Here is a 72,089-nt window from a genome sequence, read left to right on the forward strand (position 1 = left end):
TTAGATAAATAATTATTAATGCTTAATTGCCCACAGTAAACCTACGCATATATATATATAGTTGGATCGATTGGTATACCAATTAGGGAAAACATATAGTAGTACTGCCTACATGAATAAGCCTACATAGATAGGCCTACATGAATAAGCCTACATAGATAGGCCTACATGAATAAGCCCACATCAATAAGCCTACATGGATAATCATTGATAGACAGATTTTATGCCTGCCCACTGGCCTTGTGCCTGACATGACAGATGCCATTGGGCATAATTGTATTTCTGGCTTTATGCCTGCCCACTGGCCTTGTACCTGATAGACAGTTGTATATAGAATATTATATGCTTGCCCACTGGCCTTGTGCCTGACATAACAAATGTATACAGGATAGACATATGGCTGTCTAACCCGTATACTCCCGTGTATCTAGCATTATAGTCTGTTAGAGGATACTTGGGCACAAATACACTTATATGGCATGAAATACACTGATATGACATGAAATACACTGATATGATGTCTAAAACTACACCTAAATGATAGTGAGGAGACATTAAATGATAGAATACATGAAAAGAAAATACAAGAAAAATTAAGAGAAAATAAAAGAAAGGAAATGCAACTAGTTTAAATGAGCCGGAACCGTAACGATGGGTGACCGCTCCGAGAAGTCACTGCGTAGACAGTTAATGACCCCAGACCATGGGGAAACCCTGAGAAATAATTTTAAGGACCTAATTAAAAGTCTACTGAGATACAGATGATATTAAAAATGTCAAAGAAAATTTAGTTAATCAGTACAAATGAAAACTAAAATTAAAGGAACTGACGGGTCAGGAATTAAATCTGTATTACCGAAAAGTGAGACTACAACCCGAAGAGGGGCATTTTGGTTATTTGATACCTAGAGTTGGCTTTTGACCTAAATGTCCATTAAAAATAAATGGTATTAAATTTTGAAAACCCCATAAAAAAAATGAAATTTCATGTATAATGTAATTAAGGAAAAATGAGGGGGGTATAATTAGAATTTTTGAAAGTTGAATATAATAATAATTAAATATATTTTAGTGGAACTATAAAAGGGTATTAGAAGACAAATCCTCCTCTCAAACTTCATCATCTTTATTTGTTCCCATCCATGGTCGAATTGCACTCTCATTTCCTCCATAGAAATTTTCTCATGCAAACTTCCATTTCACCATTTTCATGCCATATTTCTTGCAACTCTCTTCATGAAAAGTGATCCTCACACCTTGGGAAATATATAAACAGCAAAAAGAAAGGGAAATTTCAAAGATTTACAAGCTTGAAAAATTCTGGATTCAAGGTTAGTGCTTTTCTTCTTTCCTACTTCTTTTAATACTTGAAAATGACTTGAAATAAGTAGAAATTGTAAGAAAATAAAAGGGATTCATGAAGATAGAGGGGTCACTAAATTTGGCAACCAAGAAATTCATGAGATTTTGATGTGTTTAAATGATGTAAATGAGTTTAAAGATAATGCTTGGTATGGGTATATGTATGGGAAGTGATAGGAATTGAATTGATTGAGATTGAGAATTTGAATTAGGGTTTTGAAATGTTATGGAAGTTCAATTCGGGAGCCCCTATTTCCTTGAAGATTTTGATGAATTCTTAACTAGAATGATGGTTATTGATGTTAGTTGATGCATCTAAATGTAATGAAACTAATTATTAATGCTTAATTGCCCACAGTAAATCTAGGCACACATATATGGTTGGATCTATTGGTATACCAATTAGGGAATACAGATAGCAGTACTGCCTATATGAATAAGCCTACATAGATAGGCCTACATGAATAAGCCTACATAGATAGGCCTACATGAATAAGCCCACGTGAATAAGCCTACATGGATAATCATTGATCTACAGATTTTATGCCTGCCCACTGGCCTTGTGCCTGATAAACAGTTGTATACAGAATATTATATGCCTGCCCATTGGCCTTGTGCCTAACATGACAAATGTATACAGGGTAGACATATGGCTGTCTAACCTGTATACTCCTATGTATCTAGCATTGTAGTCTGTTATAGGTTACTTGGGCACAAATACACTGATATGGCATGAAATACACTGATATGACATGAAAGACACTGAAGTGATTTTAAAGACTCTAATATGAGTTTAAAAAGACAGAGAATGAAATAAATACACAGAAAAGATACTGTTAATTAATTTATTCCTAAAGTGCAATAAAATATGCAAGTGACCTAGAATTGCAAAGTTTACATAGAATTAGTATTTATAATTATTTAGTTGAATTTCTTTAAGATTATGCACCACTAAGCAATTTGCTTAGCGCGTTGGATTTTTCATCGCGTAGGTACTGGAGACCAAACATAGTAGCTGTCATAGCAGCAGCCGCCACAGTAGTACTCTAATTTCAGTTGTCCAAATCTGCATACAGTCTAAAGTTCACCTCATTAGTTATAATATTTTGGTAGGACCCGTGTATAGACTAGTATTTTAGTTCATGTAATTATAGTTGATGATGTAATAAATTGTATTGATATTTTTGAGACTGTAAAATAAGCTTATGAACTTTTGTGTATAATTTTCATATGAATGAATGAAAAATATTATTTTCTTGAAATTAAATGAACAGATATGATATGACATGTTATATGACAAGATGAATAGAACATATATGATATGAAATTATTTTTGACGGGTAACTATTGGAACCCGCCAGATGCCAATAAAATAGAGGAGGCTCTGCCCGGGTTTCCATAGAGAAAAATTGTGATAAAAAAAAATATTACCACATATTTTCTATAAAGTTTAAAAATTAAAAAAGGACACAACAGGATAAGATAGGGTGCTCCAGCACCGAATGTGGTACACCTTGCTCGATTACACCGTAGATGGGTGAGGGGTGTTACATGACTAGATGGATCTATATCCATTTGATTTGTTGGTTGGTCAGAATTCTCCAATTCTATCTTTATTTGCCTTCCTTTGCCACCTTCTTAAATGAACTGTTGCTCAAGAAATATGGCATCTCTACTTACCACAACCATTTGTGATGTAGGCAAATAAAAATAATATCCAAAACTTTCTTTTGGATACCTAATAAATCAACCCCTTTCTGATTTGGTTTCCAATTTATTAGTCTTCATCTTTTTAATGTAAGCTAGACAATCCCAAATCTTAACATGTTTAAGACTTGGTTTTCTTCCATGCCATATCTCATAAGGTGTGGAAGAGACTGACTTTGATGGAATCCTATTCAGAATATGCAAAGTTGATTCTAATGCAAATCCTTAAAAGGAGACTGACATATCAGTATAGCTCATCACACTGTGTACCATATCTAAAAGGATACGATTTCTCCTTTCAAATACACCATTTAATTGTAGTGTTCCTGGAGGAGTCAGCTGAGAAATAATGCCATGCTCTTTTAAGTATTCATCAAATTCAGTACTTAAGTATTCACCTCCACGATCTGATCAAAGAGTTTTAATACTTTTTTCTGTTTGATTTTCTACTTCAGATTTAAATTCTTTGAACTTTTCAAAGGATTCATGTTTGTATTTCATCAAATACAATTACCCAAACCCTGATTTATCATCAGTAAAGGTAATAAAATAATGAAAACCTCCTTTAGCCATTTCTTTAAATGGACCACATACATCACTATATATAAGTTCCAAAATATTTTCAGCTCTTAACCCCTGTCCTACAAAAGGTGATCTAGTCATTTTGCCTTTAAGGCAGAATTCACAAGTTAGAGTAGGTTCAGAACCCAATGAGGATAAAATCCCCATTTTCTCCAGCTTTGCAATCCTATCTTCTACAATATGACCTAATCTTAAGTGCCAAATATATTTTGAACTTGAGTTGATTTTCATCATGGCATTACATTCATTTAGATTGTTTGCATTAGATTTGTATTTAACATTATTATCCAAATAATAAAGTCCATCATGCATATAACCCGAGCCAATATATTCATTTCCAAAATAAATATTGCAAACATCATTTGTGAACTGAAATTCATAACCATTTCTAGTCAAACTAGATACAGAAATAATGTTCTTAAAAGCATCAGGTACATACAAAATTTTATTTAAATATAAAACATGTCCATACATGTATAAAGATTTAGATCCTATGGCTAAAGCTTCAACAGTTGAGCCATTCCCAATCCGGAGTCTAACATCTCGTGTCTACAAGCTGCTGCTACTTGCTAGTTCCTGCATATCAAAAGTAATGTGAGAACTAGCACTAGTATCTAAAACCCAAGCTGTAGATGAACTGTGAGAATTATCAGAATCTAAATAATAAGATATAGACATACCTTCTGAAGATTTATCTTTCTTGTCCTTCAGAGAAGCAAGATACTCTGCGCAGTTCCTTTTCCAATGGTAATCCTTCTGGCAGTGGAAACAACTTCCTTTGCCTTTGTCAGCTTCGGTCTTGCCCTTCTGTTTGGCTATCTTCTTTGAAGGTCCAGGAACTTGAGGTTTCTTTTCCTTATTTCCCTTCTTCTTCTTGGACTTTCCAACAGAAGAAGAAGATGCAACCAAAGTTACCTCTTTTCCTTGATTACCCGATATATTCTTTTAGACAATAACCAGTATGTTAAGCAAACTAGCTAGAGTGCATTCTTGCTTAGTCATATGAAAATTTGTCACAAAATTTCCAAATAACTCTAGTAGGGACTGAAGGATCAAATCCATTTGTAGTTGGAAATCCATGTGAAAATTAAGATGTTCCATGTAACACCCCTATTTGCATAGCCTGGTATATTTCACTGTTCCGGTGACCGGAGTCGGTCTGAACAATTAAGGGGATTGGAACCACACTTAAGACAACTAGATAAGCCATAAACACAAATAATTAGTAATTGTCAATTAGTTAAGTATAAATAAGAAAAACAGAACACAAGAAGTTAAACGAGCCAAGAGTCACAGCGATGGGTGACCTCAGGAACGACTACGAAGTCAATTTAAACTCAAATTTCGAACTGTAAAATGTGACACCGCTGTCCTTAGGACCATTACAAACACAGTGGATAAGAGAAAATCATGAAAAATAATTGTTAAGCCAGTCAAATAATTAGGTCAGGGAGCCGGAAGAAATATTGAATTAATTGCAAATCGGGTTGAACCGGCGAGGGGCAATTTGATCAATTGACCCCGAGAGCTGACTCCTGACCTAACTGTCAAATAAAATTAGAGAAAAGAAAATTTCAGAATCGAGAATTAAATTAAAGAACTAATAAAAAAAAGAAGAGAAAATGAAAATGAAAAAGGTGTAGGGAGATGACATCATGCATGACATCATGCATGATGCCATAAAGATTATAATTAATAAATTTAATTAAATTGAATTTTGGTCTTCCTAAAGACATAAAAAAGAAAAGAAAAGAAAAGAAAAAAAAACTAAAAGTCCTTCTTCTTCCCTAAGTGTTGCCTCACTCCCTCTCTCATCCTCTCCCTCATAAAACCACCATGAAAGCTCATCTTTGAGCTTGAAAAACCAAAAATCTCACCATAGAAAATTACTCTACCATGGTTAAAGCTTGTTTTAGCAACTAGAAGAGGAGATTGAATAACAAAGAAAAGGAAAAAGAAAAAGGAAGAGAATTGAAGAATTAGACATCAAAGATTGAGGTTAGTGATTTAAGATACAATATTAGTTTATTTGTTGAGTTTTTAGCTTGATTAACTTGTAAATAAACTAAAAATGAAAAGAAAAATTTGTTGAGGGACCATGACTAAAATTCGGCCAGCATGTGTATGGGGGTTTTATTGCATGGTTTGAATGGTTTGAATGGGTATATGAACCTTAATTAGTTAAATGACTATGATTAAAGGCATGGAAATGGTTGAATGCAACAATTAGAGTGAATTAGGGTTTTGGACATTAGAGTTTAGAGAAAAAAATGTTAAAAAATTGTAAATGATGTCTTTGACCTAGTTTAAGGAGAGAAATGGTCAATTGTGACCTAATGAGGTGTGTTGGAATGGTTGGAGTTAAAGCCAAATTCGGATTGAGTAGTAGCATGACCAAGGTCCCTTTGAGGGACCAAAAATGAAATTTTACAAGTCCAATTGGTATGAAACCAATTGGGAATGAAAATAGACACTAAATGACACAATTTTCATTTAGGAAGCATGCCCAAAAAGTGACCAAAACCTAGTGAACAAATTAACCAAACTTGGAAAATCTTAGTCTGTCCCTGTACAAACTGACTAAATGAACAGTGTTTGTTCATTTGGCCATAACTTGAGCTAGGCACGTCTAAATGACCTAAACTTTTACCAGTGGACAGATGAGATATAGACCTAAAACTTTCATGAAGAATACAAACCCAAATTATGCCTTTAACCAAGTCATTTGGCCACCCAAAGTTGGTGACCTAAAACTGCCAAAACCAAAATTTGCCCAAAAATCTGGGTTAAGTCCAATCCAGCAGCCATGGTTCAAATGGCTATAACTTGAGCTACAAAACTCCAATTGGAGTGACTCAAAAAGGAGAATAAACTTAAGACGATAGGGAACATTTTCTATGAAGAAAGGTTTGCTAAATTTTAACAGTAAAATGACCAATGGAACAGTGCAACTTAAGATACCAAAACTGAAAATTTGCAAATTTGCCTAAAAGACTTAGAATTTGAGTAAACAACCAAAACCAACAAATTTAGTGACCAAAATGTGGTATGTGGGTAAAGTTGAAGTTCCCATACCTATTAAGCCTTAGAAAATCAACAAATTGACTTGAATAGTACCATGAATAGTAACTCCAAAATAAAAATTTACAAGAATGTTAGTTTATGCAAATTTGGGCTAGAATTATGTATTTATGAATTAATTATTGGATTTAGTATGAAATAAGATACTAAAATACTATAAATGTTATGTTTCAGCTGAAAAAGACCCGGAAGGTATAAGGGACTGAGTCAAGGCCTAGAAGCGACTCACGTCAGGTTTGTGCACAAAAATTTTAAATTATAGTTTTCATAATGGAAATTGATTTGTTATACATTGTGAATGTGCTTGTTCATTATGAATTTCGAGAATGTTGTGTTGCCTATTCTATAATGGAAATTTGAAAGGAAAATTAATTATTGATTTGTATGAAATATTTGAACAATATGGTTTTGAATTTAGTTATGGCTTTGAAAATCTTATTTGAAAAATAGTGTGTTGCCTACTTTGTAAATGAAAAGTTTGGAATGAAATATGATTTATGAATTATATGATTTAAATTATTTTTTATTCACACTTGGCATGGCAATATTAATATGTTCCTCCTCCACTTGTGGGGTGAGTTTAATATTTGATCACTTTCCTCCCTCTCTGGCTTTCCAGTCTGAGAGGCGAGTTTAGATGAGTACTCATTAGCTAGCTAGCCACCTCCCCCATTGATTTCGATTAGTGGGGTGAGTATGCCTTGTCGTGATGTACACACGGTATGTTCGAAAATTTTGTGTCATGGCCTAAGTTGTGTTATTATTTGGCAACACTATGTTTATTAAATTGTTTGATCAAGTTGTGCTGTATTAAGCTTTGAAAATTATGATTTGTTATAAATGTGATTTGAGAAAACAAAAATGTGAAATGCGATTATGAGATTTTTGAATGATGATTTGTTCATAAATGTTTTATATTTTGCATTTTATGCTTTATTGTGCACCACTGAGTATTTATATACTCAGCGATAGCTTTAACTTGCTGTCGCAGATAGAGAAAAGGACATAGCAGCAGAGTGAGCTGCTACAGTTAGAGAAGAGCACAATTGAAAAATTTTTGTACGGGTATTTGTCTATACCCTGGTAGTTTAGTTTGATGTAAATATGATAGTATGCATATGTATCTTTGTAATTTGAGCAGTTGTACAGATAAAATTGTAATAATATTATTTTTGAGATTTTGCATCTGTAAATTAACTTATGATTGTAAATTAATGATTTAAAATGTAATGTGCATGAGTTATGAAATGTTTTGAGATTTTAATTCTTGATTTAAAATTTGGATTTTAAATTGAAGTGTTGTTATTGCTGTTGATTTGAAGTTTGGTGGTTGCAAATGGAGTCGTGATTGAGAAATATATTGGGAGTATTTCTATTTTCAGGTTTTAAAGAATTGTTTTCTCAAAATATAGACGGCACTCTGCCGAAATTTTTGTAAAAATTGCAGAGATTTTAAATATCCAAAAATTTGATTTATGTTTGGACTCTAAATAAAGGTTTTTTAAAATTTGAAAAACATTTTACCCACCAATTCCAAAATGAACGAAAATTGTTTTAAAATCCCTTGTAGTATATTTAATGGGTTACCGGTAAGTGAAGTACGGTAATTCATTAGGTGTACTACGGGAACATGTTACATCTTACGAGGAGTAGGGTGTGACATGTTTAGTGGTATCAGAGCAAGGTTTTAAAATAAATTTTGAACTGTGAATTTGAAATATTTTGTCAGTAAATACAGTTGCTCAAATATTTGATATATATGACATATTTACATCATGAATATGCGCTAACGGAGGTCAACCTCCTTGTGTTTGTTATCAGAGAGTAGAAAATTTTTGGAAAATGGAATGGAAGAGGGAGATCATTCCGTAGAGCAATCTGTCAAGGCTGAGGCCCAAGGAGAAGCCCCAGCACTCCAAAATGTGAGTGGGTCAGCCACTCTAGCTCCTCCTCAAGCATCGCAATTCCCTGCTTAGTTTGCACAGTAGATGGCTGCGTTCTTTCAACAAATTGCGGGAAATGTGCCACCTCAAGCACAGACACAAGCACCTGTAGCATAACCACAGCCTCCGACTCGGCAATATGAGAAATTAATGAAATTTGGGGCTACAAAATTCAAAGGAACAGTGGATCCATTGGAAGCAAAACAGTGGTTAGAGGGGATGGAACGGGTTTTCAGAAAACTACAGTGTGCTGAAGAGTTGAAGTTTGAATATTCAGTATCACTTCTCCAAGGGGATGCATATGAGTAGTGGAAGACCATCCCCTACAGTCTGGTAGAGCCACCAGTCCTCACATGGGTAGAACTTTTTAACGGAATTTCAGCAAAAGTGGGTCCCCGATACTTATGTAGACATGAAGCTGCAAGAGTTTTTAAGGTTGAAGCAAGGGGATAGAACTGTAGCAGAGTATGAGCGGGACTTTTCAAGGCTAAGTCATTATGCTAAAAGCTTAGTCTCCATCCCCAGAGACCGGTGTAAAAGGTTTGAGGCTAGGTTGAGGCCTAGCTTGAGAATGCAAGTGGTAGGGTTCCGACACCAGAATTTTTCTGAATTGATTTCACAAGCCCTGGAACTAGAAAGGATAGAATCAGAATGGGCAGTGAAAAAGAGTACACAGGAGAAAGAGAAAACTGAAAAGGTTACTGGTCAAGCTACTGAGAGTGGCTCTGGGAAAGAAAATATTTTGAAGGATCTAGCTCGCGCAAATCGGGTAGAGGTATATCTTCTAGACAGAAACCATCCCAATCCGATCAGCAAACTCAATAGAGATGCAGAAATACGCTATCGGATCGACTTTGTGAGACTTGTGGTAAACCACATAGTGGAGTATGTTATAGAGCTATAGGAGCATGTTTTAATTGTGGAGGGACTGGTCATTTTGCTAAGGATTGCATAAGTCCACGCCGTTATGGATCATTCACCACGGCAGAAGGATTAGTCCAAGTTTCTACCCCGAAGAGTTTACCAACAGTTGGTAGAGGCAGAGGTAGAGGCAGAGGTCGGGGTAGTACACCTGGAAATCAGAGTACTGTGAATCAACCAGGATAAGGTGATGCTCCAGTGAGAGTATATACTATGCGACAGAGGGACTAGGATGAGACTTCTAGTATGGTTGCTGGTATTTTCTTAATTCTTAACTGAGATATGTATATGTGTAAAAAAAAAATTTTTGATATGTTAGTGACTAGTCTTTTTAAAATTAATTTTGGAAGAGTTTGTCAGTGAAAAGTATTTGCTAGCACACAAGAATTTGTAAAGTTAATTAGTAAGCCTAATTATGTAAGGAAAAAGAACCTAAAAGCAAGTTATAGTAATATAGCTACCTTAGATGCGGGTAAGGGTATTACTGCTGATAGATGTCAGTGGGTACCATAATCAAAATAAGTTCAAGATATTATTGAATTTAAAAGAAATAAGATATAGGGAAGTTTGTTCTATTGGGATGTATCGTAGTAACTATGCAATATTCTTGATGTTTGTGCTGTAAGCTAAAGATTATAGTACTGACTTGGGATTTATTGTGTAGAGCTACGTACTACCCAATAATACACAAGAATAAGAATAGTTGCAAACGGCATCTGTTTTAGTACAGTTATGATAAGATAAAGTTTTCTTATTGGAAAGGAGTTTGAAAATCCTAACCTGGGATTTAAAACTCTAAAGTTAGAATATTGAAAGGTTATAGTTAGGTACAAAAGAAAATAATGACTACACATCAGTGCAAAATAAGCTATAGAATATCAATAGATAAAAATAAATAGAACAGTAAGAAATGAGAAAAATACTAAATGAGGAATTGCCACCAAGGCAAGCAATTTACTTAAGATGCGTAATGATATTTCGAATTATTTTATCAAGAAAGAAATAAGTTAAACCAAAGCAAACAAGATAGTGCAAAATGGCACATAGGCCTTGATCATAAATGAAGATGGTAAGATAATGGTTATGGACCTATGACCAAGAAAGAAACAACCACAAAAGAAAATAATTGCTAAAACAACAACAAGAAAAGACTAAAATATTCTAAACTAAACTGAAGGTTACATCAAATGATTAAGAGATTTGATAAGAAAAGAGTAAAACTAAGTTCTCACCCATAGGATAACACGAGGTCCTAGAAAAGCGGATCCACTAGTACATAGATTTTCTTACCTCAAAAATTGAAAAGAATTTGAATCTAACTTATGACAAAAGCTCATAAGAAACTGAGCACATGAGGTAAGCAATCGATGAGTAAATAGCGTTGGTTAAAGTACTAAGGAACCATCATTCAGGCCAGGAAGCTACTTAGGAGCATGAATAGGATATGAGGAGACAGCACCCATAACTGTTCAAAGACTGATACCAGGTAAAATTTTGAGGACGAAATTATTTTAAGAGGGGGAGAATTGTAACACCCCTATTTGCATAGCCTGGTATATTTCACTGTTCCGGTGACCGGAGTCGGTCCAAACAATTAAGGGGATTGGAACCACACTTAAGACAACTAGATAAGCCATAAACACAAATAATTAATAATTTTCAATTAGTTAAGTATAAATAAGAAAAATAGAACATAAGAAGTTAAACGAGCCGAGAGTCACAGCGATGGTTGACCTTCTCGGGAACGACTACAAAGTCGATTTAAACTCAAATTTCGAGCCGTAAAATGTGACGCCGCGGTCCTTAGGACCATTAAAAACACAGTGGATAAGAGAAAATCATGAAAAAGAATTGTTAAGCCAGTCAAATAATTAGGTCAGAGAGCCGGAAGAAATATTGAATTAATTGCAAATCGGGTTGAACCGGCCAGGGACAATTTGGTCAATTGACCCCGAGAGCTGACTCCTTACCTAACTGTCAAATAAAATCAGAGAAAAGAAAATTTCAAAATCGAGAATTAAATTAAATAACTAATAGAAAAAAAAAAAAGAAGAGAAAATGAAAATAAAAAAGGTGTAGGGAGATGACATCATGCATGATGCCATAAAGATTATAATTAATAAATTTAATTAAATTGAATTTTGGTCTTCCTAAAGACATAAAAAAGAAAAGAAAAGAAAAGAAAAAAAAACTAAAAGTCCTTCTTCTTCCCTAAGTGCCGCCTCACTCCCCCTCTCATCCTCTCCCTCACAAAACCACCATGAAAGCTCATCTTTGAGCTTGAAAAACCAAAAATCTCACCATAGAAAATTACTCTACCATGGTTAAAGCTTGTTTTGGCAACTAGAAGAGGAGATTGAAGAACAAAGAAAAAGAAAAAGGAAGAGAATTGAAGAATTAGACATCAAAGATTGAGGTTAGTGATTTAAGATACAATATTAGTTTATTTGTTGTGTTTTTAGCTTGATTAACTTGTAAATAAACTTAAAATGAAAAGAAAAATTTATTGAGGGACCATGACTAAAATTCAGCCAGCATGTGTATGGGGGTTTTATTGCATGGTTTCAATGGTTTGAATGGGTATATGAACCTTAATTAGTTAAATGACTATGATTAAAGGCATGGAAATGGTTGAATGCAACAATTAGAGTGAATTAGGGTTTTGGACATTAGGGTTTAGAGACAAAAATGTGAGAAAATTGTAAATGATGTCTTTGACCTAGTTTAAGGAGAGAAATGGTCAATTGTGACCTAATGAGGTGTGTTGGAGTGCTTGGAGTTAAGGCCAAATTCGGATTGAGTATGGTCATGCTGCTAGCAACATGACCAAGGTCCCTTTGAGGGACCAAAAATGAAATTTTACAAGTCCAATTGGTATGAGACCAATTGGGAATGAAAATATACACTAAATGACACAATTTTCATTTAGGAAGCATGCCCAAAAAGTGACCAAAACCTAGTGAACAAATTAACCAAACTTGGAAAATCTCAGTCTGTCCCTGTACAAACTGACCAAATAAATAGTATTTGTTCATTTGGCCATAACTTGAGCTAGGCAGGTCTAAATGACCTAAAATTTTACCAGTTCACAGATGAGATATAGACCTAAAACTTTCATGAAGAACACAAACCCAAATTATGCCATTAACTAATGCATTTGGCCACCCAAAATTAGTGACCTAAAACTGCCAGAACCAAAATTTCCTCAGAAATCTGGGTTAAGTCCAATTCGGCAGCCATGGTTCAAATAGCTATAACTTGAGCTACAAAACTCCAATTGGAGTGATTCAAAAAGGAGAATAAACTTAAGACAATAAGGAACATTTTCTATGAAGAAAGTTTTATCAAATTCTAACAGTAAAATGACCAATAGAACAGTGCAACTTAAGACACCAAAACTTAAAATTTGCAAATTTGCCTAAAAGACTTAGAATTTGAGTAAACAACCAAAACCAACAAATTTAGTGACCAAAATGTGGTATGTGGGTGAAGTTGAAGTTCCCATACCTATTAAGCCTTAGAAAGTCAACAAATTGACTTGAATAGTATCATGAATATTAACTCCAAAATGAAAATTTCCAAGAATGTTAGTTTAAGCATATTTGGGCTAGAATTATGTATTTATGAATTAATTATTGGACTTAGTGTGAAATAAGATACTGAAACACTATAAATGTTATGTTTCAGCTGAAAAAGACCTGGAAGGTATAAGGAACTGAGTCAAGGCCTAGAGGCGACTCACGTCAGGTTTGTGCACAAAAATTTTAAATTATAGTTTCATAATAGAAATTGCTTTGTTATACATTGTGAATGTGCTTGTTCATTATGAATTTCGAGAATGTTGTGTTGCCTATTCTATAATGGAAATTTGGAAGGAAAATTAATTATTGATTTGTATGAAATATTTGAACAATATGGTTTTGAATTTAGTTATAGCTTTGAAAATCTTATTTGAAAAATAGTGTGTTGCCTACTTTGTAAATGAAAAGTTTGGAATGAAATATGATTTATGAATTATATGAAATGTTTGAATAACTTGATTTAAATTGTTTTTGATTCACACTTGGCATGGTAATATTAATATGTTCCTCCTCCACTTGTGGGGTGAGTTTTATATTTGATCACTTTCCTCCCTCTCTGACTTTCCAGTCTGAGGGGCGAGTTTGGATGAGTACTCATTAGCTAGCTAGCCACCTCCCTCATTGATTTCGATTAGTGGGGTGAGTATGCCTTATCGTGATGTACACATGACATGTTCGGAAATTTTGTGTCATGGCCTAAGTTGTGTTATTGTTTGGCAATACTATATTTATTAAATTGTTTGATCAAGTTGTGTTGTATTAAGCTTTGAAAATTATGATTTGTTATAAATGTGATTTGAGAAAACAAAAATGTGAAATGCGATTATGAGATTTTTGAATGATGATTTGCTCATAAATATTTTATATTTTGCATTTTATACTTTATTGTGCACCACTGAGTATTTATATACTCAGCGATAGCTTTAACTTGCTATCGCAGATAGAGAAAAGGACATAGCAGCAGAGTGAGCTGCTACAGTTAGAGAGGAGCACAATTGAAGAACTTTTATACGGGTATTTTTCTATACCTTGGTAGTTTAGTTTGATGTAAATATGATAGTATGCATATGTATCTTTGTAATTTGAGCAGTTGTACAGATAAAATTGTAATAATATTATTTTTGAGATTTTGCATCTGTAAATTAACTTATGATTGTAAATTAATGATTTAAAATGTAATGTGCATGAGTTATGAAATGTTTTGAGATTTTAATTCTTGATTTGAATTTTGGATTTTAAATTGAAGTGTTGCTATTGCAGTTGATTTGAAGTTGGTAGTTGCAAATGGAGTCGTGATTGAGAAATATATTGGGACTGTTTTTATTTTCATGCTTTGAAGAACTATTTTCTCAAAATACAGACGGCACTCTGCCGAAATTTTTGTAAAAATTGTGGAGATTTTAAATATCCAAAAATTTGATATATGTTTGGACTCTAAATGAAGGTTTTTTAAAATTTGAAAAAAATTTTACCCACCAATTCCAAAATGAACGAAAATTGTTTTAAAATCCCTTGTAGTATATTTAATGGGTTACTGGTAGGTGAAGTACGGTAATTCATTAGGTGTACTACGGGAACATGTTACATCTTACGAGGAGTAGGGTGTGACATTCCAGCTGCTCAATGAGCCGAATCATCTTGTGGACATGATCTCTTACATTTTGTACCTCTGACATTCTCATGCAGAATAGCTGCCTAGATATCTCATATCTAGCATTCCTGCTGTGCTCACCATACAACTCTTATAGGTGAAGAAGAATATCATTCGCACTTTGCATATTCTCATGTTGCTTCTGTAACTCATTAGTAATAAAAGCAAGCATGTAGCATCTAGTTCTTATATCATGCTCTTTCCACTTGTCCAATGTCTCTGATTCCTTTGGAGTGGCCCCTAGAGGTAAGGGACAAGGAATCTTTGAATCTAGAACATATCCAACACGTTCTAGGTTCAAGACAAGCTTTAAATTTCCGAGCCAATCAAAAAGGTTAGGTCTTGTCAACCTATTGTGATCAAGTATGCTCGCATGGATATTGGATGGTGGTGGTTGTTGTGTGCTCATTATTATCAGAAAATAAATTGTAGAACATAATAAGATTAATTAGTGATGTATCAAGTAATTAACCAAAATGATTATGGTCTTTTAATAAAATTGGTCCTCCCACTAATTTGGCGAATCCTACACTTCCAAAGTAGGAAATGGAAATCCTAGTTGGATGGATTTTTAGTGGGTGATTGAATTTTTATAGTCTTATTGATCATCCTCAGGCACATCCATTATTGGAATTACAATAAACTATAAGTGAGCAACTCCTTGCCCATCACATCTCATGTGAGGTTCAATCATTTATTTGGCCCTTAATGCCCAAAATCTCAGACACATCCATTATTGATTTATCTTACATTAGTTAAGTTGATCCCATTGAGCTAATAGGCATGCAAATAATTTTAATGACCTGAGGCACATCCATTATTGGCCACCAACCATTTACATACTTACAACATCTTATGCTCAACAATTATTCTTAAGAAAATCTCTTAAATAAATGCATCATATCCAAGCTCATATAGCTAATAATGCAAGTATTTAAAATTTCTTAAAATAATTGCCTCAATGGAGGGCCATGATATAATTACCATAATTATACCATTTCCAACTTAAATCATTTGCTTGGAAGATTTTGTGGTCGGCTTAATTACTATTACGGTCTCACTTTGCACATTATCCAATTGGCATGCATATACCATATACTTGCATACATTCATACACATCTCATGCATTCATAGATAAACAAATAATATGGTATGATTATGGACTTTCTAAGGGATTCAATTCCGAGCCACCAAGAATTGAATCAGGGCATTCTTAGGTGTATTTTATTCATTCATTTTACAAGAGTTGTTGAAGGAGTATATAATCAACCCTTGATCTTGATTTCCTCCCACTAGTTCCACCAATGCTCTTGAACTCCTTGTACTTATTGCAATCCAATTACATTGTAACCCTTGGCATACCAAAGTGAATTTACAAGAATATGGACTTAATGTCCTTAAATAAATGAAATTATATCCTAGGTTATCATAACATTTATGATACATGCCACTAAAATAAATTAATTATTTTACATCCCAAAGAAAAATTAAAATAAATAAATAAATCCAATCACATTGGTCTTTTATTGTCCATGATCATCCATCATACATATTTAAAATTTAACAATTAAATAAAAATATACATGCTTAAAAATTAAATTGAATATCACATATTCAACTAAAATTCAAATTTAAATCTTATTCAAATAAATTTAAATTTAGAAACTTTTTTCCAAATTTAATTCCATGAAAACAATTTTCATAAATTAATTGTGTGATTAAAATTCCTAATTAAACCATTTAATTAGGTTTGGGCTCAATTATGGGCCTTAAATTACACAACTATTGCATAATAGGCCCCAAAATCAAGCCCAAAAGCCCAACACACCCCGTGCAACATTTACATGGCCTGGGGCACGTGAAAATACGGGCTGGGCCATGTTAACGCTGAACGACATGGGGCGAGGCGCTGAATAACACGGCCCGTGTCGTGTGACTCTGTCAGGCAGAGAGAAACACGGGGTAAGGCGCGAAAAAGCATGGCCCGTTATGCTGAAACACGCCCTGGGCCATGTAAAAACCCAGAACACGCTTTAGGCCATGTAAAAACCCAGAACATGCCCAGGCCATGTTTCTTACTGTAGTTTGGCAAATTAGGGTTTTCTTTATCCGAACCAACTTCAAATCAACCCAAATTCAACCCAATCACACAATTAAGCCTCATAATCAATCTAAATGGCAAATATAGTGGCTCTGATACCAATTGAAGGAGTGGAAGCATGGATTAAAGGGCATTAGGAGCTTAAATTTCAAAAATCAATCTAGGGTTACATGCCACATGCTTGATGAGTTATGTTCCTAATCAATTTTCAATGCCCAATTGTATACCAAAACACATTTTAGCATGCTTTAAACTTTCATTTGCCATCATAGACTGTGAATTAACATTTAATTCAATTAAACCCTAACTAAAAGAGAGGTTTTTGAATACTAACCTCTTGATGCACAATTGATGAATCCTAATTGCTTCTGATGCCTCTAGGACCCCAATTGTTGTCCCTAAAGCTTGTCCACCACAAGCACACACCAATGGTAGCAATGGTAGCCCCAAGTTTGCTTCCCAAGCCTATTCAACCACTTGAAGTTTGGGGTTTATGCTTTAGTGGGCTTTTTTGAATGTATGGAAGTCTAGAAACACTTTCTAGCAATTTTAATTCAAAGAAGATCAAGGATTTCTTCTTGAATTAAAATAAACAAATGAAGAGAAAGGGGGAGAGAGAGTTGTTGTCCACTTTGATGAGGAAGAAGAGAATTGTTTTTTCTTTCTTCCTTTTCCCCTTTTATAGTAAAGTCAAACCTCACTAACTCTTGCCACATGTCACCACAAGATCTCATCTTGCTTTTGGCTGACTTAATCCTATCGAGCCAAGTGTCAAGCTCCATTTAAATCATGAAAAGTGGTCTTCCATCATAGAAAGATAAGTGGCAAGACGATATAGTGCCATGTGTCAATATCTCATGGTGCCACATGTCATCATATGATTTAATCTTATTTTTATATTTTTAATTTCTCTTCTTCAAATTAATTTATATCAAATATAAATTAATTGATTAATTAATTTCCATTAATTAATTTCTCACAATTAAATTCATATTTAAATAATTTAAATATAAATTTAATTTATGCTATACATCCAATAACCTAGATTTGGTTTCAAGTCATGCTAGGAACTTTACAATCTTATTGTAAACTAAACCTATTTAATTAATTAATTAAATTCTTTAATTACTCAATTAAATCACATTTTACTTTGTGATTAACTTGTGTAGCTGTGTGACTTACTAGGCTCATTACTTATTGGCAATGATAAATGATATTATCCCATAATATCATTAGAACTCTTTCTTACCTTAAATGATTTCTCTAAATCATTTCAAGCACGTCATAGACCATGGTTGACACTTAGCATAGCATGCCATGGCCACCCAATTAGTAATAAGGAATACCTTAAATGAACCTTTAATCATATGTTACCATGCACTAGAATCTCTCCGTTATAAAATGCCAATTTCGGCTGGAGTCATGGTAAATGTCAAACTCCATTCGCTATGAACATTATGTTCTCTTTTAATTTCAATTCTTGATTAATTAGATTTTTTTGTCAGAAGCTCTTTCCTGACTAAATCTATCTGTCCTGGCCAGGAACCTAAATCATCAAGAATAATTAAATGAACATAGGATTTTATCCCTATTTACTTAGAGTAACGGATTCCATCTTGATCAACACCTATCTCCATATATAATTAGTACGAGCCAACACATGCCCATATACCCATACACAGTGCGAGTATGAAAGCAGCATCAAACTCAAACCACCTATATATAAGATAACTGTGTTATCTCAGGTTTAAAGATTATATGCACTAATATGATATATGACAATGCATTGACAAGAGTAAACTTCATGTGCTTGTCATAAGCGTCACTAGTTCGGCCTACTTATCATGTATAAGTGCCTATCATGTTTGTTAAGTGGCATGAGACTCACCACTCCATCTTATTTATATCTCATATAAATACCTTTGGGAACAAACATGATTATAATCTTTCTGCATAAGTCACGTCCTTTGTGAAGTATCCTCGATTTTGAACCAATTTATGATACTTTGTTCTAGAAATACTGTCACTCATATTCTTAACAACTTAAGAATAGAATTTTTAACAAAATATCAATAGACCTTTTTAATTACACATAAATAAATTATGTAAACGGAAAAGTGAAACTTCCTTTTTATTAATAAAATACGTACAAGATACATATAAAATAATATGCTCTAGGGCATACTACTAACATAATTTACCTATCCCAAGTTGAGTCGCCAAGTTGTCGCAAGGGTTTTCTGCGATCGCCGGACGATTCTCACCGAAGCAGAAAAAGTGAGGAGTTACCACTTTAATTTTGAGAGAAATTAAAGAAAACCATTTGTAAAAATAAACTTTATAGAAATCACTTCTAAAATAGATATTCTGGGTTCGGGGTCCGTGTACGGGTGGAGAAGGTGTTAGGCACCCCACCTTGTCCCTCAATGAGGATAAGCGGATTTAACGATATGCTCTTTATAATTTAAGATTGATAATTTTGGGGTTAGAATTATGATATTTTTCCCTGTTATTGATAAAGAGAACAATTGATATTCACCATTTTGGGTTACCCAATAACACGAGTATATAGAATGACCCTATAGTGAATTGACGTTGTATTCTTTTAATTTGTTATGTATTTGTTAAGTTCCTCCCTCCTTGAATTAGGACTCTAATTTCAAAGAGGTGTTATTTGATCCCTAAAGATTCATAATGAGTGAGGAGGACTCTCAGTTCACACATTATGTACCTTATAATTGGCATTCAAGTAACTGAGGGTGCGGTGTGTGTAATGGATATAGAGGAACTGATACGGATATAGATTTTCATTCCTTTTAATTAGGACTCTAATTCAAAAGGGATGTGCTAATTTAAACCTAGAGAATTCCCCTCATTGATGAGGACTCTCAGTTAATGAAAGGAGATCTCATCATCGGTATAATTATCGGTAGAATCTTTACCCATATCATTTCCTTTTTAAATGATTTAATATATTTGAACTACACTATTTGTTAATTTAAGCCAAACTGAAGGAAGGACTCTCCTTCGGTAATATGGGGACTTCGAGAAAGACTCTCCATTGGGTCCCAATATAGAATTCGGGGTTCTTGGAAGGACTCTCCCATGAACCAATTACCGCAACGTGTGATAAATTTTATTTGTAATATTTTCTAAAAGGGGGGCCGGATTCATCAGGGGAAAAGATTCTCTCCCATTTTCCTTGATTCTTGCATTAAATAGGCTTATAAAATTGTCGAGAATGAAGATTCAAAGAAAAGACTCTCTCCCAATCTCCCTGATTTAATACCGAACACTTTATAAAATATAAAACTACAGGAATTCTAAGAAAGGACTCTCTCCCGATCTCCTTGATTTAATACCGAGCACTTTAAAAAATATAAAACTATAGGAATTCTAGGAAAGGAGTCTCTCCCAATCTCCCTGATTAAATACCAAACAGTCTTATGTAATATGAAACTATGGGGATCCGAGAAAGGACTTTCTCCCAACCCCTCCTAATTTAATATCGAAGAAATTTTTAAGACTACGAGAATTTCAGGAAAGGACTCTCTCCAAATTCCCTTACTTTGAAAAGTGAATTTTAAGTATTGCGAATTTTGAGTTGAACTCTTTCCCAATTCCCTTTTGATGGACCGGGATAGTGTAGTGTTACGCACATAATCTCTCAATTTCATTGCTATCTGAACTTTCTTTATTTTCGATCTCATAATACATTGTCCGAACTCTTCGACTCCAGATTTCGCGTCTAATGATCTGAGTTCATTTTGATTTTCGATCTTATAGCTTATTGTCTGAGCTTGCCTCAATTTTTAATCCCATATTTACTTGTCTGGGCTAATCTTGGTTTCTAACCTTACAACTCATCCGAACCTTTTACATCGATCTGGAATACATCTATTTTCCTAATTATTTTTCTTATTTGGATTGGGAATCTCCATGTCGTCACTTCTATCCATACTCCTTATGGTATTTATGGAATGTCAGTGACTTTTACATTATCCAAACTTTAGTAAAAATTAAAAATTAAAAATAAAGTAATGATAAAAATAAAACTCGCGAACATTACGATAGAAAGCCAAAGATTATATTTGTGAGATAAGTCAACTTTGATGCAACCTTATTCTGAAAATTTGGTGTGACATGGTACCTTAGAAATACTTACATCATGAACACAGGCTAGTGATACTTAGAGAGTGATAAGTTAGAACAGTTACCTATGGAGGGCTGAAGTAATGAAAGAACCAATGCTGACGTCCTGCGAATCTGGAGCGGCTAAGACCGAGATGACAAAGGCACTTGAGCTGCCGAAGGTGATGAAAATGAAATCTTAATTACGAACTGAGATTGAACCTTTAGGATAATGCACGAGTATTGAGAATATAGATCACAGGACTTGTAGCTCCTCAGATGAGATACTTTAGAAAACTTATTTCTAAAGTCTCTAGAAACCTTAAGAGCTCCCGATTGAAAGGCAATGAGGCTACAGCAGTATTTAAGTTTAGAGATTCTCCCCCATAATCACCATCCTCTCCTTTATAGTATTGGATATAGCTATTTATAGGAAGTGGGTACTCAAAATAGAGGGTCAGGATCTCAGTAGGAAGAGATGGAAGGCCTAGATTTAAAAAGGAAATAATCTGACGTCTTGGAATTAAAAAGAATCAAAATTGAAGGTTGGGATTTAATCCAGAATTTCTGTCCTTTCATTCTTTCATCCAATGATTAAGAGTCCTGCCTTACAGAATAGATCCAAAGGCTGGGAACAAAAGGTGCCAAATCGGTTATTCACTTTTAATCTAAAGGTCTCAAATCTGTCCTTACAAGTGTGATCAATGGTGTGCATTGAGGTGTACTGAGATGCTTTAATCATTTGAGATCCGATGGTGAGGAGTTCATCCTTGCAAATGGGATGGATGGTAGGGATTAGATTGTACCTCAAATGCTTTAACCAACTTTGGATCTGACGGTAGGGGAATTAGTCTTATGGATAAAGGGTCATGATTGAAAGTGATTCGATTCCCCCAAGCCTTTCGACCTCTTTTGGTCATTCCCTAATCCATCCGATCTCTCATCATGTCTGTCAGTTCTGAGACCTCTTATTCCTATCTTTTAATCCAACTTTTCTCCCATTCAATCTCTTTTCTTCCTTTTCTCATCTTACTTCTTGATTTCTTTCATATATCCTCTCCATATCCGACCTATATTGAAGTAATAAATTTTACTATTATCAATGAACCACTTCGAGTTCTACAAGCAATAGATGCCACGGCCGTATATATATGTAGAAGAATTCCATCATTCTCACACTCGCACTCTTTCCTTCTCCGGTGAATTTTCAATGTGCTACTTTTCTTATCCTAACTTTTCCAGCAAAAATTCTTTTCATGACAACTGCTTTGATCTTTTTCCAATCGTCTTCTTTACCCATCACCTGAAAATGGACGATTCCGACGATCAGAGAATTATGAGAGCATCATCTAATGACGGCAAGATAACCAGACTAATTTATCGATCAGGGTCCAAAATGACTATCGTGCCAATCTCGAATCGATTTACTGGTATGATCTGTGAACCAATCTCGGATAAGGGGACTACTAATTTCAATCTTGATGTCGGTGACCACCTCTTGAAGTTCATTTGGCTCCTAACCATGTCAGGGGTCCCGATTATAGCTCGGTTCTGGTCAATGACATCGATGATGACACCAAACTTCCCATAGTATTTACCATAGTTGACAAGAGCTACCCTTTCAATCTCCACATATCTCTTAAACGGCCTCTTAGGATCGGAAGTGGTCCAAACTATGAGAGCAAGATAGGTAGAATGTAGTGTATGGATATTTATAATTACTAATTTTGAGAGATCACCGAAATGATGTAATCTGACCTTTTGAAATGAAATAAAGTCTTATTTACTCAAAATTGATTCAGTTTATTCTATTTTTATTATTGCATTAATTATTATTTTTTTCAATCTCTGATAACTGTATCCGATCCAATCCCTAAATCATACTTATCCGACCAATCTCTTTGGTTTAAAACTATTTGCTATCTAATCTATGGTCGATTCTTGGTAACTGATCTCATTTTTTTGATCTCCTTGCCATGCTTATAGAATTTTCTTTTGATGCGTCATTGAAACAATCAGATTCTGCTAGTCAATGCGTCACCTAGGGCCTCGTGAGCATTTAATGCTCGAACGAGTATAAATAGGAGGGAGGGGGGGGGGGGTCAGCCATTTACATACTTATGCTATTTTTAGATTTTCTGGACAACCCAAAGCTCTCTCTTAATTCTCACATTTTTCAGCAACGATTTATACTCTGGTAAGGATTTTGATCTTTTTATTACCAGTTTTATCTTTGTTGTTCAAAAATGAGTGGCACCAAAGATTAGAGAGTTGCTAACTCTCCTTCCGTCCATATTTCATGGACATCAGACGAAGGCGATGCGGCCAGGCCAAGTGGGCAACCTGAACTCACCACAGCCATTATTCCGGTCTCTAGTCAATCGACTAGATCAAAACAAGCATCAGCCTCAAGGAAAAAGAATCTACCTATGGATGAACTGTCATCGGTCCTCAGGGAGGCCGATCTCCAGTCTATTAGCCAAGAGTACAATCTCCCGATCGACTCTTTTGAACTTATCAGATGCCATAGCGATCTTCAAGCTGATCACTTCTTCGATGAAACCGACCTGATCATGGTATATGAAGAACAATTAAAAGCTGGGATTCAGTTTCCTCTAGATGAATTTTATAAAGCTGTTCTGAAGTTCCACTACGTCTGTATAGCCCAAGTGCATCTAAACTCTTGGCGGACTATGGTAGCCTTCAGAGGCCTTTGTTAAGCTAAGGGACTTGAGCCCACGGTGAAGGTTTTTGCCGAATTACATAGGCTTGCTCAGTGAAAAGATGACGAATATTGGTTTTTCCAAGCCAAGCCCAACTGCGGGCTCTTCACTGATCTCCCTTCCTCGCTAAAGAACTGGAAAGATCTATTTTTCATACCTAAGAGCAAGGATCCAAATGGTTTTTAAGGCATTCCACATAGATGGAATATTTAATCCTTAAAGTACCTAAGAAGATCGCTCTGAACAAAGATGAGGATGCCATGGTAAAGGAATTGAAGAAGCAGGCGACCGTTCACAAATATTCATGTTTGGATGCGATTATGGCTGAGCTAAAATGGTGGATGATGCAAGTGATTGCCCATGAGGACTATGAGCTACAACTCTCTGACCTTAGCCCTGGTATCAGTAAACCCGAATCTTAGGTCTTATAACCTTAGCGAACTCACTAACTTGTTTTATGTGCAGGTATGGCTGGGGGGGAATCAGCAAAGGAGAGTAGCAAGAGGTAGAGGGAGCTCGCCTAAAAAGTGTTAGAGATGAAAGAAGTTGCTACTACTGCTCAAAGACAAGCCATGGCGAAAGTGCAGAGCTCTCTATTTTGACCTCAGGAATGACCAACTTCAGAGGTAAAGGTCGTCACTTTGGAGCCTCACGTTCACCCTACTGAACCTCCTCCTCCACCTCCGGTCCCTTCAAATGCAGAGGGCGGTCCTTTTAGGCCAGTTGTCCCAGCTGCTCTACTGCTTTCCTAGGGCGCTCAGGTCTTGCTTTAATTATTGGAGAGGAATCGCTCAGTTCGGGAAAATCCTAATCTGGCTAAGGTCTTGGGCGCTTCTATCTGCTTTCAAAAAGATCAAACTCGGATGGCCCAGGATAGCATCGATGATCTCTTGACTCAGACAATGAGTTTGGGCTTGGAGGCTATTGTGAGCCAGCAAGTGATCAGAGAGAAAGCCCATCTCTTAAGGAGGGAGATCATAAAGGCGGTCCACGATGCAGTAGCCGCAAAGACTCAGCTTAAAATGGCCAATGATCAAATCGCTGACTTAAAAGGCTAGGTGAGGTCTTATGAGGAAAGGACAGCTCAACTAGAGTGAAAACTTGAGGACTCTCTAGCCTGTCGAGCTACTGATCTAGCTCGACTTTCCAACTAGATCAAAGCCAAGGAGGAAGAGGCTCTAATGAAAGAGGTCGGCGCTTATGTAAATGCCTACAGTGATCTCTTAGCTGAGCTGGTGAAGCGCTACCCTGAACAAGACTTCACCTGGCTGGAGAAGCTTGCCCTAGGAGCTGAGGTTGAGAGTGAAGAGGAGCGAGAGAGAGAGAGAGAGAGAGAGAGAGAGAGAGAGAGAGAGAGAGAGAGAGAGAGAGAGAGAGAGAGGAGGGAGAGACTATTGAAAATGTACCTAAAGAGCAAGTTGGGGAAGACCCTCCTGCTAAATGACTTTTATATTTTTCAACTTGAAAAGAATTTAAGTCTTTGTGATCAATTCTTGATAAGATCGAGAAAACATCAAACTAGGTATGGATGAGTACTAATTCAATCCCCAACCAACTAGATAAGCTCAAACACCGAACTTAAGATCATTTATGAAACATGACTGCTTAAAGAGATTAGAGAGTATCGCTCATGAATATGAGATCGGAAAGGCTTGGAAACATTTAGGGAACATGATTTGAAATCAGGTCTAGGTCCAAATTTGTTAAGTTCAGGACCACATGCTTAGAGATAGGATAAAACATTAACTTGGTTAAGTATTTGAACAATTCAAGTGAGACACGTGATCCTGAAACTACCCAAAATTTGGGATCTTAAACATGAAGAGATCGGAAAACAAAATGCAAACTCCAATGGTTTGACGATTAATCAAAACAGGTCGAGTAGGCAGAGAGATCGGAAAGTACTCAATTTATTCCTAAGATCGAATAGACTCCAAATTTATTATTTATGTGGAGACAACCCAAATTATTACGAGTTCAGAGAAAATGACCTGAGGTCAAGTAAACGGTAAAGATCGGATGAAATGCCTACAAGGGAGATCGACTGAAATGCAATCATGCATGTTATGACTTTGAAGATCGGCCAAAATATGATGTCTATAAGTAATATGTTATTTTTTTTAAAAGGTTTTAGGCTTGTTATGAGCTCCAACAGCCTTAAACTAACCCGATCCCTAGCGCCCAGTAACAGCCCCTAGGTTTGGTCATTACGCTAATCAAAGAAAAGCTTCAAGAGATTTTTTTTTTTTTTTTTTTTTTTTCTTTATCAAGCTACTACAATCTTGGTTCAGCTAGGATTAAGAAGTGATTTTAACTCCTTCAACCTTGCAAGAAAATATAGATGAATGTCAATAAGAGCAGCACAATTGTATTTAACACCTAACAAACACCCATTATCAGTTCAGTTGTGATGAATCTAGGATGGAAAGACTTGTAATAAGTTGAACCATACCAAAACATCTTCTCTTTCTTTTTTTTTTTCTCTGGTTTTCTTTTTAATTAAGAGAATGCAATTCTAAATATTTTGTGTGAGCATGCAAATAAATGGCCAGTCTTCTTAAGTTCCTAGAGAAAATTTAATATAAATGACGGCGAACAATTTGTGTACATATGTCAGGAAGGAAATCAAGAATGATAATTTTCAATCACTTGCTTTGCAAGTTTACTTTAATAAAATTCAACTTAAATAAGATAATCATTAAATTTATGAAAATCAATATATATTTAATAATAAAATTATCCAATTCTTTTTTTATAAATAATCAAAATATCTAATTTTTTAAATTTTATCGTTGAAGAAAGCATTCTATAATTTTGCATTGTCATTTTTTTTTTTTATTCCAATTGAAGATATAACTTAAAATTTTACAACTTTTGAGATAGCAAAATTCAACCTATTTTATTGCAAAAATCCATTCTTAGCCTGAATTCAACTAAAAATCATATACAATAATTAAATTACGCCTTCTCATTTCAATCATTGTCTCAATTTTATTTTTTTTGGAGGCATAAAATCACGGTATTTCTCTATCCCCGTTTTATGGTTGACGGAATACTAACTTTTCTTAGTCTCAATTTTTATTTTAATATAAAAATATATTTTTACATTATAATTTAAATTATATAAAAATAAAAATATTATTTTATTTTAAAAACATACTATTTATTATGAGTTTTATTATTTTCTTAATTATAAAATAATATTTAAATTTTAGTATAAATGTATGTAATATTTACAATAATATATAAAAAGTATTTTTAAAATATTATAAAATTAAAAAAAAAAAAACTTAATGATGTGTATTTGACCACTCTTAATACTAAGAGTTGTGTTTTACCACTAGACTATTATATTACGCTTTTTAACCTTTTGTTTAATTTTTTTTTTTTTAACTGACTTTTGTTTAGTTGACTATAACAACACTAAGAATTAGAGACGAAACAGTTAACCACATAAAGAAAAAAATTATCTCTAAATGCTAATTTTTGAAAATTTTTTGTTAAAATCACATCCCCTCCCACACACACACACATATATTAACCTCCATTAATTATCCGTTATCATAGTTAAAAAAAAATAATGACTTAACTAAAAAATATAAAATATTTGTAATTTCATTATAAAAGTAAGTTTAATTTATTAGATAAACCTCAATTGAATTTGACGCTTCATTTTAACTTTTTATTATAAATTATAAATTCAATTATTGGTACAAGATAATATTTAACTTAATACTTAATTTTATTTTAATGATTATTGATATTACATTAAAACAACACATTGGCTCTAAAAATAAAGTAATAAAAGCAAATTTATCCACTGAAATGCCCATCCTCATTCCTTTCCCTTTTCATTTAGATGTGGGGTTAATAATACAATGTGAAATTTAAATTGCATTAAACATAATGAATTAAAAATTTCAATATTAATAAATTTTTAGCATAATTATAAAATTATAAATAAATTTTAAATTGTATTATTAAAATAAAATAAAAAAATAATTCTCGGAAATGCAGCGACAAAGCAATCAGTTAGAATTAAAATGAGGGTTAAAAAATAACTATAGATCTTTTAGACCTTTTTTAACAAAAAGACAAACTGTCTTCTTTCCCACATACATGCACCATAAGCGTGTTTTTTTTCTTTTTTTTTTTCTCAGATATGCATCAAAAGTTACTTGCAAGTTTGTTGTTTCTTCCTAGAGTTTTAACAATAGAAAAGTTGCAGACCAAAAAGAACAATACTGAATAAAGACATACTAGTTGTGCAGTGTGCTTTCGTTGTTTTCATCCTTGACTCTTTTACAAATTTTAGACGACTATAACTTAATGTATATCTAATTCAAAATACACATATAATATATCGTTGGAAAGAGGATATTGTCTACTTTCTAATGTTATTAATTTTATGCAAAATACAAAACATACAAGGAGATATTCACACCCAAAGCAAGGCTCATGACCTCATGTAGAAAAGTTTTAGAAATTCCACAAAAATTCTAGAACTAATATATATTCAAACTAACACATTAAACATGTTATAAACACATGAAAGATTAGGAAATAAATGTCTAGGCCCTAATATTAATGAAGAAAAATAAATATACATGAGTGCTAACTCGTATACATTTGCATAACTCTAAAGTCCCATCAATTATTTCACTTAGTTTATTAGATAATCATACAAATAACATGAATTATACACAGATTAACTACAGTCTAGATGTGCACCTTCTAATTGCAGAAATTCAAAAATTCTCCAGGAGAGAATATATGAGAGCTACAAATGGATAATCAAGCCACAGACCCGAGTACCACAAGTTCCACTTTTCCTTTTGTAATGCCGTATGATCACTAAAAATTCTTCAAGGAATTGTTAATAGTCCGTATGATCACTACAAATTCTTCAAGGAATTGTTAATAGTACAATCTTTGCACAATCTGTCAAACTCATTATGTTCATAAATGGCCTATGTGCCATTCGGTTTTCAAAACAAGCATGTAACTGCTTGCAGTTGCATGTCTTTTTAAATGTTTATTTTATCTAGTTTCCAAGGGACATGTCCATTTTGGCCATATTGAGTGTATGGAAAACATAACTGCAAGTGACGCTTATCCTCTTCTCTCCTTCTCAGGTTCAGAGTCATAGAATCGGTCCGATCCAAATTCCTTCAAAACACAAGAACTCTTACGAGGATATGACCATCAACTAAACCACAAACTTTCCTGTCAATCCCTTAAGAGATTGTACCAATGTAAAGCGATTAACATGCATATTAGCAAGGTTATTTTTAAGAGATATATATTGAACTGGTAGGTTTGTATTCTATAACCTACAGATATTTATTTTGATTTCTTGATTGAAGGGAATTTTAGAAAATGAAAGCAATTTCTTACGGCTAAAAGAAACACTATTATCCAAAGAATACCTAACAAGATATTTACAGATTGAAAAGAAAGCTAATTGTTACAAACAAGCTGAAAACAGAGTTAGGGATAAAGAAACTTTGATTAGAAAACTAGGCAACCGTCTGTTAAAAAATAAATTAAATCATTATAGATTACATAATTAGAAAATATGTGTACTTGGAAACACATTTGTATACATAATTTTATGTGAACAATCAAGAACGGAAGCGAAAGGGTAGGTTCACAACTCTTAATATCCACAGTATTCAAATTCTATTTGAATGTTAAATGGGTTATTATATATATATAGGACTGAGAGTTGGAGCATCTTTCTTAATGAGCCTATTATAATGGGCCCATTACAGGCTTGCTCAATCAAATGACCTAATTAATTTAGATATTACCAATTAGTAAACTTATTATTTGATATTATTTAATATGTCAGTGCTCCACATCCATATACAAATAAATAATCCAAGACTGTCTACGATGAGACCTTTGGCTGTTGACAGCTGGCTATGGGACATCCATCCCATATTCACCAAGGTTTCCAAAAATCCTGCGGGAACCCAAAAGCCCCCATATAACAGAGGCATCAAAGAACACCTTATCCAATGGGCATTTCCATGGACTCTCCTTGGGCAACTTCGATCTATCACGAGATTGGGGATGGCCTCCATCATGCCCCATGCAGTTAGTAGTTATACAAGCACATATACAAGTGTTCCTACAACCTGCAAGGCCACATGATTAGTTTTTGAACATTCTTAGTCTTAGCCAAGTTCAGATACATGACAGAAAGAAAAAAGAAAATAGCTTAACCTGTGCCATGAACATCGACCTAGGTGGAATCTTCATGTAATGTCCAAGCTTAAGGTCCTGTAAGAACGTTAGAGCTCGAGTCATGCATACTGATATATCCATACACCTTGAAACACATATTAGCAACAGGACGCTTTGGGAAAATGTACCCTATGATGTATTCTGTAATGATGTTCAAGCCTGGTGCCTGTGATGATTGCAGCAGCAAGCAATTTAATTTCGTAGTTAAATTTCCATCTGCCATTCGGATCACTTGAATATAAACTTATATAATATAGAAACGTTAGCTTTTCTACCTGGTTTGTGGTGGCACAAATAACTCCAATTGGGAGGGTGAAGAATAAAGCAACGGCACAAGCTAGCAGAACTCCCCACCAACGCAATTGAAGTGTCTCATTATAATATTCACAAATGATTATTACAGCTGCAATGTTTACGGTGAGGATCATAAGAAACCACCATGAGGGAACCGATTTGTATTTCTGCATAAGCCTTGTATGTATATCCGTTTTGGTTTTTCCACCAAACACTCTTCTGCTTTGCTTCCACAGTTCACTGCAATTAACAAGTGCGAAAAAAACACAAATGACAACTTTGCAGCATTGGAAAAAATGGGCTTTTTTTGGTGTTTGGTTTTTTGTGCTCTGCTGGAGACAACTCCAGGAAGGTGTCAGGCTCTCTGCTTTGTGAGGGTGGACTACCAAAAAAAAAAAAAAAAAGAAGAGGTAACTTGGGAGAGTTGGAGCCAACCTTCCATTAAAAAGGACATGCACAACTGTGGCTGTCAGTGTTGCAAATCCAAATCCATTGCTCATAGCAAAGAAAGTGCTGAGATGCACAGGTCCAACACTTGCATAAAGTTTCCTATCATGACGAAACTTTGAATTTACAATGCTTCGAATGTTGTATTCTTCACCATTTCCTTGAAAAAGATCATTAGAATATAATGGGAAGGTCTTGGCGTGGTAGACGTTGAGCCAGTAACAAATGGGTATCATCATATACATTATGATACAAAATCCAGCAGCAACATTAGCAGTAGCAAACCATGGACTAGCAAGTGGACTCCCAGGGTATGCAGCCACTGTAGAACAGTCAAATCCTACAGCATCAATTCCTAGGCCTTGCATGCCTGAACCCAGTTGTTGAACTAGAACAGTTTTGGGAGCCAGCCAACAGACCCACGAGACAGATGTTAACATGGTGAAAATATAGCCTGGAAATACATAGTAAGCGAAGCTGCAAGTAAGGGCTATAAGGAAGAACTAGGTCCCAGTCAATCCTCGTCTTGGTCTTTTCTCTTTCTCATGTAAAGCCCTGCAGGGATTGAAATCGATCTGATGTCATGTCATTTGCAAGACATATGAAAGCTCCAAAGATGGTTAATACACATTAGAATTGCATATATACCCGAACAATGAGAATTGAACCAGGTTGCTTGGCAGCTACATTTCCCCTAGCTCCACTAGATATTTCCTAAAAATTCCAGCCCAGCCAAAACCCAGCACCTGCAAATGATTCAAAAGTTTAGTTTAATTCATACATCAGCAGAAATCTACAAAACTCTGTTGCTAGATTTGAATATCACTTCAAATGTTCAAAATTGCCATCTCATATTTCAATAAATGACAGCAGCACTCTTGTATGTTTTCTATCTGAAAATTTCATGTTTCAAAAGTTTTCTATTTGAATTATAAAAAAAAAAAAAAAGTAAAAAAAAAAAAGATGGCAATTAACCTGAGTGGTAATCATAAGAAGTAAGGCAGGAAGAAAAGTGAGTTTTCTTTTATGAAACAGTTTGACAGCACTGAGAATATGAGTGGCGTAAACAGTTCTAGCTCCAGCATTAGCAAATATAGTGATAAGAACATGTTCCTTCACATTGAAAGGCCCTGGATTCAACTAGAACTCCCAATTTGTTCCTTCAAACACCACTCGTTTGGGAAGAGTTCTTGCCATTAAATGTCCCAAAGGCATCACAGCAATCTGTGCAGAAATGGAGGTGATGCTCATGGGCTGTGTCCTATACTAGAAGAACTGGTTCACAACCGCCAATATCAGACAAGAAGCAAGACCCAGAAACATTCTAAATGTCAAAACTGGCATGTTGGGATCGTCTGTTTTTGGCACCGTTATCTCCACCTTCTTGATGGGGCATTCCTCCTCCTTACCCATCGCCATCTCTACCGTAGGCTCAATAATCTCATCAGATGCCCCAACAGCCATAAGTCGACTGGTATACACTCTACTTGCCACCTAGCCGCCGAAGACAGAAGACAGTTAGCTAGCTTGGTTTAGATAAGAGTGCATAAAATTTAAAAAAAAAAAAAGTAATTTAATAAAAGCAAAATAATTATCTGGCGCAATGTGCAGATTCACAACTAGTTTAGTAAGAAATTTGGAACAAATATAATATTAGCATCAGTTCAGCATTGAAATTCCTCAAATATATTAATTAAATAATTTTAAAAATTAATTTAATTTTCAATTCAACATATATTTTAATTAAAAAACTCCAAAATAATTGAAAATTTTTTAATTACTCTTTTCAACATTTAAAATAACACTCCTTTGATTTTTTTTTTTTTTTAACTTTCTAGTTACAATTGCAAACGAGACCTAAAAACTACGTATCATGTATAACTAATTAAATTAAGGAAAAATTAAAATCGATGGAAGAAAAAAAAACTTTTTGAATTTTAATCCTCTAATGACTAATCATTATCCATCCTTAAAAATAATAATTGCAATTGTGGAACCAAGTCAATGTATGCCTTTTTTTTTTTAATTGATTAAAAATACATGCGAGACATATCTCTATTATTAAATTTTTTTTTAAATCATTAATTGCAGAAATATGATTTTTATTTATTTATTATATATAGCCATTAAGCATATGCAATATTAAAATTTTTTTTATAGCAGAAATATCATCTTTCTTCAACTTGATTATGATAAGAGAGCTATAACCAATCGAATTGTAGTTGGTTTAACCACAGGGCTGAATGTTTCTTCATAATGAATGCCTGAAATTTGTGTGAATCCTTTTGCAACTAATCGAGCTTTGAAGCGGTCGATGGAGTCATCTTCTTTATATTTGATATGGTATACCCATTTTGAGCCAACAACATTGACACCAGAGGGTCGAGGAACTAACTCCCATGTCTTATTTAAATGAAGTGCTTGAATTTCTTCTTCCATAGCATTGTGCCAACGAGGATCTTTTAAGGCACTTCGAAATGTCTTAGGAATAGAGACCTTTATTGGATCAAGAAAGGGTTGTGGTGATGAGATAGCAAGGGCAACATAGTCACTGAGATAAGATGGAGGTTTCGTGTTCGAATGGAACATAGAGAGGTGGTTAGGTGATTATTATTGTCTATGCTAGAATTTTCTAAATTTGGTGAAGAATTTTCAAGCAAGTTGTTTGAAGTGTCATCATCCAAAGGTGTTGGGGTTGTGAGAGAATGATCTACAACTTGATCTTCTAACTGCTGTTGATTTTCTATGAGCAAATGATCTGCAACTTGTTCCTCAATTTGATTTTCAAGAAGATTACCTGCAGGATGATTAGAATAATCTACACAAAAACTTGGATTACAACAATTTAAGGTGGTTTTGGAAGTTTCCATATTTAACTCGTCTTTATCTATGTTAGTCATGTCATGAAATTCATGAGTTGAGCTAGAAGATTTTATAGGTGATTCAAGCCACTCAGCAGGTGTAGAAAATTCAGTTAGTTCCAAGTTTGGAGAGATAAAGCTTCTTGGGACTTTTTATATGGAAATGTTGTTTCATCAAAAACAACATGTTGGGATATATAAACACATCGAGTTTTTCGATCTAGGCATCTGGAGCCTTTATGAACTGGGCTATACCCTACAAAGACACAAGGGTAGGTTTTTGCTGTAAATTTATTACCACCCTAATGCCGTAAATAAGGGAAGCATTGACATCCAATCACCCGCAAGCCATTATATTGAGGATGTCATTGGAACAACTTATAGTAAGGACTTTCATACTTCAGAGTAGAAGATGGTAACCTGTTTATCAAATATACAGCAGTGTGAAAAATTTCTACCCAAAGAGATAAAGGAAGATTAGCATGAAATAACATAATTAAACCAGTTTCAACAATATGACAATGCTTTCTTTCAGTAACTTCATTTTGCTCAGGAGTACATGGACATGAAATATGAAGTTCAATTCCTTTTTCGTCAAGGTGATTTAAAAAATTATGTGAACTAAATTCACCTCCCCCATCACATTGAAAAATCTTAATTTTTTATCAAATCTGTTTTCAACTAATTTTTGAAACTTCAGAAAACACCCAAAGAATTCAGATTTTCTTTTCAAGGGGTAAAGCCATGTGAATCGGGAGTAATCATCTATAAAGAGTGCATAAAAACAAAAATTTTGATTTGAAGTTATAGGCGCTGGACCCCAAAGATCAGAATGTATCTTATCAAGGGGAAATTTTGAAATTTTATTGGAGTCTTGAAAAGGCATTTTGCAACTCTTTCCCATTTGACAACTAACACAAACAGCTGATTTTGTACCCAATGAGTAACATCAATTTTATCCTTTAATAAAGATAAAATTTTTGAGTTAGGATGGCCAAGTCGTTGGTGCCAAACCACAGATGAGGAATTGCCTTTTCTTATTGCAGTTAAACCCTCTTAATAACCTTCATCTAGTGTGTAGAGCTGTCCATTTTTATGCCCCCTCGCTATTGTCCTTTGGTTGTGGTCCTTAACAACAAAACCAGAAGCAGTGAATTCAAAAGTACATTGATTATCTAAAATGAATTTTCCTACTGATAATAAGTTTTTCTTCAAATTAGGAACTACTAACACATATTTTAATTTTAACTTTCCATTATCAGTTGTAATAAGAACATCTCCAGTATGAGTTATAGGCACAGAGTTTCCATTACCTACATAGATCACATCATTTCCATTGTAGGGCTTAATGGAGGAGAGATTACGTAAATCTTTTATCATGTGAGGTGTAGCTCCAGAATCCATAATAAAGGACTAATTATTTGAACTATCCAAAGTAAGGGCAGCAAGGGCAGCAAGGGCTTGTGGAAAGTCCTCCGATTAATAAGAGTAGTCAAATCTATACCAACAATCAATAGCTTTATGATTAAACTTTCCACAAATTTGACAAGAGACCTTACTATCATTGTTTTGTTCACTAGAATGTCATTGCACTTTTATAATTTTGTTCTGCTTAGGGTAGTTTCCAATATTTTGAGTGCTTTGTTGTCCATTTTGGCTATTGTAATGACCAGCAGGAGTAAAGCCTTTTCCCCGATAATTGAAATGAGCTTTGCCATTGAGTCCATTTCGACCACGACCGCGCTGCCAAAGTAGGCTTGAGCATGCTCTACCAAAATTTTTGCTTCCTCCTTCCGAGCGTTGAGGGATTGCTCATGTCCTTGAAGAGCCAGTAAAAATTGACTGCAATATGAAAGTTTTCATACCTTGGCCCTAAGCCATGGGCAAATTGGAACACTTTGTCTTGGTCAAAAACTGGACTTTTAATGGCAACAAGATTATCACATATTGATTTGAAATCTCTTAAGTATTCCTCAAGAAAGCGAGACCCCTTTTTGATGGTCATCAACATATTTTTCAAATTTCTCTCCTTCTCTGTTGTGGCGAGTAGCAGTTGCTCTTCAATGGAAGTCCAAATCTCTTAGGTTGTTTCTCCATTTATCATACTCAGAACATCTTCTTTCATGGTTCCAAGAAGCCATGAAGTCAGAAGTCCATCATTTCCAATCCACCTCTAATAATTTGGATTTGGGCATTTCTTCTGATTTGTTACACTCTCACCTTCTTTAGCAGATCTTTCTCCATTTGTAAGATGATGGAGAAGACCAAGGTTACGAACTAATGGTGTAATCTGATTGTGCCATAGTAGAAAGCTGTTTGTGTTTAGTTTAATAGATATTAGACTGGAACACTGATGAAAGGATTGGATGTTCAATTCTAGCTCAGTTTTTTGGTTGGATGATGACTGGCCATTTGAAGACATTTTGGTTTTGGCTTGCAGGTTTGAAAGCTCTAATACCATAAAGATGATTTTGATAAAAAAAAGCAATTGATTTGTGTATATTTTGAAGAAGAGGATTACATATATATACAAGAGCGTATATCTAATGACTGTTGATGCAAAAACTAGTAAGTAGGAGTTGTTGTCACTTGTAGCCGTTGTTGATTGATTGGCCAAAATTAGAGGGACTAATTTCCCAAAATTATGGGATTGTATTTGCCATCATAAGCTCCACAATTTGAGGGATTATTATTAGCTGAGTCAAAGGGACTTTGTCCCTTATTAGATTGGACCTTGAAATTATTTAACTATTCTTACCATGAAAATACTTCGATAACATTGCATTCTTTTTATTAGAAATCCCACCATTAGTGATGCTACAGCGTTTTGAGAGTTTAAATTTATTTGGTATAATAGATTTATCCTAGAAATTGATAAAACTGTAGTATTTAAATAAACAGCACCATTGATCCATCTATGGAGGATCAAAAGCTTCCACAATGAAAAGGACAAAAAATTCTTATGCAAAGAGGAAAAAACTCTTATGCGAAAGATAAAATGAAAAATAAAAAACTCTAAAAGTACAGAAAAATAAAAAAATAGATAAAAAATAGTTTAATTTATTTTAAAAAAAGAGAATTATCACCATAAAAATGACCATACCAACTTTAGAAAGTTTTTTTCTTGAAAGAATTTTTTTTTTAATTCAATCAATTATCAACTCAAGATACAAAATATATAGTGGGATCTATCTATTAAATATATAAATTTTATATGTTTATATATTAGATTTATGGTGGATCAATAATAATTTCTTTTTTGATAAAAAAAATTAAAAAAAAAATAGTGCAGAGAATTTAGCGATTAAATTTTTCTTCAAAGAAAATTAGAATCAGATTTTTTTTTTCTTTTGTTGTAGCCTTCGTTGAGACAAATTTTATTTTAAATGAAATATATGATTTTTTTTTTTTTAAGTATGATGGGAAATTAATAAGAGATAATTGAAGATCCCAAGCGGCTAGGAAAAATAGCTAAGTACCTGTATAGCATTCACGCATAGCTGGCCTTTCCACGCATTAAATTATAGATTCTTATAACAAGAATCTTCTTAGAATCATACAATTTTTCAAGGAAAATAGTTAGGGGGTGACCACTATTATGTTTAAATCGAAACTCTAAATCAAATCGCCTTAATTCGGTAATTCGGTTTAATTTTTTATATAATTCGGTTCGGTTTGATTTTATATTTTAAAATTTTTTTGTTATTTCAGTTCGGCTCGGTTTTGGAGGAAAAAAAATCATTTTGAACCGAACTGAATAGTATTTTTTATTTTTGAATTAATTTATTTTTATGGGGAATTTATGAATTATATATAATTTTAAATATATAAATTGCTTAATTTCATTGATTAATGGTTATTAGATTCAAACTAATGTTAAAATCACACCAAATAACTTGAAAATAAAGTCTAAATTAAAAAATCAAGTAAATTCAGAACCGATTAGTTTGAACCGAACCGAATCGAACTAAAATACAGTAGTTTGGTTCTAAAATATAATAATTTAATTTTGATAATTTAATTCGGTTTGATTCGATTCGAACCGAATGCTTATCCTTAGAAATGGTTAAGTTATCAATTTCATCCAATTTAATGTGAATTAATGAGCTTCCAATAATATGAAATTATTTATTTTTTATGTTTTTGAAGGTAAAGTTTTACTCTATTTTATATTAGAATAAAGCTTAATTAATTTGCCTCGTGTACTTGTTGAGGAGGTCTAATTTAGCTTAATTTTAATTTTTTATTTAATTTAACCCATAAATTTTTATTTAAGTTTAAATTAATCTAATCTCCCTTATTTCATTATACGCACCATTTACTTAATATTTAATATTTTTATTTTTTAATATTAAAATATTATTCTTATATTTTATGATTAATTAAATTAAAATATCAAAAATATTATTTATATTACTCAATATTATTAATTAATCTAAAAATTTAAAAAAAATTATTTTTACATTTTCATATACAACTCAACTCAACTAAGCTTTTATCCCAAAAATTTAGAGTCAGCTATATGGATTCTCTTTCTCCACTCTAAATAATTTTGGGTTAAATTCTTAAATTAGCCTATTTTTAATTTTTTATTTAATTTAACCCATAAATTTTTATTTAAGTTTAAATTAATCTAATCTCCCTTATTTCATTATACGCCATTTACTTAATATTTAATATTTTTTATTTTTTAATATTAAAATATTATTTTTATATTTTATGATTAATTAAATTAAAATATCAAAAATATTATTTATATTACTCAATATTATTAATTAATCTAAAAATTAAAAAAAAAAACATTATTTTTACATTTTCATATACAACTCAACTCAACTAAGCTTTTATCCCAAAAATTTAGAGTCAGCTATATGGATTCTCTTTCTCCACTCTAAATGATTTTAGGTTAAATCCTTGGAAATGTGTAATGCTTCTAGGTTATGTTGTACTACTCTCCTCCAAGTCAGTTTAGGTCTACCCCTTTTTTTCTTTCTATCATCTAACCTAATGTGCTCTACTTCTCTAATTGGAGCCTCCGTATGTCTACACTTCATATGACCAAACTACCTTAATCTCCCTTCTCTCAACTTATCCTCAATTGGCACCACTCCTACCTTTTCTCTAATACTTTCATTATAAACTTTATCTAGTCTAGTATGGTCACTCATTCACCTTAACATTATCATCTCCGCAACTCTTATCTTAGACACATATGACTCCTTTAATGCCCAACACTCACTACCATATAACATGGCTGGTCGTATGGCTGTACGATAAAATTTTTTTTTCAACTTATTGGGAATCTTGCGATCACATAAAACTCCTGTGGCATGTCTCCACTTCAACCATCCAGCTTCAATCCTATGACTAACATCCTCCTCACATCCCCATCTACTTGAAGGACCGAGCCAAGATATTTAAAGTGATTACTTTGGGACAGTGCCACTTCATCTAAACTAACTCTTTCCCTATCACCAATTCGGCCTTCACTAAACTTGCAATGCATGTGTTCTGTCTTCATTCTACTTAACTTAAAGCCCTTTGACTCTAAAGTACTTCTCCAAAGCTCTAGCTTTCTATTGACTCCTTCCCGCGTCTCATTTATCAGAACTATATCATCCGTAAACATCATGTATCAAGGGATACTCTCTTGTATATGTTTCGTCAATTCATTTAAAACTAATATAAAAAGGTAAGGGCTTACAGCTGAACCTTGGTGTAATCTAACTGAGATAGGAAAATCTCTTGTGTCCCCTCCTATTGTGCGCACAATAGTAGTTGCTTCTTCATACATATCTTTCAATACTTGTATGTACCTAATAGATATCCTCTTTTATTCTAACACTCTCCATAAGACATCCCTTGGAATACTATCATAAGCCTTCTCCAAATCGATAAAAACCTAGTATAGATCTTTCTTCACATCTCTATATTTCTCTATCAAGCTTCTAATGAGAAAGATCGCTTTTATAGTTGAACGATCGGGTATGAAGCTAAATTGATTGGAAGAGATAAAAGTATCATGACATAGTCGATGTTCCACAACTCTCTCCCATAATTCATAGTATGGCTCATGAGTTTAATTCCCCTATAATTTGAGCAACTCTGTATGTCTCCCTTATTTTTAAAAATAGGTACTAAAATACTTCTCCTCCATTCATCAGGCATTTTCTTTGAGTTTAGAATCTTATTAAACAATTTAGTTAACCATGCCACTCCCATATCTCCTAAATACTTCCATACTTCAATTGGTATTCCATCGGGTCCACAGACTTTACCCACTTTCATTCTCTTAAGTGCTTCATTTACTTCTAAAGATCTAATTCTTCTAATATAATTCACATTCTTTTCTATTGCTCTATAGTCTATATTCATGATATTATCATTTTGACTATTATTAAAGAGATCATTAAAATAATTTCTCTATCTTTCTTTAATGTCATCATCTTTCACCAACAATTTTTCATCTTGATTTTCTTTTCTATCATCCTTGCTAATCTATAAATATTTTTCTTCCCTTCTTTAGTTCCAAGTTTCTTATATAATTTTTCAAAGGCTTGTGCTCTTACTTGACTAACTGCTTTTTTTATCTCTTTCTTTGCTATCTTGTACTGTTCATATGTTAAAAATAAAATTTATAATAATTAAAATTAATTAAGTAAAAAATCATAAAAATATATTTCTTATTATCATATAATAAATTAAAATTAAAAATTATTATTATAATTAATTTTAATTATTTAAATTAAAAATATTACTTTTATATTTTCATATTTTTAATTTAAAATTAGAAAATTATAATTAAATGACATTAAAAATATAAAAATATTATTTTTTATTTCTATATTATTAATTAAAATTGCAAAAGTAAAATATAAAAAATTAACTAATTATAATTATTCAATTAACATTGAAAATAATAAACTAAGTAAAAAATAATTAACTGTAAAAATATTTAAAAAAAATTAAAAGAAAAGGTAACTCAAGCACTGGGCGAGTTACATATTCCTATTTTTGAGCTAAATTAGACATAAATTGAGACTTCCTAAATGAATTGAATTAAAAATTAAAAATAAACTAAATTAGACATCCCAATAAACACATGGCCAAATTAAGTTTCATTTCATTTTATATTATTATTCCCTCTCTCTAAATTTCTCTTCAATTAAATTTATTGGTTCTCTTTTTGTGTTCAAATAATAATAAACTATATTTTTATTTAAAAAAAATCTTTAAAAAATAATATATATATATATATATATATATATATATATATATATATATATATATATATATATATATATATATATATATATTACGTTTCACGTGCATTAAATAATTTATAATTATAAATATAATTATTTTATTTATAAATTTGTAAAAAGTTAAATGTTAATTTAATTATAACATAAAATATTAAATTAATTATTAATTTAAATATTATAAAAATAAAAAATATAATATAATATTAACACTTTCAAAAATATGAAAATGTAAAAATATTATTTAAAAATTAAAATGGCAAGTTTTATACCATATTAAATTTGTTTAAACTCTTTTTCTTTTAAGTTTTGTTTAATTGTATTTCAATATTTTTAATAATTTAAAATTAATATGATTTTTTTTTGTGGGAACTATATATATTTTTCCATTGGTTTAAAATTTTCATTTATATAATTATAATTTTTTATTTGATTGATATACTCACACTTTCATCAACTGATATCAATAATGATATTTTCTTAATTCTTAAAAAAAAAATATATATATATACTCTTATAATAGTTTTTAAGAGTAATTTCAAAAATGAACCATGTATTAGTGCATTATCATTTAAAGGATTAAATTTGATTTTCATTAAATTAATACCATGAAATTTTTTTATGTCACAATCTTTGTTCTCATTAATGGAATGCTGACATGTGAATTTTTTTTTTATTAGTATTAGTGTCATATTAACATTCTGTTAGAAATTAGTATATGAATATATTTTTATGTGATTTATTGAAATTTATTTTTATAATAATTAAATTAACTAAAACTTGTGAATAAGTCTCATAACATTCAAATTGGAATATAATACATATTTCGGTAATGTTATTTTTATATTTATATTTAGTATTTAGCTTATTTAGATTTGAATAATACACTTATTTTTTTTTTATAAATAATAAGATTTTTTTATAATGGCTAAGAATAAATTATATGTAAAAAATAAATTAAAATTTTGGCCTTAGAATAAAAAGGTCATATAATTTAAGTTAAAAACTTGGATAGGAATCCAAATTGCAATTGTTTCCTTTTTAAAACATAATGAACGAACTTTTTCAAGGACACGTAAATTTATAATTTTATTTTTTTATAAGATTTTATTGTAAATTACAATAGAAAGTATAAGTAAATTAGGAATTTTAAATTTATTAAAACTCTTAAATTAATTTATATAATAAAAAATAATATAAAAAAGTAAGAATATTTATGTCCATGCATAAATTCGCCCTCACTCTCTCTTTATATATATATATATATATATATATATATATATATATATATATATATATATATATATATATATATATATATATATATATATATATATTACTAATTAAATGAAAGTTACATCTCACGTTTCTTATTTCCTATTAAATTTCTTATTGAAAAACTTTACCAAAACTTTGCCTTATCTTTTAGTAAGAAAAAATTTTACCCTTTAGCTTTTTTTTTTTCCTTAAAAACACGTTGTGTGGACAGTATTTTATATATATATATAGACGATCTACATTAATCATATATATTTTAATTAATTGAGCAATTAAATTGAATCAATTGGTTATATAATGTAACATTAATGATATATATTTAAATCAATTGTGATAATTATTATTTAATTAATTTAATTAAATATATATTTGAGTCAATTGAAATAATTATCATTTAACTTATTTAACTGAATATATATAATATATATTTGAGTCAGTTTAATCAATCTAAACATGTAACATATCAAATTGATTATATATCTTAGTCAATTGACCCTTTAATTGTGTCAATTATTGGATCAATTAATTATGTATTTTAGTAAATTGAGCATTTAATTTAGTAAATTGAATCAACTGATTATGTGCAATATCATATTGTTATATATATTTGAGTCAATTGCAATAATTACCATTTAATTGATTCAATTAGATATATGTTTGAATTAATTGAATCAATTTCAATATGTGACATATTACATTGATCATATATTTTAGTTAATTAAGCTTTTATAATTGAATCAATAGATTATTATATCGTCGTATTGATCATATATATTTGAATTAATTATTATTTAATTGATTCAATTATATATATATATATATATATATATATATATATATATATATATATATATATATATTGAAGTCAATTGAATCAATTTCAATATGTGATATGCCACATTGATTATATATTTTAGTTAATTAAGCCTTTAATTGAGTCAATTAAATCAATTGATTATGTATAATGCCATATAATTATATACATTTGAGTTAATTGTGATAATTATCATTTAAATGACTTAATTAAATATATATTCTGTCAATTTAATTAATTGAGAATGTTACATGTTATAATGATCATACATTTTAATAAATTTATTATTTAATTGAGTAAATTCAATCAATTGATTATATGCAATATCATATTAATCACATAATGTATATTTAAGTTAATTAAATTTGAGTATGTGACAGATAACATTGACCATATATTTTAGTCAATTGAGTATTTATTAAATCAATTAAGTAAAAGCATATTATTTATTTATATAAAATGATTTTTTTTAGTTGAGTCAATTAATATCATTTGAAATTATAACATTAATTATATATATATATATATATATATATATATATATATATATATATATATATATATTAATTGAGTCAATTCAATCCATTTATATTGTTAATTTAATTGAGTCAATTTAATTGATTTAAATTCATATCGATCATTATTGACCTTATTATCTTCAATGATCCATGTTAAATATGATGAAGTTGATCCTCGATTACAGTATAACACAAAGAGCTTAAACTATAAGAAGACAATTGTAATTGTAATATATAAATAAATATATATATATAATATATATGTATATAAACAAATTTCTTTTTTTTTTTTGACAATAACAAATTTCTTACTACATATTCAAACTTTCCTTGTGAATTTCATTTTTAATTTTATATATCAATTTTCCTTTTCTAACAAGCTATTTAGCTAAACCAATCTTATAATAACGGTATTTTTACCAAAATTAAAATAATATTTAATATTGAATAGAAATTTCGTATTTATAGTTATTTACTAATTATTTCTTTGATTCGGAATTTATATTTAATTTTGTTTTTTTATTCTAATAGAAGTTATTAAATTATGGTGGATATTAATAAAGTTTGTTCAATACTATTTAAGAATGGGAGATACCCTTTTTAATCAGATTTTGATTTAGTTGAAGTGTATTTCATAATTATTTATTTTAAATGAATTACGTCATTATGAGGAGTACGTCATTGAGATAGCCATGAGGCTCTCAGTGTACAAAAGCTTGCTGGACCGTATAAATACTAAAAAATATATATTAATAAGGTTTGATTAAGTGATCGATGGTGATGGAGTGATATTTGTTCCTTTTTTTGGACTCTCTCTCTCTCTCTCTCCATTTTGTTCTTTTTTTTAGTCTCTCTCTGAACTCCATTTCCATTTATCTTTTTATTATCCCTCTTAGGTGACGAATATAGAAAAAATTTTCTTCACGTCAATATGTAAGAGATAAATAATAAAATATTTTATAAAAATTAAAAATATAATATTAATATCTTCTAATTAGACTTAAATATCTTTAAAATTATAAAAAAATTATATCATTATTAATACTATCAAACACACAACTTTTTATACAAATAATTAGTCATTTATCAATTTATTACTTATGCATTTATTTGGATAAAGTTTGTTATTGAAAAAATTATAGTAAAAGTGTATAAACTTTTAAATACATAACGTGCTTTTTGTTTTAACTTATATTAAAATTTTTAAAAAAGAAAGTTCAATAACTAAATTTATGAGAGATCATTACCTATAAATACTTGTATACACAAAAGAATAATTCTCAAAAAAATAAGGGATCAATTAACCCATTTTCCCAAATACATCCGCCATTAATTTTCTTAGCCTTTGTGATTTATTGGGTAGCCAACAATGAGTATTTGATTACCCCTCCTTTTGATTTATTCTCATTTATTAATGATTTACTTTTTATTATTTTTTTAATAATTGTTAGAAGGATACGAATTTTCAGTAAGTATGATCATTGGGTAAATATTACATGCGATCACTTAATTTTATGAGTATTTTCATTAAAGTTACTAAATATTAATTTCTTTCATAAAAATCATTGAATTTCAATTTGATTTTATACAAGTCACTGTGATTGAAAATTAAAAGTTTTATATTTAATTTACTGACTTATCAATTATTTTATAAATAAAATTATATTATTTTATTAATTTCTTGAAAAAAAAGAAAATATGATGAATAAAACACATCTCGCTGCCTCCTTCACCATCCAACCCCTCCCTTTTTTTCGTTTATTCTTCATCAATAACCAGTAGTTAGATAATTTTATTTGTAAAATAGTTGACAAATCAGTAAATTAATCTGAAAATCTTTAATTTTTAATCACTGTAAATTTTATGAAATCAAATTGAAATTTAGTGATTTTTATGAAAGAAATTAAAGTTTAGTGACTTTTATGAAAAATTAGTAAAACTGAGTGGTTGCATATGATAATTACTCTATCTTCATTTAATGAAAGCTACTTTTATCTTCTTAAAAAAATTATAGGACAAAATTTAATCTCACTGATATAAAGCCACTTTAGAGATGGCTGTCAATCTGCTTAAAGAGTTTTGGGCACCTAAAATTGTACATAGATCGGTTTTGACGGATTTACTTTATTTTATCAAAACAAATCAATAAAATCAATTTTAATAGTATTCAAATTAATAATGTTGCTGTTGATGGTTGTCAGGGATGTGGATTCGGTATGATTATCAGAAATTAATTGAGTGAAGTTATGGCTTTAGGCGCTCATTCGACACCGTATCAACTATCTGTAGACGAGCTAGGCAGAATTGGAAGCCGCCATCTTTGGCTTAAGTACTGCTGTTGATTTGGGCTTTACGGCCATTACTTTGGAAATGGGATTCATTGGTAGCAGTTAATCTCATGAAGACTCATGAGGAGTTGTTCACCTACTTGGGAACGAGAATTCTACCGTTGAAAGCAAAAAGCTGAATTTTACCGTTCTCCTTTTAATTGTTCCCACGTGTTTAGGGAAGCAAATATAGCTCCCCATAGCTTAGCTAAATTAGCTTTGTCCAATTCTACCGTAGACCAGGCATGGATACAAGAATTTTCCTCATCTTTTGCTCATATCTTGTTAGCAAATGCTGTTCTTCCTACTTAGTTCTTCAATAAAGCTTCTTTTCTTAAAAAAAAAAAAAGAAATTCTTTATTAAATAATTATTATTATTTGTTATATTCTCCAACATTATTAATGTTGGTTTTCAGCCCTCAAAAGCGCTAATCCTATCACGTTTGAAATTCCAACTCTCCTACACAACGGCCAAAGCTCAATTATTGAGTTAGTAGATCAATAAATAATTTCTTGCTTATTGCCCTACAATTTTTTCATTGTTTTACTAATTTTCACTATAAATGGATTTTGTTTTAGATGTGTCTATAAAGAGTTCTAACTCATATGAAAATGAGCTTATCAACCGTTAAATTAAATTTTTGCATTTAGATTTATATACTCTCTATATAAACTTTAATTAGTTCTATACATATCTTAATACAAATATCTAATCTAACGGTTGTTAAACTCGTTTTCATATAAGTTCAAGTTTATATTAGATATACTTTTTATTTTTAAGCATACAAAAAATATAGTAAATCTCGTTATTAATATTAGTTTTTAAAAAATTAATTTAAAAAGGAAATAATAATTAAAATGCTTTTCGTTCATTAAAAAGAGGTAAGTCTTATAATAAATAAAAGAAAGAGAAAGATTATATATATAAAAAATAGAAAATAGAAATTAATTTATATTTTTAGAATTTGTAAGATGTTTTTTAGTTCCTTGAGCTGTAAAATTTTTTATATTTAGTAAAACCAAATTTGCATTTAATTATTATTATCATAATTTATTTAGTTTTTTTTTTTTATATACATTAGGGTGTCATCTATATTTGTTTTACAGTTTATAGAAAGTTAATTCCTTTAGGGTTTGTGGTTGCTCCTCCCAACAGTACCTTCTCCAAGGATTGAACTTAAGTTCTTTCCTTAAAAATGCAGTGGCCTTACCACTATATCCAATACTTTTTGGTACCTATTAACTTTTAACCATCCAGATATTAACAAGAGAGACATAGTCTAGTAAAGGCTTATAGCATCCTAGTGGAAACATATAAATAGAAAACAAGGAGATTAATAACATAAGTCTTTAAATTGGATCTTTGAAGTCAATTTCACAATTAATTGCTTTATCTAGATTGAAGCACTCTAGCTCACCAGAGTAGCATCATTTTCATATATATATATATATATACACACACACACACACACACACACACACACGCACACACACACACACACAAAAATGGTATGTGAATCGATTTGATCTGGATAGAATGGAAACAATGAATTAAATGAGATATAAAAGGACTATAATAACCTTAGGAGAATTGGAGGGAATTATGGGAGGGAAATCTCAGCATCCTGGCACCATGTAGTGTTGTTATTGAATGCTTGTTGAGCTATATGTGAGCTATTAAAGGGTAAGTGCTTTTCCAAAAAAAAAAATAGTATAGAGAGAAAAATATTCTTGTATATGCTTTGCCTATTAGTAGAATAAGTTGGTTAACATATTGTGATAGAATTTTCACTCTTTTTGTAAAACGTTACCAAGAAACTTATTGTAGGCAAAAATGGGAGACATGAACAGAGTAAATAAGAGGATGTTAATTCAGGAAGTTTTTGGTTGTAGTGAAGATGATAGCATTTTTTATGTATAAGTGGATGAAGGATTATCAGATGTGGAAATTAATCAAGGCAGGGAGGATGAAGGCAATGATGGTGAATACACTGTACTTTCAACTAATTTCTCTATTGAGGAACGGTCACAACCAGATGAAGGCATTGAAAGGAATGAAATTGATGATGCAAAATTAAATTCTAATGTGAATTATGACTATCAAACCATGCATCCGTTGAGGATGGTCCCCAACCAAGGATGTGGTTTTGCTTAATTGATAGCTCGTATGATTTTTACAGACAATATGCGAGATTGAAAGGTTTTAGTGTTACTAAAAAATGTGCTTTGAAGGGAAAAGGAGAGTTTTATAAATATCAGACAATCAATTGCAATAAGGGAAGAAGAGCTTATGCTGAGAAGTCAACTAAGAGGATAAATTGTCCTGTAATGGTGAATGCAGTTCTAAAAGACAATGGAATGTGGTAGGTCACAAAGATTATATCTAAACACAACCATGATATGGATCTTTCAATGTTTAGGTTTATGGTTGGCCATAGGAAAATAACTCCTTATATGAAGAGGGTTTTGGAGGCTAATGATATTTGTGGCATAAGACCGTGCAAAAGCATTAGGATGTTAGAAGTCCAAGTAGGTGGGCCAGAGAATTTGAGTTGCATGCCCAAATACTGGAGAAAGTTGATTCAGGGTAAAAGGAGGCTACGTTTAGAAGAGGGTGATGCTGAGACAATCCAAAGGTTATTTGTTAAGATGCAACATAATAATGAAAATTTTTTTTATACCATGAGAATGGATAGCCAAAATAGGCTCTCGGATGTTTTTTGGGTTCATTTGTGTGGCAAAGCTATGTACGAGGTGTAAGGCCCTCACTTTAGGTAGTCCGTATATTCTACTGTTTTGATGACTAACGTCTATTCGGACAGCTAGGATGTCTGGAACTACACTCCAACTAGAGTGAGGAGCCATAAATTGACTAAATAAAGACCAAGAAAAATTAAGGAAAAATAAAAGAAATGAATTGCAAATGAGTTAAACGAGCCGGGGTCACAGCGATGGGTGAACGTGTGGGGAAGTGACTGTGAATAGAGTTACTGACCCCATGCCCACGAGGAACCTTAACTAAATAATTTTTGGGACTCCAATGATTAGTTATTGAGGTCTTAATAACATTAAAAATGTCAAAGAAAATCTAGGAGAATTTAATTAATCGATATAGAAAATTTTAGTTCGGTAAGTAACACAAAGGGCATTTTGGTCAAGTCACCCTCAGTGATGAATTTTGACCTAAATGCCAAGTGAAATGAGAGAGAACAAAATATTAAAAATAAATTAAAACATGAATTATGATATGAAAAAAAATGAGAAAAGAAAAGGAAAAGAAAATGAAATAAAAATACAATTATGAAGTGAGCATGACATAAGTAATGACATAATTAAAAAGTTTGACCAATAAAATGTTAACAAATAATTACTAAGGGATAAGAAACAAATAAAATGAAGACAAAATTGACTAAGTCTATCATCATCTTCCTTTCTTTTAGCCATGGCTAAAACTCCCATGTCCATTCTCCCTTCCATATTTTTTTTAAGCTTAATTCCCATGCTTTCCTCACTCCAAAACCCTAGGTAACCTTCACAAAAATTCATCTTCACACCTTGAAGAGTTCACTAGCAGCAAAAAGAAGTAGGAAATTTGAAGTTTTGAGAGCTTGGAATTTGCTTGATCAAGGTTAGTGCACTAATCCATCTTTCTTTCTTCATTAAATATGAAAAGCATGTTTAGCTAAGTATAAATTTCATGAAATTAAAAAGAAAACCTTGAGGGAAGAAACCCTAGAATTTTGGCAGCACTAGATGAAGTATGAAATTGATGTTGTTGAAACTATTGTTGCCTAATTGAAATGCTTTGAATGATAAATTATAGTTTGGGAGTAAGGAGGAATGAATATTGGGAGTGCTTCTCTTATGCAGGAATTTGGACCAATGACTCCAGTATACTGTTTGAGCTATAACTGAAGTTGAGTGGCTCTAATTGGTATGAGGCCAATTGGAGGTGAAACTAAACTCAAAATACCCCATTTTTCATGAAGAAACCCTGCCCAAATTTTATCAAAATCTTGGTCAATTTACTATCCCAATCCGAATATCCAAACACTGAACCCAGAAAAATGACCAAATGAACAATATCATTTAGCCATAACTCCCTCTAGACAGGTCCAAATGACCTGAATTTTATACTATTGGAAAGATTAGACATAGGACTATAACTTTCATTGAGAACACCAAGCCAGAAATGCCTTTAACCAAATGAAATTACTGGCCCAAATTAGGTCATCAAACTAACCAGAATTAATTCTGCCCAGAATTTCCTGGACATAGACCACCCGACCAGTTTTGGAAAAATGGCCATAACTTGGCCTACAAAAATTCAAATGCAATGAAACCAATGGAAAAATTTTTATAAGACATAGATTTACAATATTGGTCTTTTGACCAAAACCCAGAACCCAAATGAACTAGTTCAAATGGTTAGAAGAACTTAACACATCAAAATATGGAGTTTGACCAAATTACACTTGACCCCAGAATAGTGTTTATAGTATATCTTCCACTAGGAAACTCCTATTAGGATAAGCCATACTGATCTAGAACCCTAAGAAAGAGTGCTCCAACTTTGTTTTAGACATGGTCTTTAAACTATGAACATGAGAACCCTAAAATAGAGGTCAAAGTTACTGACCTGAACCTGGACCCTGAGGACACAGGGTACCTATATCGAAACCAATGATTTGGCCATAACTAATTCTACAAAATTTGGAAAATTGTAAATAAAATTTCTGAGGGACCATAAGACATAGAGTAATAACTTTTATGAAGAATATTAAGCTTAAAAATGACTGTAACATGTCCAATTAATTAGACAAATACAAATTCCAAAATCTACCTAATTCTAAACCCAGAAAGAAATAGTGAGCCAGTTATGGTTATTTAACCATAACTTGAGTTCTAAAACTCCAATTAATATGATTCAAAAAGGAAAACATAGACAAGACATAGATGAACAAATTCTATGAAGGGAGTGTGGCCAAACAGTGGCCACATCCTGGTCAATTTGCCATGTAAAAACAGTGCACCAAATTTGGACCTAAAGAAAGGTCCATAAAATAACTAGGTATATGAGAGGAAATGAATTAGAATAAATAATTAAGCATAAAAATAACATGAATTAATGAAATTATAAATATTTAATAATACTATTCTGCCCAAAGTATGCCTAGACTCATTTATATAGCATGAATTGATTGGTATACCAATTAGGGACTACAAATTACAGTACTGCTCACATGAATGATCATTTACAGGCAACATATGTCTAAGGTGATTGTTCTACTGACTTTATGCCTACCCGATGGCCATAGTGCCTATTATTATTATTACTGGCTTATGCCTGCCTGCTGGCCTAGTGCCTGACATGACCGTTATATACTAGGCAGACATACGGATGTCTAACTAGTATATTCCTATGTATCCAGTTTTTATAGTCTGTCATAAGTTACTTGGGCACAGATAAAAGCAATAAGCCTTAAATATAAATAAGTACATGAGAAAATCATTAATATGAATTTTATAAGACTGAATATAATGTATATGCACAGAAAAGATCCCTATTAGCTTATTTACTTCCAAAGTTCTATAAAACATGTAAAAGATTTTAAATACATGAAAATTGATATTTATTTATAAGGTTATACGTGAAATAATTATTTTAAATTGTTTAGTTATTTTTCCTTATTTATGCACCACTAAGCATTATGCTTAGCACATTGGTTCTTACCACACGTAGGTACTAGAGAGCAACAGCAGCAGTAGGGCCTAGATCGGACTTGGACCAGATCTGCTACAGTGTGTGTTGTCACCTCATTATTTATTTTTGGTAGGGCTCATGTACATATTAGATTTTGCTTTTTGGTATTGTATGTAATTAAATGATATAAATAATTTTGGATTGTATATAAATTGTAAATATTGTACTTGACTCTATATGAATGAAATGAGTTATTCTATTTTCTTGAAAAATTAATATGAGCATGAGGAATAATATGATGAATGAATAGATGTAAATGATATGAATTGTTTTAATAGGTAACATGAAACCCACCATGCACTAATAGAACAGAGGGGACTCTGTCTGGGTCTCCATAAAAATGAAATGGGAAAAAAAAGTTATATATGGAATATTATAAATAAAAGAGACATTAAAATTAATATTATATATAACAGGACAAGATAGGGTGCTCTGGCACCGAATGTAGCACAGCTTGCTCGACTACACTGTAGACCGGGTAAGGGGTGTTACATTTATTAGTGTCAGAACAAAAGTTTAGGCGTTCCTAGGCATAGGTAGATAGAAAGATATAGTGTGTATAACATGCATGAGCCCTTATTTAGGAGTCGAGGTGATACTAATGTAGATTTGGTCTTTATTTGTTTTATAGGATTGATGGAGTCCAATCCTTTAGAGAAAGGGTTTTACAGACCAGTGGAGGAGGAGGAGATTGGTACTCATGCACCTGTCCGCAGTCAGGGGTGAGACAGGAGAGAGGAGTCATCCCAGGGTACAACGGGTAGAACACAGCAGGCATTCTTAAAGCAGATGACCCAGATGCTCTGCCAGTTTACCAGAGCTATTCCACAGCCGCAGCCATAGCCACAACTAGTGCAGCGGTCCCTACTAAAGAAGCTGAGAAAATATGGGGCCATCGACTTTATGGGTAAGAAGGAGGATGACCCAGCCACTACTGAGCATTGGCTAGAGAGGACTGAGAGAGTGCTGAAGCAGTTACATTGCATGCTAGAGGAGCAGCTAGAGTGCGCTCTATCGTTACTACAGGAGGAAGCCTATCAGTGGTGGGATACCGTTTTCAGAGCGGTACAGCCGAGGGAGCTTAGTTGGGACTTCTTCTTGACTGAGTTCAAGATGAAGTATATTAGTCACATATACTTAGAGGATAAAAGAAGAGAGTTTCTGACCTTGAGGCAGAGACAGTTAACGGTCTTTGAGTATGAGAGGGAGTTTGTGAGGCTAGGTAGATATGCACCAGAGGTAATGCTTACAGAGGCAAAGAGGTGTCGTAGGTTTTGTTAGTAGTATGCCCTAGAGCATATCATTTAGTATGTATCTTGTACATCTTTTATTAATAAAAGGCATCTTCACTTTTCCTTTTACATAATATATTTATGTGTAATAGAAAAGGTCCATTGATATTTTGTTAGAAATTCTATTCTTAAGTTGTTAAGAATATGAGTGACAGTATTTCTAGCACAAAGTATCATAAATAGGTTCACAATCGAGGATACTTCACAATAAGGACATGACTTATCTAGAAAGATTGTAAACATATTTGTTCCTAAGTTATTTATAAGAGATGTAAATAAGATGGAATAGTAAGTCTCATGCCATATAACAAACATGATAGGCACTTATACATGATAAGTAGGTCGAACTAGTAACATTTATGACAAGCACATGGAGTTTACTTTTGTCAATGCATTGTCATAAATCATATCAGTGCATATAATCTTTAGACTTAAGATAGCACAGTTATCTTATATATAGGTGGTTTGAGTTTGATACTGCTTTCATACTTGTACTGTGTATGGGTATATGGGCATGAGTTGGCTCTTACTAGTTATATATGGAGGTAAGTGTTGATCAAGATAGAATCTGTTCCTCTAAGTAAATAGGGATAAAATCCTATGTTCATTTAATTGTTCTTGATGTTTCAAGTTCCTGGCCAGGACAGATAGATTTAATCAGAAAAGAGTTTCTGATGAGAAAATCTTTTTAATCAAGAACTGGAATTAAAAGAGAACATAATATTTATAGCAAATGGGGTTTGACATAAACCATAACTCCAACTTGGATTGGGATTTTGTAACAGAGAGATTCTAGTGTATGGTAACATATGATTATAGGTTCATTTAAGGTAAACCATATTACTAATTGGGTGGCCATGGCTGTAACACCCTCCCGGTAGCAACTCCGTACATTCTACTGCTCCGGTGACCGGTGTCGGTCCGGACAGCTAGAACGTCCAGAAAAATATTTAAACTAAAGTCAGGAACCATAATTAACTCAAATATTAATAAGAAAAATTTAGAAAAAATTTTAGAAATAAAATACAATCAAGTTAAACGAGCCGGTGCCCAAGCGATGGGTAACCAGAGGGAAGTTGCGGTTCTCGCAAAGAGGAGCCCTAGACCCGGGGAAAAATTCATAAAATAATTTTTGGGACTCCAGAGAAGGGTCATTGAGGTTCCTATGGCATTAGAATGCCAAGAAAATACTTAGAAAAAATTTTCAATCGGTATAGATAATTTTGACCCGTTAAGCCAAACGGAGGGCATTTTGGTCATTTCGCCTTCAGAGACGATTTTTGGCCGACTTGTCCAGTTAAGTAAATAATTATTATGATCTAAAATATGAATAAATATTGCTAAAAATTAAATTAAAAATAAATAGAAAAGAAAGAAAAAGAAAATGACTTAAATGCTTAATTATGACATCACCATGATGTCATTTAAGTGCCCTCCACTAATAACCATTCAACAACACAACAAAGACTCTTTAAAAAGAGAAAAATGGAAAATTAAGAAACCAATTTTCTGATTCTTCTTCTTCCTCAAAACGTGAACCTCCCCTCCATAACCCTCCATGAAAGTTTCTTTTAATTACTTCCATTTCCCATGAAATTCCACTACTAAACCCTAAGTCACCTTCATTAAAACTTGTCCACTCATCTTGGGAGAGTGTTTAGCAGCCTAGAAAAGGAAAGAAAGTGAAGATTTAACTTGGGAAAAATCTGCCACTTAAAGGTTAGTGCATCTATACACCTAAAACTCCTTACTTTCATGATTAAGGACTTGAATTTAGTGAGAAATTATAGTTTAAATGAATAAAAGTTGTGTGTATGGCCATCATAAATTTCGGCTGTCCTATTGAAGGAATAGAAATGGAGTGTTTTGATGGACTTAAGGTGGATTAGAGGTTATGTTTAAACCATTTATGCATGTGGTTAGTGAATGGGTTAGTAATTAAGGTGTGTTGTGAAAACCTATAATGGGAACTAGGGTTTTAAGGGTGAAAATTGGACTTGGCATTTGAATTGATTAATGGAAATTCTAATGGTCAATTAGTGACCATTTAAGGCAAGTTAATCATAATTTGAAGTGAGTTAATGCATGGCAAAACTGAAATGGAAGGTCGCTAAAGACAAAGGTAAATGAGGCTGAGATTCCAGCCCACTTAGACAGCCATAACTTTGGCTGTGTAGGTCCAATTGGTGTTTGGCCAATTGGACATGAAACTAGGCTTATAATGGCACATTTTTGCTGAAGAAACCATGCCCAAAAGACCAAAGCAAGAGGACTAAAAGTTGGCCCCAATCCGGATACCCTGCAACAGCACCTGCAGAAATGACCAAATGAACTGTTCATTTGGCCATAACTCACTGTAGAAATGGTCAATTGACCTGAAATTTTTACAGCAACAAGCTAAGACCTATACAAACAACTTTCATGAAGAAACCTATCCCAAATTATGACCAGAACCTAACCCAAATGGCAGTCACAGTCACTGTTCATGGTATTGTAGATTTGGTAAATTCTGCAGAATTGAAATCCGGCCAGCTGTGATTTTTGGACCATATCTGGAGCTAAACAACTCCAAATGGAGTGATTCAAAAAAGGAAATTCAACTAGACAAAATAAGGAACAACTTTCATGTTTACCATTTCCTCAAATTCCCACTGCAACAGTGCTTAATGGAATAGTAAAGTTAGGCTTTAAAAACTGAAAATTCTTCCCTCTTGGTTTTAAGTTTATAAATGGTATGGGTGCTCAATTCCAACAAGTTTTAAATGTAAAATGTGGTGCATTGGGAGTGTTAAAACCAATGTACCTATTTTCCATCCAAAAGTCAACATTTTTGTTGACCAATGAGGTAAATAGTGACACCAAAACTTGAAATTCAAAATTTGAAATTAGAAATGCATCTAGGGGACTTTAAATTGCAATTGGCAATTAATACTAGCAAATGTAAAACTCAAAATGTGGGATCTTGGTGTAATTAGAATTAATATATCCACTAAGTATGAAAAAGTCAACATTTTGGTTGACTAGTAAGGTGAATAGTAATTAAAATAATTAGTAAATTAAGATGAATACCTAGAACCAATTCTAAGCTTAAATGCTTAGAATTGTATGACAAATGTGGACTATGCATCCTAGTCAACATTGTTAAAAAGAAATTAAGGCCATAAATTTAAAATCCATGAAATATTCATAGATTACTTGAAACATGAAAAATAAGTCACCTAATTGATGTGAATAGATAGTTAGGGCTTATATGCCCATCACAAATGGAATTCATAAAATATTAGTAACTCAACTTGAAATATAAAAATTGTAATTACATAAGTAGATTCTTGAATGTATAAATGAGAAAGGAAAAATGTTTTGAATACAATGGTACATGTGAACCATTGTTTAGAATTGTAATCAATATGAATAACATAATGAATGAATAAATGAACTATATTAATGTATGAATGAGACATTAGTTCTCATTATTATAGAAAGGAGAAGTAATTTGAGTACAATGGTATAAAAGGATAATTGATGTGAATTGTGATCATATAAATGATCAAATGAATGTATGAATTATAATTGAAATTTATCATGAAATAATGAATTCATAAAACACAATATATTAATATTTAATGATATTATGTGCCCTTGTATTGCCTAGACACGTGTGTCAGATTGGATAGATTGGCATGCTAATAGGGTATTGTTTTAGCAGTACTGCGAAAGGCTTTATGCCTGTATTCATGGCTTTGTGCCCGTATTCATGGCTTTATGCCAACATTCATGGCTTTTATGCCCGATTATGTGTTATCATAGCTTTTTAGCCATACCGATCAGATATGTGGTTGACGCTCGCATCCCATGGTATGACGCCCAAGGCACCGCGGTGTTCAAAGGCCAACGACCCGAGGCAATCATGTGTCCAAAGTACAACGACGTTATCCAGTTTAGTCAGCCTATCGTAGGTTACTTGGGCAGTGTAATTTATTAAAATAAATTAAGACTATTAGTAATTAAAAATATTAGAAATCAAATAAATGAGTTAATAAGACTTCAAAAGAATTAGTTACAATTATGAAATGATCCAAACCATATAAAAATTGTTAAGTAAAATGATAAAAGAGTTGCAAAAATAGGTATAACTTAACTAAATATTTTAAATGTACCTTCTATTGCCATATAAATATAAACTGAGTATTTTTATTAATTCTGTATGTTGTACATTATTACTGTGAATTTCGGAATTAAACGCTTCCAAAGCGAAACAAATGAGAACAAAAGATAATTAATATTAGACACATTGTATTAAATTAAATTGATTCTTAAATATTCAAATTATGCTTCGTTCTTTCTTTATTTGTATATTTTATTTTCTTGTTCTATTATTGCACCACTAAGCAGCAATGCTTAGCGCGATGGATTTGTTTCCTCGCGCAGGTACTTTGACTAAGATTTTTGGAGTCCAGATCTGCAGAAGTGCCTGAAGTATTCAAGGTTGTCACCTCCTCAGTAATGCATGTAGATAGGGCCCATATAGATCATATTTGCATTTAGTATAAAATGCTAGATATTGTATTATAATGTAGATTATGAGCAGGTAATTAATAGAAATGTAATGTAATTTAATAAATTAGCTTTTTCATATGTAATTAATTTATATATCATGTAAATTATGAAATTATGTAAATTAAAGAAATTTGAAAATTTTATTTATGTGATTTGAGCATGAATGAGATTGTATGGATTCGAAGACAGATTTGAAATATATAGATAATGCATGGAAATGAATATGAAATTGAGATATATGAATGAGATGGTTATGAAAATAATTGATGAGATTTTATTTGTAAAATATTATTGAAATTTTCAAACAGGTAAATAGTAAAATACGTCAACTGGTAATAAAATAGGGAAACTCATTTGGTTTCTCCATCGAAAAATAATTAATATTAAAATATAATGAGATCAAATTATGAAAGGAATAAAGTAAGATAAGATAGGGTGCTCCGGCACCGAATGTAGCACACTTTGCTCGGCTATACTGTAGTCGGGTGAGGGGTGTTACAATGGCATACTATGCTAGGTGTTAACCATAGTCTATGAGGTGCATAAAATGATTTAGAGAAATCATTTATGGTAAGAAAGAGTTCTGATGATATTAAAAGTTGATATCATGTCTCATTGCCAATTAGTGATGAGCCTAGTAAGTCACACACATACACAAGTAATTATCAAATTAAATATGATTTAATTAATTAATTAAAGAGTTTAATTGATTAATTAAATAGGTTTGGTTTGTAATTATATTGCAAAGTCCCTAGCATAGTTTGAAACCAAATCTAGGTTATTAGATGTATAATATAAGTTAAATTTATATTTAAAGTGTTTAAATATCAATTTAATTAATGAGAAATTAATTAATAAAGATTAATTAATTAATTTATATTTGATATAAATTGATTAGAAGAAAGAAATAATTATTTTGGGTTGAGAACTCAAAATTAAGACACAGGGGTACTTTGGTCATTTCACAGGGTGACATGTGGCACCATGAGATGGTTACACATGGCACTAAACATAAGCTTGCCATATGTCTTATAATCATGTAAGATGATTAAAGTCAAGATTAAATATAGATTTGACACTTGGCACAATGTGATTGGGTCAATTAAACCTAGAGCCAATTAAAAGGTGACATGTGACAAGGGTTTTAAGTGATGACCTAGCTATATAAGTGTTGTTATGAAAGAGTAAAATGTGTGGGCTGCTGTTCTTCTTTGGTGCCGCCACCCAAAGTACATCTCCCCTCTCTTCTTCTTCATCTCTCATCAATTCAAAGAGATTAGCCATCAATCTCTTGAATTAAAAATACTAAAAATTATTTCTAGTGTCCTGTTTACATTTGTAATCTCTCAAAAGGCAAAACTTGATTTTCTAATTCATAGAAAAAGCTTTAGAAGCTATTCAAGGGCTGCCATAGGTTATCTTGGTGTGGACAAGCTAGAGGGACAACATCTGGTGTCTTAAAAACGCATCCCAAAGATGCTAAACACACTGCAGTGCATCAAGAAGTTAGTGCAGTTGTTTTGATCTAATCTAGGGTTTTTAAAATTAATCTGATTAATTCTAAAATCTTAAATGACAAATGTAGATCCAAAAATATATTAAAAGAGTTTTAATATGCTGTTTATCATTGAAATCAAATAGATAAAAATGAATCTTGCATGATGCATGTGACCCTAGATGAAAAATTTTGAATTTCAATTATCTAAACTTGTGTTTTTCATGCTTCCACTCCTTCAATTGGTATCAGAACCACTATATTTACCATTTAGATTGTTGATTATATGATTTAATTGTGTGGTATGATCATGATATGATAGATCCATTGCTGGTTGCAAAGAAAGGTGGCGGCTTGGTGATGAACACCATTGTGTGCGCAAGGTTTGTTCATCCCTTATGGTGCGCATGGTTTTGAGCAATATTTGTATAATCTATTGCTTATAATTATGTCATTTTATGTCTAATTAAATTGTTTAATTAGAGTTTTAATCACATAATTAAATTTTGATTCAAATCTGAATTTTAAAAATTATTTGAATATGATTCAAATCTGAATTTTTAAAGTTATTTGAATGTGATTCAAATCTGAATTTTAAAAGTTGTTTGAATGTGATTGAAATATGAATTTTTAAAATTGTTTGAATGTGATTCAAATCTGAATTTTTGAATTTGTTTGAATGTGATTCAAATCTGAATTTTTAAATTTTTTTGAATGTGATTCAAATATGAATTTTTAAATTTGTTTGAATCATATTCAAATCTGGATTTTTAAGTTGAATATGAGATATTCAATTTAATTTAAGTATGTATGTTCTATTTAGTTGTTAAATAGTGATATGCATGATGGATGATCATGGACTATAAAAGACCAATGTGATTGGATTTATTTCTTTTATGTTTCTTTGGGTTGTAAATTAATTAATTTATTTTAGTTTATTTTTGGGCATGTATTATTAAAGTTGTAATAATTTTTGGGTTGTAATTTCATTTATTTAGTTCTTGTAAATTCGCCTTGGTATGCCAAAGATTACCATGTAATTGGATTGCAAGAAGATCAAGGAGGTCAAGAGCATTGGTGGGACCATTGGGAGGAATTCAATATCAAGTGTTGATTATGTACTCCTTCAGTAACTCTTGTAAAATGAATGAATGTAATGCACCTAGGAATGCCTTGATTTAATTCTTGGTGGCTCAGAATTAAATCCCTTAGAAAGTCCATGATCATACCATATTTACTGTCTATCCATGAATGCATGAGATGTATGGGAATGTATGCAAGTATATAATATATTTATGATAAATCGATAATGTGCAAAGTGAGACCTTAATAGTAATTAGGATGACCATAAAATCTTCTAAACAAATGATTAAGTTGGAAATGCTATAATTAAAGTAATGATAACATGGGCCCTCCATTGTGGCAATTATTTTAAGAAATTTTAAATAGTTGCATATGATGCAATTAATTTAAGAGATATTCTTAAGAATAATTGTTAAGCATGAGATGTTGTGAATATGTAAATGGTTTGGTGGCCCATATTGGATGTACTCGAGGACATTAAAATTATTTACATAATTACTGGCTCAATGGGATCAACTTAACTAATGCAAGATAAGTCAATAATGGATGTACCTGAGATTTTGAGCATTAGGGGCTAGGTAAAGGATTGAATCTCACATGAGATGTGATGGGCAAGGAGTTGCTCACTTATAGTTTATTGTAATTCTAATAATGGATGTACTTAAGGATGATCAATAGAATTATAAGAATTCAATCACCCATTAGAAATCCATCCAACTAGGATTTCCGTTTTCTACTTTGGAAGTGTTGGATTCGCTAAGTTAATGGGAGGACCAATTTGATTAAAAGACCATAATCAATTTGGTTAATTACATGATACATTTACTAATTAATCTAGTTATATTCTGCAGTTAATTTTTTGATAATAATGAGCACACCACAACCACCTCCATCCAATATCCTTGCAAGCATACTTGATCGCAATAGGTTGACATGACCTAATCTATCTGATTGGCTAAGAAAATTGAAACTTGTCCTAAACCTTGAACATATGGGATATGTACTAGACTCAAATGTTCCTGATCGCTTACCTCCAGAGGCCACATAAGAGGAACATGAAACTTTGGATAAGTGGAAGGAGCATGATATGAGAGCCAAGTGTTACATGCTTGCTTCTATGAGTAATAAGTTACAGAAGCAGCATGAGAACATGCAGAATGCGAGTGAGATCCTTCTTTACCTATAAGAGTTGTATGGTGAGCATAGCAGGAATGCTAGGTATGAGATATCTAGGCAGCAGTTCCGCATAAGGATGTCTAAGGAACAGATTATTGGGGATCATGTCCATAAGATGATTCGGCTGATTGAGCAGTTGGAACATCTTAACTTTAACATGGATTTCCAATTGCAGACGGATTTCATCCTTCAGTCCCTTCCTGAGTCATTTGAGAATTTTGTGACAAATTTCCATATGACTAAGCAGGAATGTACCTTGGCTGGTTTACTCAACATGCTAATTATTTCCCAAAAGAATATGCTGGGCAATAAAGGAAAAGAAGTAGCTTTGACTGCATCTTCTTCTGCTGGAAAGTCCAACAAGAAAAAGGGCAATAAGAAAAAGAAACCTCAAATTCTTGGTCCTTCCAAGTAGATAGCTAAACAGATAGGGAAGATCAAAGCTGACAAAGGCAAAAGGAAAGTGTTTTCACTGCCATAATGATGGGCACAGGAATAGGAACTGCCCAGAGTATAGCCAATAACAGAAGCTTGCAGTAACGAGATGTTAGATTCCGGATTGGCAATGGCTCAACTGTTGAAGCCTTAGCCATAGGATCTAAATCTTTATACATGTGTGGACATGTTTTGTATTTAAATAAGGTTATGCATGTACCTAATGCCTTTTAAGAACATTATTTCTATAACTAGTTTGACTTGAGATGGTTATGAACTTCAGTTCATAAATGATGTTTACAATATTTATTTTGGAAATAAATATGTTGGTTTGGGTTATATGCATGATGGATATGCATGATGGACTTTATTATCTAGATAATAATGTTAAATACAAAACTAATGCAAGAAATCTAAAAGAATGCAATGCCATGATGAAAATCAACTCAAGTTCAAAATATATTTGGCACTTAAGGTTAGTCATATTGCAGAAGATAGGATTGCAAAGCTGGAGAAAATAAGGATTTTATCCTCATTGTGTTTTGGACCTACTCCAACTTGTGAATCCTGCCTTTTGGGAAAAATAACTAGATCACCCTTTGTTGGACAAGGACTAAGAGCTAAAAATATTTTGGAGCTAATGTATGTGGTCCATTTAAAGAAATGGATAGAGGCAGTTTTCATTATTTTATTACCTTTACTGATGATAAATCAAGGTTTGGGTATTTGTATTTGATGAAATACAAACATGAATCCTTTGAAAAGTTCAAAGAATTTAAATCTGAATTAGAAAATCAAATAGGAAAAAGTATTAAAGCTCTTCGATCAGATCGTGTAGGTAAATACTTGAGTACTAAATTTGATGAATACTTAAGAGAGCATGGCATTGTTTTCCAGCTGACTCCTCCAGGAACACCTCAGCTGAATGGTGTATCTGAAAGGAGAAATCGTACCTTATTGGATATGGTACGTAGTATGATGAGCTATACTGATATGCCAATCTCCTTTTGGGGATTTGCATTAGAATCAGCTGTGTATATTCTGAATAGGATTCCATTAAAATCAGTATCTTTCACACCTTATAAGATATGGCATAGAAGAAAACCAAGTCTTAAGCATGTTAAGATTTGGGATTGTCCAGCTTATATCAAAAAGCTGAACACTGATAAATTGGAAACCAGATTAGAAAAAGGTCAATTTGTTGGATATCCAAAAGATAGTTTTGGATATTATTTCTATTTGCCTACATCACAAAAGGTTGTGGTAAGTGGAGATGCCATATTTCTTGAACAACAATTTGTTCAAGAAGGAGGCAAAGGAAGGCAAATAGAGTTGGAATTGGAGAATTCTGACCAACCAACGGATTAGATGGATATAGATCCATCTAGTCAACCTACACCTATTGATGAAACATCTACAGCTGTTCCTCGTAGAACAACCAGGGTATCTCACCCACCAGTGAGATATGGTTTCCTTCATGAAGAAGAACAAGAGTTGTCTACTCATGAAGAAGTAGATCATGGAGATGATCCATTTACCTATGAAGAAGCTATATCAGATATAGACTCTTCAAAATGGATTGATGCTATGAAATCCGAAATTGATTCCATGTATAAGAATCAAGTTTGGGATCTTATTGACCCACCTGAAGGTTTTATATTAACAACCACTTTATATTAGCAAATCTAAAATGATATTATTACAACTTTATGCAACTGCTCATGATCAGTTTTTACATATACATACAGTTACATACACAAATATAAACATTACATTCAGGGTATAAATTTATACCCGACAAAACTTTAGGAAAGGTGGCTCCAAGATCCTCAACAGCTCACTCTGCTGCTCCTCTAGTCTTTATATCTGCGACAGCAATAAGAGCCATCGCTGAGTACTATGACTCAGTAGTGCACAACATACTAAAATAACATTTATGCATAATTCAAATCATACTTATTCAAATATAGTACTAAAAATGAAAGACGAATACAAAACATGATTTATAAACTTTTAGTCCAAACAATTTCATTTAGGAAGTCTCAAAATAATTTCATAAAAACACACAGTTATATCATGCCATTCGAAACATTTTCATCTCAATAGCCGAAGGCTTATGAGAAATCACAAGGCTAGTTCGCTCAAACTATGAGTACCCATTCAATTTCTTCTTCTACTGGCACACACCTCAACACTTCAGCCAGAGAGGGAATCAAAATTCGAAACTATTTCTTCCCACTAGTCATGCTAGTGAGGTATTCAAATATATGATCATGACACTGTGGTTTCAAAACTATCTTAACAATTTACTAAACATTTATTGCAATTTCAAACACATACAAGTAAACTTTCAACTATTTAAGTCAAAAGTATAATACACATTTTGCAATATAAGTAATTCATTTCATGCACTTTGCAAATGAATTTTGAAGAATATTAATGTTGTGCACAAACCTTATACGAGTCGCCTCTTAGCCTTGACTCGATGCTTCGGGCTCTTTCTCGGTATTCTTTTCCACTGAAACACACAATTTCACAGTGTTCAGTATCATAATTTATCATAAATCCTAAAATAATTTCAAATCTATTTATATCTAACTTTAATATGCTTAACTTGACGTTCTTTAAAATTTGTATTTCGGGGTTACTATTCATGATACTATTCAAGTTCATTTGTTGACTTTCTAATGCTTAATAAGTATGAGAATTCTAATTTCACCCACATACCACATTTTGGTTACCTAACTTGTTAGTTTTGATTATTTTCTCAAACTTCAAGTCTCTTAGGCACAAATTTTAAATTTTCAGTTTTGGTGTTCAGTTTTGCACTATTCTACTGGTCATGTTGCTGTAATAATTTGGCTAATTTTTTTTCATAGAAGTTGTTCCTTATTGTCTTAACTTTATTTTTCTTTTTGAATCACTCTATTTGTAGTTTTGTAGCCTAAGTTATGGCCATTTGAACATGGCTGGTAGAATTTTGTGTTACTCAGAATTCTGGACATTTACTGGTTAATTGCAGTTTTTGTGAGTTGACTGCAGGTGAGTTTTTGGACAGTTATGGTCAAAATTTTGGGTTTTTTGTCTTCATGAAAGTTGTAGGGCTATGTCTCAGCTTTCTACTGGTAAAAATTCAGGTCATTTGGACCTTCCTAGACCAAGTTATGGTCATTTACGTAACTACTGTTCATTTGGTCATTTTTGTACATGTCAGTTTACCAATTTTGGATTTGGCCTAATTGTTCACTAAGTTATGGTCACTTTCTGGGCATGATTCCTTAATGAAAAATGTGTCATTTTATGTCTAGTTTCATTCCCAATTGGCCTCATACCAATTGGGTTGATAAATTTTTAGTTTTGGTCTCTGAAAGGGACCTAGGTCAAGCTGCCTGCAGATTGACCCTCTCCAATCCGAATTGGAACTTGGTTCCAACAATTCATACACATTACAAATGGTCACAATTGACCATTTCTCAACTCAAATAAGGTCAATGAAAATATTTGACCAATTTTCAAATTTTTCTTCAATTTTTTTCTCCAAAACCCTAAGTCAATAACCCTAATTTTCTAAATTCTTCATAATTCATACAATTAAAATATTCTAATCATCTTTACATGCTTAATCAAGCTTACATACGTAATTAATTAAACTAAAACACTTCAACATCTCCTAACCCCATGGCTGCCGAATTCTCACTCCCATTATTCAAGCATAGTTTTCTTTATTTCTAATGAAATTTCATCACATCTAAACTTAAATTCATGCATTTGATAAAAATCTAAGCTTCAAGTTACACTTACCTCAATTTGTGAATTCCCTAATTCTTCAATTCTCTATTTTCCTCTTCCTTTTTGTTCACAAGATGCTTGTCAAGATCCAAGAACAAGATTTACTTAAAGGAGTTAGGGAATTTATAGAATAAAATCAAGCTTTTGAAAGCTTGAGATGGGTGTTAATGGTGGAAAGGAATGAGAGAGATGAGAGAGAAAGGGGTGACGAAAATGGAAGAAGAAGTGTAATTTTTTTTCTTTTCCTTTTGTTATTTTATGCTCTTTTAATATATAATTATCCCACAAATTTCAATTTTTTAAATATTAGATTTATTGCATCATGCTTATGTCATGCATGATGTCATAACTTTTTGATTTTTGGATTTTTCATTTCTTTTTCATTTCTTTTCCATTTACTTCTTTAATTTAATTCTTAATCCCAAAATTTTCTTTTCTCCGATTTTATTGAACAGTTAGGTCAGGTGTCAGTTCTAGGGGTGAATTGACCAAATTGCCCCTCGCTAGTTCAATCCGGTTTACTAGTTATTCGACATTTCTTCTGGATCCCTGACCTAATTATTTGACCTGCTTAACAATTCTTTTTCGTGATTTTCTCTTTTCCACTGTGTTCGCAATAGTCCTAAGGATCGCAGCATCACATTTTACGTTTCGAAATTTGAGTTTAGACTGACCTCACAGTCATTCTCGAGAAGGTCACCTGTCGCTGTGACTCCCGGCTTATTTAACTTTTTGCATTCTGTTTTTCTTATTTATACTTAACTATTTGGCAATTACTAATTATTTGTGTTCAGGGCTTATCTAGGTGTCTTAGATGTAGTTCTAATTCTCTTAATTATTCGGACCGACACTGATCGCCGGAACAATAAAATATACCAGGCTATGCAAATAAGGGTGTTACATAGACGACCTGTGAGGCCAGAGGCGACGAGTACATCACAGAGACCGGCTTCTGAGACCATTGAGCCACCCGAGGCCTGAGTAGCACCTCGTGTATATGCTATGAGGGCACAGGAGGAGCCAGAGCTGACAGATGTTGTCAGAGGTATACTTTCTCTTTATAATCTTTTAGTATATGTAATAATAGACCCTGTAAATAAGATAAGAGAAGATAGTTGCAGAATTAGTTGAGAATAAGAATGTAAAACCAAAACTAGTAAAACAGACTAAAGAGATAGCAGTTCCTCGACTATTTACACCGAGTAAATTTCGAGGATGAAATTTTTATTAGAGGGGGAGAATTGTAATGCCCTCACTTTAGGTAGTCCGTACATTCTACTGTTCTGATGACTAATGTCTGTTCGGACAACTAGGATGTCTGGAAATATACTCAAACTAGAGTGAGGAGCCATAAATTGACTGAATAAAGACTAAGAAAAATTAAGAAAAAATAAAAGAAATGAATTGCAAATGAGTTAAACGAGCTGGGGTCACAGTGATGGGTGACCGTGCGGGGAAGCGACTCTAAAGACAATTGCTGACCCCAGACCCACGAGGAACCCTAGGGAAATAAGTTTTGAGACTCCAATGAATAGTTATTTAAGTCATAATGACATCAAAAATGTCAAAAAAAATCTAGGAGAATTTAATTAATCGGTACAGAAATTTTAGCTCGACAAGCAAAACGAAGGGCATTTTAGTCAATTCACCCTCAGTGTTGAATTTTGACCTCAATGCCAAGTGAAATGAGAGAGAACAAAATATTAAAATTAAATTAAAACATGAATTATGATATGAAAAAAAAATGAGAAAAGAAAAGGATAAGAAAATGAAATAAAAATACAATTATGAGGTGAGCATGACATAATTAAAAAGTTTGACCAATAAAATGTTAAAATTAATTACTAAGGGATAAGAAACAAATAAAATGAAGACAAAATTGACTAAGTCTATCATTATCTGTAATACCCCTATTTGTATAGCCTGGTATATTTTACTGTTTCGGTGACCGGTATCGGTCCAGACAATTAAGGGGATTAGAATCACATCTAAGACAACTAGATAAGCCCTGAACGTAAATAATTAGTAATTGCCAAATAAGTATAAAGAAAAAAAACAAAGCATAAAAAGTTAAATGAGCCGGGAGTCACAGCGATGGGTGACCTTCCCGAGAAATGACTGCGAGGTCAATCGTAACCCGAATTTTGAACCAGAAAATATGGTGCCGCAGTTCTTAGGACTATTGCGAACACAGTGGAAAAGAGAAAATCACGAAAAAGAATTTTTAAGTAGGTCAAATAATTAGGTCAGGGATTCGGAAGAAATATCGAATAACTTGCAAATCGGATTGAACCAGCGAGGGGCAATCTGGTCAATTTACCCCTAGAGCTGACTCCTGACCTAACTGTCCAATAAAATCGGAGAAAAGAAAATTTCAGAATCAGGAATTAAATTAAAGAACTAATAAAAAAATAAATACAAAAGGAAAAAGAAAATAAAAGAGAATAAAGGATTAATGACATCATGATGATGATGCCAAAATGAGGTCATAATTAATTATACTCTAATTAATTAAATTGACTAAGTCAATGTTGGGATAAATATACATAAAAATAACAAAAGAAAAAAAAAATCATTTTTGTTTCTTCTTCCTTCATATGTGCCGCCCCTTTCTCTCTTCTCTCTCTCATCTCTTCCATTTTTCCCATCATGAAAGCTTATTTTAAAGTTTTCTAAACCAAAAATTCATCCATAGATTTTGATGTTTCCTTGGTTAAAACTTAACCTTGGGTCTTGATTTGAAGATTGAAAGTGAAAAAGAAAGGAAAATTGGAGAGTTTGAGAAGATAGAAAAAGCTTCATTTGAGGTAAGTAAATCCAAGTTTTCTTATTGAATAATTAGGTGATTTGAGGTTGAAGTGAATGAAATTATATGAAAAACTTGAAAAAAATCATGTATGTTAGGGAGCCATAAAATTCGGTCAGCTATGATGGGTTAGGAATTGATGTGTTTTGAGATAATTAAAGATGTGTGCAAGCTTAAAGGATTAGGTAGTTGTGATTAGTATGTTTTAATTGTATGAACTATGAAGAATGTAGAAAATTAGGGTTCTTGACTTAGGGTTTGGAAAAAAAAATTATAGGAAAATGGTCAATTGATGCAAATGATCTTAATGAGGGTTAGAAATGGTCAATTGAGATCATTTGTGGTGTGTGTGAATTGATAGAATCAAGTTTTAATTCAGATTGGTTAGGGTCTGTATGCTAACAGCTTGACCCAGGTCCCTTTCAGGGACTAAAACTAAAAATTTAAAAACCTAATTGGTGTAAGGTCAATTGGAAATGAAAATAGACACAAAATGACACATTTTTCATTTAGGAACCATGCCTAGAAAATGACCATAACTTAGTAAACAATTAGGCCAAATCCGGATTTGGGCACACTGCCCTATACAAAAATCACCAAATGAATAGTAGTTACTTAAATGACCAGAACTTGGTCTAGGAAGGTCCAAATGACCTGAATCTTATACCGATTGAAAGCTGAGACATAGCCCTACAACTCTCATGAAGAAAACAAACCCAAATTTTGACCATAACCTATCCAAAAAGTTACCTACAGTCAGCACACCAAAACTGCTAGTATCCAGAAAATGTCCAGAATTCTGGGTAACACTAAATCCGACCAGCCTTAGAAAAATAGGTATAACTTGGGCTACAAAACTCCAAATGGAGTGATTTAAAAAGGGAATTAAAGCTAAGACAATAAGGAATAACTTCGATGAATGACATTTAGCCAAATTCTCATAGTAACCAGACCAATGGAACAGTAGAAAATAGGAGACCAAAACTAAAAAATTATAATTTCTCTTAGAAGACTTAGAAATTGAATTGGCAATCAATGCCAACAAAATTGACACTCAAAGTGTGGTATATGAGTACAATTAGAACTAATAAACCTATTAAGTATAAAAAACTCAGCATTTTGATTTGAATAGTGCCATAAATAGTACCACCATACACAAAAATATGAAAGACCCAAAATTTATAAACCGTAATAGGTAGGATAAGTCTGCAAAGAAATTGTTAGAATTTAAGTATTAGAAATGGACACTGAAGCACTTTAAATTTATGTGTTTCAGTTGGAAAGGGATCTTCGAAGGAGAAACGAAAGTTTGAGTAAATTGAGTTGACAAAAGAGGTTTGTGCACAACTAGTTTTTAATTAAAATTGTTTTGAATATTTTACATAATTAAATGATTTTATTTTTCCTTATGCAATATGTTTATCAATTATGGGATTTATTTCAATGATTGTTGAAATTGGTAAAGCAAGCATGAGTTTAGTTTAATGAAATATTATTTCAATAATTATTGAATATTGTTTTGGACTGGATAAATTATGTTTTGAATTGTGACGGGCAATTTGCATGAATAAAATAGAAAATTATGTTTTGGATTGTGATGAGCATTAAAAAATTATGGAATATTGGAATTAATCTTGGATTAATATTGTGTTGTAATTTATGCTCACAAAAAGGACAAAAAAATGCATGATATAGTTTTATATCTCACTATAGATGCTTGACTAGGTTATTACCCATCTCTCTCATTTGTTGAGGAGACAATGGAGTTAGCTTTTTTTTGTTTTGAATACCATGGTATGTGCACAGGCTTAGATTATCCTCTTATTAGAGGTTAGATCTAAGTTTTTCATTGGCCCTTTCAGAAGTTGCATTATTGTGGTGTGTACTATGCACGATGATTTAACCTCCCCGACCATAGGGAGTTAGAATCGCCCCGAAGATGGCCCATTCGGATTAGTCTTCCATAGTTAGTGAGATAAAGAATGGGTTTTGATTGATAAGTTTTGTTAAAATAATTGTTTATTTCCATAATTGCAGGAGTTATTTTTATTGTTCAGTTGTGATTTGACAAATTGAAATTTGATAAAGGTTATTTTAATAAGTGACTATTATTATTGACAATGAAAATTTTGACATTTGGAAATTGGTTAAATATCGATATTCCAAAATTTTTGGTATAATTATTGTCAGTGTGTATTGTATTACATTTTAAATTATAGTTGTGCACCACTTAGTTCACCACTCAGCGATAGCTTTGTATGTTGTCGCAGGTGAGAGTAGAGATAGAGCAGTTGAGTGAGATTCCTGCAGCTGCACCTTGAAGACTGCTTGTGACTAGCCTCAGGTATATTATAGGTATACCCTTGTATATTAGATTTTGATTATGCATGTAAATATATGTGTGTAAATTATTTGAGCAGATATATAAAACTTTTAAAATGTTATTTTGGGTGTGTAATGGAAATGCAAATTTAGTTGTAACAATAATTTTAGTACCTTAATGAATGTATTATTTACTTTCTTCTGGAAATTGAAAATTATGGACGGTTTGTTTTATGATGGGTTTGGCTTGATAAGTGAATTGAATTGATTGTGATGAATGAGGATATGAAAATGAGTATATTGGAGTTGTGGTTGTTTTGAAAACATTGGGAGTGTATTTCTTTGCAGGTTTTAAGTTTGGTTTTCTCAAAATAGCACTCTGCCGAAATTTTTGTAAAAATTACGAAAAAATTTTAGTTGATTGAAAATTCGATATGTGATTTATCTTCAAATAAAAGTTTTTAATTCCTACCAAAAGTGCTCGCCACCTTCGAAAAGTAAGAAAATTGTTTTAAAATCCCTTGTAGTGTATTTAATGGGTTATCGGTAGGTAAAGTTCGGTAATTCATTAGGTATACTACGGGATCATGTTATGCCTTACAGAGGGGTAAGGTGTGACATCATCTTCCTTTCTTTTAGCCATGGCCGAAACTCCCATGTCCATTCTCCCTTCCATAATTTTTTTTTAAGCTTGATTTTCATGCTTTCCTCACTCCAAAACCCTAGGTCACCTTCACAAAAATTCATCTTCACACCTTGAAGAGTTCACTAGCAGCAAAAAAGAAGTAGGAAATTTGAAGTTTTGAGAGCTTGGAATTTGCTTGATCAAGGTTAGTGCACTAATCCATCTTTCTTTCTTTATGAAAAGCATGTTTAGCTAAGTATAAATTTCATGAAATTAAAATGAAAACCTTAAGGGAAGAAAACCTAGAATTTTGGCAGCCCTAGATGAAGTATGAAATTGATGTTGTTGAGACTATTGTTGCCTAATTGAAGTGCTTTGAATGATAAATTGTAGTTTGGGAGTAAGGAGGAATGAATATTGGGAGTGCTTCTCTTATGCAGGAATTTGGACCTATGACTCCAGTATACTTTTTGAGCTATAATTGAAGTTGTGTGGCTCCAATTGGTATGAGGATAATTGGAGGTGAAACTAGATTCAAAATACCCCATTTTTCATCAAGAAACCCTTCCCAAATTCTGTCAAAATCTTAGTCAATTTACTGTCCCAATCCGGATATCCAAACACTAAACCCAGAAAAATGACCAAATGAACGTGTTCATTTGGCCATAACTCCCACTAGACAGGTCCAAATGACCTGAATTTTATATCATTGGAAAGATTAGACATAGGACTACAACTTTCTTTGAGAACACTAAGCCCAGAAATGCCTCTAACCAATTGAAATTACTGAGCCAAATTAGGTCACCAAACTGACCAGAATCAATTTTGCCCATAATTTCCTGGACATAGACCACCTGACCAGTTTTGGCAAAATGGCCATAACTTGGTCTATAAAAATCCAAATGTAAT

General features: G+C 32.3%; 1 pseudogene; it reads right to left on the reverse strand.

The window, feature by feature from the left end:
• Positions 1 to 29,646: 29,646 nt before the first annotated feature.
• LOC110655530 (oligopeptide transporter 9-like) lies at positions 29,647 to 32,300 on the reverse strand (annotated as a pseudogene).
• Between the last annotated feature and the right edge of the window lie 39,789 nt (positions 32,301 to 72,089).

This window comes from Hevea brasiliensis, chromosome 2 (assembly GCF_030052815.1).
Source record: "Hevea brasiliensis isolate MT/VB/25A 57/8 chromosome 2, ASM3005281v1, whole genome shotgun sequence".
Lineage (NCBI taxonomy): Eukaryota > Viridiplantae > Streptophyta > Magnoliopsida > Malpighiales > Euphorbiaceae > Hevea > Hevea brasiliensis.